Here is a 65,282-nt window from a genome sequence, read left to right as displayed (position 1 = left end):
AAACGATGCGAGACTGACGATTTGAGAAAAGGAAGGGATGCTTGTATATACTGCTCACTAAGAGAAAGACGTGAATGATGAGGAGAGTAAAGGGGAGAAGAAAAAAGAAAGGAAAAAAAGGGAAAGTATATCATCGTTTCCAGCGACACCTTCGTCTTTGTCTTGCAGCATACCAGGCCCTTGACACACCTACTCTCCTACGACATCCCTCCGCTGCACAATCCACGCCTTCCCATGCGTCTTAGCAGGATTCTCCGTCGTAGGCTTCCGATCCGCCCACACGAGTCTCTTCTCACGCCGATGGATATCCGGCCATTTCATATGTGTCAGCGCCGGGGTCCAAATGGGGCGTTTGCCGTCTGCGAAGTCGAGGTCGGCAGGTTGGGTCGTGGCGCGGCGGTGGATGTCGGTTGCTTCTGCGTGGGTCAGGGCCGGGGTGAACCAGGGGAGTGTGTATTTCCAGGTTGGCTTTTGGGCTGGTGGGAGGGGGAGGGACGGAGGTTGTTGCGGGTCTGCATTGTCATCACGGCGGTGGATGCTGCTGACTTGCATGTGGGTTATGGCCGGGGTGAACCATACGTCTGGGGGTCCGGTGTTGTAGAATTCTTCGTCTTTGGGTTTCTTCTTTTCTTCCTTTGCTTTCTTTTTTTCTTCTTTCTTGCGCTGTTTTTCGTACTTGGCGTAGTCGTCGTCGAGCCCGGGTTCGGATGCTCCGGGGGATTGGCGGGCGAGGATGTGAGGGGCTTCAGGGGAGATGATGGGAGGGGATTCGTAGGTGGTCCAGCCGTCAGATGGAATAGGGATTGGTCGATTGGGCTTCAGAGAGGATAATGGTTTTGAAGGTGAGTGACCGTGTTCGAAGAACTCTGGCGGGGGTACAGGATTTGCCTCTCGTTTTTGATCCTCCTTGTCAATAGGCTGTACGCTTTTGATCAAGGGAAGGGGTGTAAGACCATTGGCCGGGCGTAATGGGTACCCTAATCTAAAGTGGTTGGCTGGACGGGGGACCTCCCTACGCCATATTACAGAAGCAGGTTTGTGAGTAACCTTGTCAAAGCTCGTCACAATTTGATCCTCTGAGACTTCCGGGTCTTCATCGGAAACACTCGCCACAGTTTCTTTTGAAAGGAAGTCTTCATCAACCTCTGCAGTTGTGGCTTGGGCTGGCAGGGAAGAACCTGCTGGCTCGGTTTCGGAGAGCGCATCTTCGCGGCGATAAATACCATCAGCCTTGTGGTGACGCTCAGCCCAAAGGCCACTAGTAATCAGGTGTGCTGGCAAGTCTTTATCGACAGGCTCAAGCTCAATACTTTGGACACTGCGACGCTTGCTAGCCACGTGTGTCTCATGGTCAACCGGAAAACCTGGATTGAGCTCAGAGATAGGTCTTGGGTTGATGATTTGCGGAGGTTCAATAGGAACCGGCATGGCGATGGGGTAAGGCTTTAGAACAGGCAGAGGCTTGATGTGCTTGCCGGTATCAGGAAGAACCGGTACAAGATTCTGAGGTCGGTTGAGGTAAGGAAGAGCATGAAATTTGGCATCTTCTTCGTCATTCTCACTGTCGTCAGCGGGAACTGCAGGCACTGATCCATCCTCACGTCTCCAGACACCCGCGGCGTATTGGTGAGTGACAGAGGGAGCCATAGTTGGGCCACAATACTTGTCGAACAATTCCCTGTAGCCGATCAGTATATTCCCCATCAAGTTTGTCACAGAGCAGATTAAAACTTACATCGGAAAGCTATCCATTACACAAATTGGGCAGGAAGCATCCTTCTTCTCATCCCTTTGTTCTATCAGCACTAGTTAAGTTGAGGTCAGAACAGTTTGTACTTACCAGGATAAATTGGGGTCGTCACACATAGCTGCATATCTTGCAACTACAGAAGGACGTCCAGTAGGTGCGGCTAGAACTCGTGATGGAATGAGACTAGCCAGCAGGATGCAGACAAAGTATTGGTGCGGCATCGCTGCAGTTCGCAGGGTATCCAGAATCCTGGACAGAGATTGACAGGCTGCCGATCAAGAGAGTTGGAGAAGGTGAATCTGGAAAAGCCTGCAGTGAAGATAGTATTCAGTTTGAAGTGTTGATCCCGAGCGTGTTGATCTGGTTCATCTCATAGCTCGAAGGTCTTTGCTCCCTTTATCTTGATCTCAAAATCTGCCTTGCGAGAAGATTCACGCAACCCATCGTCATTGCACCTCATGCCTATCGTTCAAAATCCGCCCGAATCCCTCAGGCCAACCCTTTGGTCATTATGAAGCATGTATCAGCGCGAATTTTGAAGTTTTTGGCCCCTCGAAGTTTGCGCTACAGATGTCCTCCTTCTCAATCTGGCTCCATAGAGAGGCGTAGTGATGTTGATATGCAGATGGATGCAAGACCATGCGACGCGGGCTACGAATAGAAACAACCCTGACCCGAACGTCAGTTTGAGATAAGCGCCGTGGGGAAGTTCCAGACTAGTACTGCAGAAGCGATGTTCCCGAGTTCACGGTTGATGGTAGAGTTTCTTGGCGTGGCTTTTGGCCCCTGTCGAATTTGTAGTAGAACGTCGATGATTAAGCGGCCAATACGATGACCTACTCCGAAAAACGGGGGGCCCGAAACAACAGTAAACTCTTTTGAGAGGTGATCCACCATATTTGAGTCGCCTTGTCTACAATAGCATTGCACACGCTAGTCAGAGTAAGCTAAGATGGGGCCAAGGCACCATCTTGTCGTATCAGATAGCTCGCGATTTGAGCAGAAACAACGCCCCATTCGTTGTCATTGAAGATCGAGGCCATTCAGTTAGGCTGTCTATTCTTCGCGGCAACTCAGGGCCTTCTAGTCTGATATTGATTTTGCCGCACCTATGTCGTCAGGCGACTTCTTATCGAGTGGCCCAGATGGATAAACCGATATCTCGGCAATGTCTATCGGTCGCAGTCAGCCACATTGTTTGAATTCGCTTGACCCATATATCTTGCGCGATGTACGGTTCACACTGTTATCGCTATTAGCCACGCGTTCAGTAATCTACTTTCGAAAAAGCAGGCGTGCGCCGTTACCCCCAATATCAGAATGTCGTCGGTCGAAGCTCTGCGTGCAGCTGCGACGGCTGCTCCAATCTCATTTGCGCCGTCCCAATATTTCGAAGGGAATGATGGGAAATGGTCCACATTTGTAGTGCGTGTTGGCACACCCGAGCAGAGCTTTCGCGTCTTGCCATCTACGGTCTCAAGTGAGACACTTCTCCCCATGGCCGGTGCTTGCAAAGATGACGAGCACATGAGCACGGTTAGTTTAGTTCCTGTTACGTATGAGACATCTTGACTAAGATCCTTCAGAAAGATTGTGCCTTTTCGCGTGGTGCGGAGCTTTACCAGGGTCGAACGAACAATGGCTTCCAGGCCAATCTGTCCAGCACATGGCACGAGATTGGTATCTACCAAACAACAAACCGTGAAGAGCTGGGTTACAACGCGTCTGGCCTCTACGGTTTAGATAATTTGGGGCTAATGATCGCGAATTCCGGGGGACCAACTTTGGAAAATCAAACGATCGGTGCTGTGGTGAACCCACGTCTGTGGGTTGGGAGGTTAGGGATGGACGTGAAGCCGAGCAACTTTTCAGATTTCGCAAATCCGCAACGAAGTCTTATAAAAACTCTGCACGAGGATGGTCACATACCTAGTCTGAGCTATGGTTACACGGCTGGCGCATACTACAGTGAGTTAATACTTGTACATACGGAGAAGAAACAGAAGACTTACAAGCACTACAGAACAACCGAACGTCTATGGGAGCTTGACTTATGGTGGCTACGACCAGTCACGATTCATTCCGAACAATGTTACGTTTCCTTTTGATGCCAATGACAGTCGTAAACCTAGTCTGAAGATACAGACAATAATAGGGCAAAACCTGGCTGGTGAGACTATCAGTCTCCAGGAAGAGGTCGTTCCGTATATGTTGGTCGACTTTGCAGAGCCACATATATGGTTACCAGTACCAACCTGTGATCGATTCGCAAAGGCGTTCAACTTGAAATATGACAATAGCACAGATCTGTACTTGGTCGACTCCTCAACTCACGCAAAGCTCGTGGAAAGCAATCCAAAGATCACCTTTGGACTTGGACAAACAGCATCCGACCCCTCAGGCCGGGTCAATATAGTGCTACCCTATAGTGCATTTGATCAGCAGGCTTCTTACCCCATATATGAGAACGCAACCACCTATTTTCCAATAAGAAGGGCATATAACGAGACTCAGTATACTTTGGGACGTACCTTCTTCCAAGAAGCGTACATAAAGATTGATTATGATCGAGGGAATTTTTCTATCCATCAAGCGCTATTTCCAACATCCGGCGACAAACAGGAAGTCGTCCCAGTGTTCAGTCCAAGGGAAATATATAACCTCCAAAGTCGAAGATCATTGAGTAAAGGCGCGATAGCGGGAATAGCAATAGGCAACATACTCTTTTTAGCAATTGCGTCATTTTTGGGACTCTGGGTTTGTCGGAAGAGAAGGAAGACAAGGGCCCCGCAGCAGCCTACAGTGGAGGACCCAAGCATAGAGTGTGAAGGTCAGCCCAGAATAGAGACTGAAGGCGCGGCTGTATTTGAGAAGGATGGGTTGCCCTGTGCAGAGATGGAGGGACATATCTTCCCAGAGTTGTATGCCCCACAGCCGTTGACAGAAAACGACATTCCAGTTATTCAGATCACCAAAGTAGATCTTAGTCCGGTTTACGAGTTGTGTGAGAGTACTGGTAGCAGATCACTGAGCGGTGGGGAGTCGGAAGCTGGGATTTTAGAAGAAAGGTTAAGACCCCACCGGACTCAATATGAGGAAACATGAGAAGCATACGGCATGTTATGCCATTAGAGCATATCAATGCTCACTGTACATTAGTAAAATGAGAAATCTACAGAAACCGCATAGTTGTACGTACGTGGAGGTCTTATGATGCTTCTCAAAGCTATACCCGACTCGTTACTCTGCGTGCTGCCTCTCCTGGCAACGATGCCTGGTCTTACTCGCGAACCAAAGCTGACATGTCACAGCATAGGTTCAAATATACCGCTCGGAGCCGCTCGCCCTCCAGCTCCCGATCTCCTGATTTCGACGCCCGCTATCGACAACGCTCGCCATTCCACCGAGAGAGACACGAGTCTCCGACGACAGTCACGTATCCAGACTTTTACCCACCATTGTACAAGACCAGTGATGTGCGATGCCGTACATGTGGTGCTCTTGGGAAGTCAATAAGAGATTATTGGAAAACTACCGTTACTGACTTATTGAAGGTCATGAAGCTAGGGACTGTATGAACAGTCTTGAATGCTCTCAAAAGTATCGCACCAGAGACCACGATCACCCCGCACGTGAGGGTCATGGTGAAGTGACTGACCACCAAAGCGAGAGCGGAACAAACAGGCATGAGCGACGTCCCGTGTCGAAAGTTGCATTCTGACTTTTCGTATAGGATGCCCCAGTCGTACGGATCGAGAACAAGCTCTCGCTGGGGCCCTGGCATTGTTCCGAGCCAAGATCGCGACAACGAAGGTCCATCTGCGGGCCCGATGGCCACAGATGCCGGATCCTTCCAGCATCAAGATAGGCGTCAAGATATTGAGGAATGCTCAGGTATGTCGGTGCCGTAAATGAATTTCAGGAAGCCTAGGGGTTTTCTGGACTAACAATGGGGTAGACGTATGTAGCATTAGTTCCAGCGAGGTGACCCCCATCGAGCAAGAAGCAGAGCAGTCTCAACACTCCAACACCAACCGACCACAATTCATCTTGGCTTTCCGAATGAGGCCGATAGAGCAGTCGCATCATAACCACAGCAACGAGCATCAAGCGCAGACATCTCCTCCACATACCTCGGCGAGGGACTTGTCGCCCACTCAAGACTCTCCCATCCGTCCTCCACCACCGACAGTATACGATCTTCGCAGATAAAATTACGACATTTACATGAAATACGCAGATCTGCCAAAGAGCGAAGGCTTCTTCAATGGCCATAATAGCAAGATTACACCCTCCAAGTACGGCTCAGATTCGCGTCATGACCTTGGTCTTTGCTTCAGCACTTTTCTTACTCGTTATCGCTGTAAGATGGGTCTGCATTGTCCTTGGTGACATCATCCGTTGTCCATCACCGAGCGAGTCTGGATCGTCGAGCAGAGAAAGAGTGATGGCATACGGTTCTTGAAGAAAGTGGATCGTTATTGGGCGTGGCCTGAGACGCCGCTGCCGGGATCCAACATGGAAAAGCATGATGATTGAAGGATGACTATTTCCTCGAGTGACAGTACCTGTTCCCGGTAGCTAACGGCGCGGTGATGATTGAGGTATCGCACGACTGTGGCTAGCCGGATGTGATAGGAAGACGTGTGGATTTCAGACCGGTGATTGTGCGGATTACGTTGCGAGATTTGATGTATATTGTGGGGAAAGGAAGCAGCATCGGGTTCAAGGTAGTTCCAACGTCCCGCCTCGTACGTGGTACCATCCACGAATATCATCGATGCCTTGCAAAGAGATGAGCAGTATGTTCCCAAACACATCGAGATCGTCTGGCTGCGCTTCCTCCAATACATTCGTAAACTCCAGTCCCCTGACAACAAAGTGATTCTTTGCGTTCCAACTCATGGCGAAATCGAAGGCGTTGGCGGCTTTCCACAAGTGCGCGGATAGCGTGACGCGAGACTTGAGTGCAATATCTTGGCTGCAAGTTTTCATTTGACCCGTGAGGACCGTGTACATTACTGTGATTTGATATGCAGCTAGGACTGTACGTCGAGCCGACTCGCGGAATATGAATGATCGCCAGGCCGAGCGAGCCGCTGTGGATGGGTACAATGGGAGAGCGCCTACATGCTCATTCTCCTTAGTAGCAATCGGTACGAGCATCGCTTCCATCTCCTCTAGGTGAGATGACAAAGCATCGGTCTGTACACAAGAGCGGATATCGCTGCCAAATACAAGCATGAGTTGGTACAACATGATTGCGTGAGTTCGAGCGAGGATCTCGATCGGCGTATCGGGTACAGTCTCATTGAGCAACTCTTCCACACGACTCCGGATATGGTGTGTGACGCGCTCAGCATTGATCTGATTTTTGGTAATGTAGAGTGCACACGCAGCGTAGGCGTGTTGTAAGCAACGGGGCATATGGTTGTCGTAGAGTGTTGAGTGCATCCATGGCGTACGGTTTTGCTCTACCATTGTTCTTGGTACCAACTGCATGTGCTCGAGGAAATAACCCATCCTCGCCCTCGCGTAAGGGGAGAGGTTAATTGACAGGAATTGATTCTCCGCCTGCGTTGGAGCCTTTTGAAGAGCCGTCTGGTTGTCGAAGTTTGGGGAGTTTTGCAGTGCAGCTGGGAAGGAAGCGACACAGGTCGTACTAGCCGGGAAGTCGAAATCCAGGGTGTCCGTATTGGACGTTGTTGCTATGGCAGACTCGTCGAAATTGAAATCGAGATGAACATTTTCCAGTTCTGCAAGATCCAAAGGTATATTGAGTTGATTGATTGTAGCATCGATATCTGGTGTAAAGGTGTACGGGACTGTAGCGTGGATGTGAGGTTGCGATGGATAAATGCAGGAAAACCGTCGTCTGATACATCGTGCGCAACTGGGCTGCTCCAAGCCACATTTACGTTTGGATTTCGCGCATTCTGAGCAAGACCTTTGTCTGCCCTGAGAATTGGTGCTTCGTGTCCGGTTTGCTGGCATGATGTAGCGTCTGGCATAGATGGTTTAAGATGAGGCTTTCTAGGTGGCATTACCGACCAACAGCATTGATGGCCAGTGCTGTCATTACTCAGCATTGGGTGCCTAGTTAATGCCCCTGGACGGCCCTGAACTCCGGCTATAAGATGTTAGTATTTGCAATTTCCATCAAAACTCACTTATCTCCGTCGAGAAGTATGTTGATGCCCCACTGTGGAGCCGTTATCGCATCGCGGTCGACCATTGAAAACGGCGAACATCATTACTAGGGTCACCTTCGTGGAAACCTTCCCGTCAACATTCTTGGAATATACTGCCTATTTTCGTAGATTGCCCAAACTCGGCTTTCATGTCGCTGGTTTTATTTGGATATCTGTGACTAAATTATTACCGACGTTGGGCTGAGTCGGGGTGAGGTCAGCGTTACTCCCTCACCGAGTGGAGCATCGCTCAATGCCACATCATCAACACACACAACATGTTGCTGCATACTGAAATGGTAATTCTCGAATGTCCTTCAAGTAATCTCCCTTCTAATCATAAGAATCGGGTGAAAGTGGTGCATCGGCCCGGTTACAAACTATCGTAAAAGCCTAGGATTGAAGTCATCGATCGCAAATCGGTACATGAATGTATCTTGATGGAAGGTCTGGAATTGAATGACTTTTTATTGATTTGCTCTGGGAAATGAGCATTAGCCTCTGGGACTAATGCGCTGACATTAACAAGATGTCTTGTTTTCCCAACTCCGCATCCCAGCCCCACCGTCATGTATAAGGTCCGATCATGCAAGCGACAATGTTATCCCTGCGCTCCGAATATAGCGACTATCTGACAATGTTTGGACGTCTGAGAGCTAATCACTCTTCGTTCGCCTGCGTGACTGCAACCAACTCTTGATGCGGTAAGTGACGTATGCAGCTAATAGCATGGACCCAACCACGAAATTCTCGGCGGCGTCCTTCATTTTCTTGGAGATATCATTTGGTGCCACTCCCGGAAATAGCACCACACTTTGGTCATTTCTGCTCTTCCATCGCTTCCAAGCAGACATTGAAGCTGCAGTAGTCACAGTCGACATAGCCCAAACGCCCCCAAAGATAATGAGACCACCGGAGCCGCCCATCATCGCGCTTGTACATGTTGCAAACAGGGAGTTCGCGACCACGTTACCGATGCCCGCTTGAATAATGGCCGCTGTGCTGCCTAAGATAAGTCAGCATGTCATGATCTGTCTTTCGGTATGAAAATTGAATACTTACCAGCTGCGACGCCAGCGGGTCCGAATCCAACAGCGAAAAGCGTGATGGCTGTAATTATCACGGCAACAATAGGTGCGACTATGCGAGCCGTCTCCCATGGATGCGCCTTCATCCACGCTCCGGCCTCCTTTGCAGTGTCCCAAAAACCTTTTTCCTTGAAAGTCTGAATGGCATTGCTGATGAAGTCTTTGACTTTTGATACAGTCACCTCAACTTTCATTACGACAGAGTCGAATGCTTGTCGGCAGAATACGCTGAAAGCTACTGCAATGCTACCATTGACTCTGGGTATAGGGTTGTCGCGCCCGACGTTGTCTGGCTCTGAGGCGTTTGTGTCGTCAGTGGGGTCAGTGGGGTCAGTCTCCGAGTGATCCTCTGAGCCTCCAGTGTCGCTTTGCTTGTCGGTGTCATCTTCAGAAGGAGCGTCTTTATCTAGAGGTTCTTCATGATCCCCAAGCTCGTCTTGGGGAACTTCTCGGTCTTCTGAAGGAGGGTTGGTGTTTTGATTCGGCATATTAGCAGCTCGAAACAGGCCGAGGAAGTTGTCCCAAGCTTGAAAGAATTTCAAACCGTCCATGATTTCAATACAACTTTTTGTTTTGCGATGAGTGGCTTGTAAAGGTTGAAGTCGTAAGGTGGGGGATTGCTAAGTAGGTTTTACTGTGCCGCGCGAGTGCAGGTCTCACTATGAGAATGGCTTGGCATTCACCGTTCATCGTTCTCGCGCGCGTATTCTAGAAACGTAATTGGCTGGCTTTTTGTTCATCTCATTTTCACTTGGATTCCGGTTTTGTATGCTGTGAACAGTCTACGAATAACTAAATTGTTCCATGCGTCAAAGAGTTGAGTTGGCGTCGATGAGCGACCCGGATGTCAGTGAAGAAAGTACGTCTATCTGCATGGATTAATCGTAGCATGTACGAATGAAAACTCGAATTAAAATTGCCCGGAACTGGGCCTGTTGTGGGCTTCGTTTTTTGTTTGGGTAACATGCTCAATTAGTTGCGAGAGTACATATGATTCGTTGTTGGCAGCTCACTTCAAGGGATGGGGGCGTTCAGTCTGAAAGTAAAACAATTTACTCACATCTTTCTGAGTTCTGGTGCTGTATCCTGAGAACTAACTCCCCGCTTGCGGTGACGCCTACTAACAACGCATTACATCTTCTAGTAAGATGGTCTTCGTATCGATAACGTCGCTTAAGTGGTCCCCACCAGTAGAAGTTTGGATGACCACGCGTAACATTTCACATTCGGATAGTTCAGAATCTATACCTCCTCAGTTGGTTGAACGATAAATCGACATCCAAAGCCACGTTTGGGAGAACAGGGTCCCATAAGAGAAGATTCCGGAACCTCCGTGTGTTTTCTAGACTGACCTCATGGAGTAAAAGATGGATTGGGAATTTCTACCATATGTCTACAAGACATGTTGAGTTAGAGTCTTGGTCGAACCTCCGAGCAATGGTTGAGACGGCACGTAGTCATTGCCTCGCCTCTGACCCAACAATCACTGAAAGCAGCACACAGTGGTTGTAAGACATCCGATGTCTCAATCAAGAGTTGTTTCGGGGTTTGCTCGCACAGAAAAATTACTGTGGAAAGACATACTCTGACCCGCCGCAATTGTTCCACAGCGGCAGACTTGGACTGAATACAGCAAGGCTGAGGTGATGCCTGACCTGCACAAATTGATCGGCCATATGATCGGATTGTAGCTCTGCTTTGCCAGTTCGATTGATTGACCGATTCAGAGATAAAGCCAGTAATAAACGCATTTGAGTAGTTACAAACTAGTACTCTGTAATGAGTTTCCAGCATCCTTGTCTGGGTAGCGATTGCTGCACTGTAAGCTGAGAGGAAAACATGATTCGCAACTTTCACAAGCGTGCGACAACCAATTTGCGATACCCGGCACCACAGCATTGATGCAAGAAACTGAAAGAGAAAAGGGCGCAATTCAGATATTGGTGATGGTCAGAAGGCGTGAGGACAGATTGGTTGCTTCTCACGAATGAGATGTTGACACGAGCACTGGTAGGTTCCAGGGCTTGATCAGAAGATAGAAGGGCAGCGATTCGGGTTCTCAGCATGACGTTTCGACGCGACTCCAGGATGCGAATCCTTCGAAGTGCGATTGGCGTAGTTGTATGGAAGCATGGGCTTAGCCGCCCGCCTGCAAGGTGGTGGAGAGACCAGGCTGCATGCGCCAGCTTGTTTCCAGCCATTAAACGGTGTTTGCATGAAAAGACAAGGTAACGACACGATGAATCAGGTGCAATTTCTTTGTTGCAGTGGAAAACTTGTTGCCTGCTGTGAGGGAAGATGGTGTTGTACCAGGGATGGGCATGTCTGGGCAAGTGCCAGGGTGTCTGACTATCGATTAGCGTCAGCGGCGTAGCTGTGGGTCCGTTCGCCGCCGCCCCCGCTTTCGTTTGCTAACCCGCATCGACGCGTTGTTGTCTCAGCCTTGTGTCTCTTCGCCTACACACTTAAGAAGATAATTCTACCTCTTGTTTATTTTATACACCCGCTTGGTATTGATATCAAAAACTAGATTGAGCACTTTTTGGTGTTGGTGGGATTCGTCTCGTCTACACCGGTTTTTCCAGTTCGAAAGCCTCACTCAGCCATTCATTCATGTCTTACGCACCCCGAGGCGGAGGCGATAGAGGCCGCGGCGGCGGCTTTCGCGGCGATCGTGGCGACCGTGGCGGAGGTCGCGGTGGTGGGAGAGGAGGAGGAGACTTTAGAGGTAGGGGTCGAGGAGATGGAAGAGGTGATTTTGGTGGTCGCGGTGGTGGGCGAGGAGGAGGTGATTTTGGCGGTCGGGGTCGAGGCGAAGGACGAGGTGGCTTTCGTGGTGGGAGAGGCGGTGGCATGCAGGAAAACCTGGCCTTCCAGTAAGAAGAGCTGTCATGTTACCCACGCCTGTCTTGCATTAATCTGGCCTATAGGAACCCTCGACCCGTGGACCAAAGGGTCTTGAATACCGAAAACGCCTTGCATCCCCCGGCGAAGAAGACCCTTGACCTTGGTAGCTTAAAACTTTCCGAGGACTATCCAACCCGCCCAGGATATGGCACCCAAGGTGTCAAGGTCGAGCTTACTGCCAACTATGTCGAGCTTCTCACGCCGTCCAATATGGTATTGTATCGTTATGCCGTTGACATTACTCCCGAGGTTACGGGCAGGAAACGCCACCGCGTTGTGCAGCTCTTGCTCGAAGCCCCAGAGATGGCGCAGTACAAAGGCCAGATTGCTACTGATTTCCGTTCAACCATAGTGGCCAAGACCAAGTTCACCAATGATAAGGACATTGTTGAAATCCAATATCGTTCCGAGGGCGAAGACGATCCCGCAACAGAAGCCAAGGTGTACAAAGTCTTCCTTCAATTTACAAACACCTTGAACGTCGGTGATCTGGTGAATTGGATGAACTCCACCAATCTTTCTCAGCGTTTGGAAAACAAGGATGAACTGACTCAGGCACTCAACATCTTCTTGAATCATTATGCCAAGTCAGCTAATAACCTCGCCACCATCGGATCATCCAAGAGCTTTTCTCTTCACCAAAACGCTTCCAGGGGCGACCTTGGAGCCGGTCTGGAAGTCATCCGTGGATTCTTTTCAAGCGTACGGGTTGCAACCTGTCGCATCTTGGTCAACATCAACGTTAGCCATGGGGCTTTTTACCACACCGGTCCTTTGCCAGCCCTCATGCAGGGCTACGGTATTCGCAACACGAGCGCTCTCGAAAAGTTTCTCAAATTGGTTCGTGTCCAGACCACACACTTGAAGGAGAAACGCAACAAAGCGGGTGAGGTGATTCCTCGGATCAAGACCATTTACGGACTTGCAAGGAAGGATGATGGACATGGCATGGAACATCGACCACGAGTCAAACAACATGGTGCCAGTGCCAGAGACGTCGAGTTTTGGCTGGATGGGAAAAACACACCTCCTGCCAAGGGCAAAGGCAAAGGTAAAGGTCCAGGTCCAGTACAAGGTCCAACAGCTTCAGGATCCGGAAAGTACATCAGCGTATTTGATTTCTTTCGCACAAGTAAGCCTACCACCTTTCGCTTTCGTATTTAGAGATCTTGCTAATTCGATGTTGTCAAAGCGTACAACTATGTTCTCAAATACCCCGACCTTCCCGTCGTAAATTGCGGCAACCGAGAAAACCCGACATACCTCCCACCAGAGGTCTGTGCTGTAGTTTCCGGCCAGCCATCCAAAGCGAAACTCGATGCGTTGCAAACTCAGGTTATGATACGACATGCGGTTAGAAAGCCATGGGAAAACGCTGAGACCATCTACCAGGAAGGAATATCCACTGTTGGCCTGGATGAAAACACCAACGTACTTCTGCGCTCTTTCGGCCTTACCATCACGCCAGGGTTGATCAAAGTTCCTGGACGTGTCCTGAGAGGACCAAAAGTGATCTACAAGAACGAGGAGGGAGGAAATAGCACCAAATTTGCCGAGCCGCGAGATGGTAGCTGGAACATGATCAAGATCAAGTTCAATGTCGGTGCTCAGCTATCGAAATGGAAGGCCGTTATGATTGGACTTCCCAACCGAAGGGACCCTTTCAGACAACCTGAAATGATGGAGATCATGCAAGAATTTCATCAGGGTCTGCGCAGAATTGGTATCGATGCGCAGCCGCCGGCCCCTCCTGAAAGACTGCAGCTTCAGCATCCGGACGACCCTGCGCTCAACACCTATCTTAAGGGGGCTGTTGGGAGGGTACAAATGCTGTTCATCATACTCCCCGAGTCTAATATTCCTTTGTACAAGCGTATAAAGACACTCGCCGACAGGGATTACGGCCTGCATAACGTTTGTGCTGTTGGTACCAAGCTAGCCAAAGAGAAGGGTCGGCCCCAGTACATCGCAAACGTTGCCCTCAAATTCAATCTGAAGCTTGGCGGTGTCAACCAGAAAGTAGAGAACAAGAATCTTGGAATCATTGAACAGGACAAGACCATGGTAGTTGGCATCGACGTCACTCATCCCGCCCCGGGTTCGGCTAGCAATGCGCCCTCTGTCTCAGCAATGGTCGCTTCAGTTGACAAGAACCTCGGACAATGGCCAGCAACTCTCCGCATCCAAAAAGGAAGACAGGAGAATGTTGATGAACTTGCTGGGATGCTCAAGTCGCGCCTCAATCTCTGGAAAACAAAGGGTCGCCATCAAGCCTTCCCAGAAAACATCCTCGTATATCGGGATGGAGTTTCAGAAGGCCAATACGACATGGTGCTCACTCAAGAGTTGGCCCAGATGCGAAAAGCATGCGAGCAGGTGTATCCGGCGACAGAGACCAAGAAGGGTCTTCCGCGCTTCACCGTGGTAGTCTGCGGCAAGCGTCATAAGACACGATTCTACCCCACGAATGTGCAACAAGCTGATAGATACGGCAACACACAACCTGGCACTGTCGTAGATCGCGGTGTGACGGAAGCCCGCAATTGGGACTTTTTCCTTCAAGCACACGCTGCACTCCAAGGCACAGCCCGACCATGCCACTATTACATTGTGCACGATGAGATCTTCCGCCAGATCTATGCCAAGCAGATCCCTGCGCCCTTCCAAAACATCGCCGACATTATCGAGGACCTTACACATAACATGTGCTACCTATACGGTCGGGCGACGAAGGCCGTCAGCTTGTGTACTCCAGCATATTATGCTGATCTTGCATGCGACCGTGCACGGTGCTACCTTGCTCACCTGTATGACACTCCCGCGCCGAGCGCAGCACCTTCTATGGCTGGTACATCGGTTACTGGCACCAGCGCCCCGGCAGCAGAACCTGGGTCTGTGGAAATCCACCCCAACATTCGCGATTCTATGTTCTACATCTAGAATCTTCATCGCACTGAAAATTCGTACCCAAGGCAGCAAACATGATTAGGACGAAATCGACATGATTTGGTAGAAATTGTTCAGAAAGCAGGGTATGGTTGGGCGTCCGGGATATAAGTCTTGTTGAATTGAACGTTTATACAATAACCGCAACAAGTAAATAACAACGAACACACTCATTATGATTCTCGTAAAAACGACTTTACAGGATTATGAGACATGAATCAGGTGATTGCACGCGGAGAATCGGGTTCATCAATGTCTTCGCACGTTGTACCTTCGGAGTTAACAACTCGGATATGCGATGACCAATTCTTATCATGACTTGTGAATTCCGAATCATATGTCGCTAATTCCAAGGAGCCCCGGAATAGGTGATGAGCTTCCTTATCCTAACTAGCGCGAATCCTAATAACGTTTGTGGCTTCGACGTCTACCTAATCCGATGACTCATGTATGGTCGTCGTAGTACTCCGAGAATATAAGGACATATGCTGAATATCGAAGATTCCAACAAAAGTAATTAACCTCCATCGCCATACCCCAACATCGTCTAAGCAAGTAAAAAAACTCAACATGTCAGACCCAAATTTCCACATCACCACACCACGACTCTACCTCTCCTACGCCGATCCATCCAATGAAGCCCACGTTGATTTCTCCCTGGACCTCGTAAACAGCGCACCCACACTCCGATCCCAAGGCTCCACAGGCAACAGCGCCGCCGACCGCGCCGCCGCGCGAAAACGCATCGCCGACACAATGACGAGCCTGAAAAACAAAGGTTTCGGCCGCTACTTCGTCTGGCTGCGACCCGAAACCTCCTCTTCGGACGCATCAACTCCGTTCTCCGAGCGCAGCCTCACTCCCATCGGATCCGTAGGTTTGCAGCTCGCCCGCCTCGACGGCATCAAAGCGCCCACAATCCCGGACGTCGGCTTTATTTTCCTGGAAAAGTACCAAGGGAAAGGGTATGCGGCTGAGGCTGTGGCGGCACTGATGAAGTATTATGAGGAGGAGAAGGGGGTTAGTGCTTTTTCGGGGTTTACAAAAGAAGATAATGAGGGGGCGAGGGGGTTGTTTCGGAGGCTGGGGTTCACGAATCATGGGGTTAGGAGGGTTAGTGGGATTATGTGGAGTGGAGAAGATATCGAGGCGGATACGTGGACTTGGGGGTTGAAGGAGGGGCAGGAGTTGGGAGAGTTGGGAATTTGAGGGTAGGATGGTGTAGGTGTGTTCTTTTTTTGACTCATATTTCTTAATTCAACGCCAAAAGCAAGATATCTATACTAGGTATCTGAGGAGTAGTTATTCTCATACGCTTGTATTAAATATTGATGTGTCGTACTACTTGGAATTCATGGCTCCTGGGATACTTTCATCTCAGGGCCTCCTTTAGATGCTTCGATATCGCCATCCTTGGTGTAGCTACTTATCTCGCATTCCACATCGACGCCATCTAGATGTTCGAAACCAGTAACCACGTGCGAGATCAGCGTATCGCGTTCAGGGAAGAAGAAATTAGAAAAGTAGTACAAGAACATTGAAAGAAAGAAGCCGTAAAGCCAGTTGAATGTGAAGAGGTTCCGAAGACCCTCCGTGAGTTTCAGATCCGGATTGACCTTGTTGGCTAGTCCTGGTAGCAAGGGTATGATAGTGATAAATGTCGCCATAGCGGCGCGCCAGTTGATGCCATAGCGACCGTATCGATAAATGCCGCGCGGGTCGTACAACGCGGGAACGTCGTACTTTCTATGCTTAACTAGCCAATAGTCTGTGAAAAGCACACCGGCCATTGGTGCCATGAAGATTGCGTATGCGCTCATGAAGTTCAAGAATGCTTTTCCCGATGCGACGATGATCCATGGACACAGCGCCCAGCCACCCATGAAGGCTACCAGAATGGATCCTCGTCGCACGTTGAAATATCTCGGCGCTATTGTTGTGACATCATTGGCAAAGGATACGGCATTTGCGCTGATGTTCACGCTCAGTTGACCAATCAACCAGATAGAGGCGCAAAAGAATGCTGCTGCTCGACCGCCGGGTGTATCCATCCAAGTGTCGATGATCTGAAGAGGCGTCCAATAGGCCTTACCCCAGATTTCCTGTGCAGCAGACGCGGAAACGATACCCATGAGAGCGACCATGGTTTTGAAAAATGGGATAACAGGGAGTTGCCAGTACTGTGCTCGTGGGTCTCTGCTGAAGCGCGAAAAGTCGGGAATGTTCACCGCGAGCGTGCTGTAGCCGCCGGTGATGCTAGTCATGCTCGATAGCCACAACCAAGCTCGTTCGGAACCATGCAAGGTAGGTGGGCGTGTGAAAAATGTGCCGTTACCACCAGCTTGGACAGCTACCCAGATGGTCATACCAATAGCGACTGGCGGCAGCAATACTGTTTTGACCCAGAACATGTATTGCAGTTTGTGCGTAGGAATGAGCAGGAACGGAAATTGGATGAGCCAGTATAGGAAGTACGATATCATCCCGGCTGTAGTAAGACCAACTGATTCAGGGAGGTGATTTGCCATTGTCCGGAAGCTGGGCCATATCGAATTGATAATCTTTGGTCTCCTGTCAGACTGAAGCGTTGGGAGCAATGATGAACGTGCAACTTACAGCGGCAACACATGTACCTCCATTCGCTGTTTGTACTCCGAACCAAAACATTGCCAAGACGCCCCGACTGACGACTGCGAAATAGCTGAACCAGTATCCAAAACTTGCGCGCGATGCGATAGGGAAAGGGATGTGAAGATTTGAGCCTATCGCTCCGTTGAGTACTGTTGGTACAGCATTGCATAGGGCCGCAACGAGCACAATGAGTACTGCATCAGTCGCTGTCAAGCCTGCTGGGATCAGCATACAATCATATATTTTCTTTAGCAAAAAGGATTTCACATACCTATTGTCAAGATGGCAGAACCAGAGCTCCATGTCGAAATGGTGACTAGATCGCTAAACCAATATGTGATGAAAGCGCTTTTACCCCATGTGCGCTTCTCCGGGGGGACGGGCTCCATATCCGCATTCGTCCAAACATAACCAGGGGCAATGCTGCTGTTTTGTTTGGGTAACTGCCAGCTCGACGGCTGCGTGAGACGCATCTTTGCCTTTTCTTTTGCCGCATGGCTGCGGTTGCGGAGGGAGGTCGCGGACAACATCGTGACGGCTGTTCCATCTCGTCGATGAAATGTCTCAGTCTATATCTGCACCGAAGTCGCATCATGTTGATATGGCGTCGAGAACAACCGGGATGCTGGTTGGCATGTTGAGCTCGATAGTGGAGATAGTCGCGCTGCTATCAAGCCTAATCAAGCGAAATATGGGGCTGGTCTTATCATCTGCAGCGTGTTGATTGGGGCGGCGACTTTTGGCTGATAGTTGACGAATCCACATATTTGTGCACGCAGCTGCGACTGTGTAATCGTGGGAGAGCACAGATAACTGTTACATGTGGGGAAGTTCGGATGTTCTGCTGCAAGTCTACGAGTGAAGGCGTCCGAGACTCGGCCGATTTGGCGCTACGAGTGGGTACGGAGTATGGCTGCCCCATGTTCCCCCCAGCAGTTGCTATCAACTAGATCTTGTAGGGCACAAACTCTTATGATTTCAAAATACTCGCATGAAGCGTCTACTGTTGAATGTTCTTCCCAGTACAGGCCCTCATTTCTTGATCCCACTGATCTATATTGCTCCCAAGCTTGAATGCAGGCATCATTGACTTACAATTATCGCACGGTCGTCTCCAAGCCGTGGGTTTAGTCGCATCTAGGCCGTCTGGAAAGGTAGGCGCAAATACCTCCGTGTCCCCCAAGGCCCGGAGGCCTATCATGCGGATGTCGACCGCGGCGCCACGAACCTCGCGCATTCTCGCCTTGGTCTCAGGGAAATATCGCGGCCTGTCGGACCCGAAATTAGTCGTGGTACAGGGTTATTGACTTTAGGTGTACTTACATCATCGATGCGACTCCATACGTTTCTGCACATCTCCCAAATGGTGCATTCTTTTCACTCCTGATTCTTCGGCTGATCACATTTGAGTGGAAAGTCAATGCCCATTGTGATAGCGTAGCAATGTTTGCGGTATAGAAAGCGGTAACTGCGGTCGCCAGTGCGGCTTTAACTGGATCAGACAACGGGATCTCCTTTTGATTTCCATCAGGGAGGTTAAGTTTCTGTGCTCTGGGCGGGAACATGTGCAATGCAAGCCGAAATGTAATCAAGGGTTCGAATGCCCTCTGCAAAGATACTGGATCGGGTGCATTTTCGTCAAAGCAGACTGCGAGAAGATTTGTTCCTCGATTTTCATCGAGCTGATTCTTTTCGAGCTGCGATCTCAGGAAGGAATGATTGGCTACAAAAACGAAGCCGCGTTGGAATCCTAGAGGAATCGCTCCTTTTTGATCTGGTGGGGCAGTGTTTATGAACATCGCAAGTAACGAAGCTTGTATGGGTTGCACGATTGCGTCACGGAAGATGTTGAGTCGAAACAATGACAGATACATGTTTCGAAACAAATCCCTCGCCGAGATAGGGGGAAACTTGGGTAGATTTACAATTGGCTCTCCCCGCTCCCAGGGCACAAGATCCAAGGACTGGCCAAGTAGTGTTTCGAACCGCCATTGATCTTGGAGGGCAGCTCTTCGTTGGCGCTCAACCTGCACGGCCCCAGTGCTCGCCGTCTCGTACATCATGCTGGCACTGAGCATGAAAACTGGGTTGTCGCTGATTAGATACATGATTCCTGCCATCATTGGAATGTCAGATGGGAGCACTCCGCCTTGATCAGCTATGGTGGCTGCGAAAGGGAAAGGTATTACGAAGGCCAAGTGTATGCAGCGGGCGAAAATAATGAGGAGTGGTCCGTAGTATGTCGTCCAAGTTGGTTTGGCAACTGTAGGTTTTACTATCGAGAACACATACGCTAATGCTGTCGCTCCATCTGTGATCTGAAGATAGTCAAAATGACCTGGTTGTCCAATTGGCACCTTGATGGGATTAAGAGTTCCAACCGGACCAGGAAAAGCTCTGACTCTGACAGGGTCCAAGCTATCATCTCTTAGCAGCGTTTTGTCAATGGGATTCCTGGTTCCTGGTGCTTACTTTCGGCCCCGGTCATCTCTAGGGAAAAATATGTTCAAGAGATCTCTCACTGGCTTGATGTAGTCGTCAGGAATACCTGCAGATTTGAAATCTGTTCGTAGTTTGTCGAGCCATTGATAAAATTTGGCCACGTCAGCGTACGTGTCGTCCACGACGACGAGAGGTAGTCCAGGTCCGACGAAAACTGATTTTGTATTGTGATGGAGTACGCTTTTGTCGAGCCTGGCATTGCCGTGAAAGACAGTAAAAGTGTCCCACGGGTCATTCATGATAGAGACTATGACAAAATGGTTAAACTTGTAAAGTAAGAGAAGAGCAAGGCACTAGCTGAGACTTTGAGGCGGTTATGTCCCTCGCCGAAGGTGAGACGCCAATGTGCTGCTCTGCGATGTTTTTTATCGGCTGTTCAGATCAGTTGCTCACTGCTCGGCACAAGCCATCACTTCATATTCTAAGCACTACATGTTTCGCAAGCCTCTTAGGCAACATCATGCACAGCTGATCATACATATGGCCAAACGCAGCCCTTCCTTCCGCTCGAGGCTGTCCATTCGGAAGTTGTGGCTTCCTGTATGCACTGAAAGAACGCGCATGAATTCAGCTCGAACAAAAACGCCTAGTTTTCACCGATAGCTGTACAATCAGGTGAATTCACACGGAAATTACCCCGCATAGCTTCTATTCGTCTAAGCGCAAAAAGGAAATCAGCCTTCAGACGCCTCATCACTGCTCATTAAGCCCGATATAGAGAAGCTGAAATGGTTTGTGGCGACATGAGCCCATTGCGCCCTTTTCACGGCACTTGGGTTTAGAGTTTCAAGTGCCCTGCAAGGACTGTTAGTAGCGACCATAGGGCCTAGGCTGGTCATGATGGAAAAGTGGTGCCAACTTCCCCGCCCATCCCAATCACAGCCACAAAATGCTATCGTTTGTGGCTGACTGAATTAGGTTCTGTCAAGCAACGGGCTAGCCCGTCTTCACACAGCACACTACCTGATACCCCGCAGCACCCTCGATAGTGTTTTCAGTCTACAGGAATCGCCAACTAATTCCCTTTATCGCAACTACGAAGTTCCAATTTTCATCTTCTGGAATCTGAAAACTGAAATCTCAGCAATCACGCTCTTCTGTTATCGACTCGTCCAAAGTTGACCTCCATTACCAAACGCTAGGCGCTTCTTCGATCTGCACATTATGGTCAGTTAACTCCGGGTTCCTATATACTTTCAGCACTGTACTAAAACATTCAGAGCAATGGAAATCTGCCAGGCGGCGTTACGGAAAATGTGCGTAACTAGCGCACTCATTATCCAACAACCACATATTTGCCTAACTAGTCCGACAGGGCGATCGTAACAATCCCAAGACCTATCCAAATATGACCCCTCAATACCATGATCTGGGCGAAGACTTCCCTACATGGTTGGCGTGGACGAACAAGAAGGAGGAGCTGGATCTGGATACCTTTTTCGACCCTACTAAGCCAAACTTGGCAACCGGCTTTGATGTCAAAGGTCTCAAACCAGTCATTAGAGAGAGGGGTGAAACCGGGTATTTGTTGGAGGATGACAAGAACGGGTTTTATTATATGGACATCAGAGACGGGAGGTTGTTTAAGTTCGTAAAAGTGATGAATGTGGATCAAGCAGTACAGAAAGTGCTTGAGGGGTGGGACAAAGACGATATCAGACAGCAATTTGCCAGTGAATCGTAGAGTGAATTGACCGTGAATTGATCCGCTATCTGGTCCTCGGGAACTGTGACTTCTCGGAGATTCATGCCCAATGTTAAATGTGAGACGCCCTTTGTAAGACAAATCCACCATCCATTGCATGTTCGAATGTGATGAGCCCATCTTTCCTGTCCTTGAAGTTAGCCACGGCCGTTCGTGTCGAATTCAGTTTCGTTGGATCAATGATAGCGCGGGGTTCTAGAGCGCCGATCGAGACACAAAAGGCTCTAGTGGGTCGCACTATGTAAGTCGTGTCCGGTTGTAGAAGCCATGTCGCGTAGAACCCTTCAATGTCACCGACATGTCCGGAACATAGCCCAAGGAAGAAATTTCCTAACCAACATTAACTCATGCAGGCAGCTGGACTTGGTCATCATTCAGCTACACACCTTTCTTGGCTTGATGCGGAGTAAAGCCGCCCCCCGTAGTAATCGTAAAACCACCCACGATGGTTAGCGAGGATACGAGCTCGGCGGATGCAAACGAGAGCGTCTCGTCTACGTAGCTGACGGCCAGAGATGATGCGGCATTAATGGTGCCATCCTTGGAATGGGAGCCTAGAGTGACAGGCACCTTGGCCACTACCTCTATAGTAGCTTTCGCAATGACGGTCATAGTACCATCCTCACTCAATGGAGATGTGGCTGGCAAATCATTGTATCCACAGATAGCGTACAGCTGGTTTGGAATTTCGAAGCGTACGACGCCACCATTGTCGGGGATACCTTTAGCTACGCGGATGACATGCGTATTGACCGGTATATCATTTGGCTCCAGAAGCGGCGGCTGGACGGAAAGCGTGTAGTTTTTGCTGGAGATTGAATTATTATGGATAACGACCGAGTAGCTATCACGGAACTCTCCGATTGCTTCATCATCAGACATCTGGACTTTCGGAGTATTGTTGGCCATCTTTGAGATGGGTATGGTATGAAGCAACAAACAGTGTCGTGATGCAGAAGAAAAACCCCATTCGCATGTCCATATCGCAAGAGCATTGGCCCTATTGATTAGTTTCCCTTACTAGGCAGAACTGAGCGATAGGCTAAGGCATGTGGATAGTACTACCACATGTAGTTTTCCCTCAGTCTCGCTTAAGCGATGCAATGGCGGCCCGCGGATGCTTGTCCGTGCTTAGCCCTCGCCATGCATCCTGCAGTGACACATGCACATAGCCTCCAGGCCAGGCTCACTGAATGTCTCAGCTACTCGCTTCTCAGTCAGCCACTTTAGTCCCCATTGACCATTGCTGCTTCTCAACTCGCCTTCACCAGTACTCCATGGAGTTCACGCTGCCTAGGCGTCGCGTCAGCTTGAATCTTGGCCAACGCTATCACACCGATGTGCATGCATTCTGTCGCAAAGCTGAGTTGTACTACCGGCCTCCCTGACACTTCGACAGAGCTGTTTAGCTGTGGCGTATCACATGCTAGAAACTGCTATAGCAGATTCGTATCGATTGCCTGCTCGAGATATTCAGAGTCGCCTTGATCAAATGTATAAAGGACCTGACATGGGCCAGCTTCAATCCAGCATCACAAAAAGTCAACACTACAACTCATATATTGACTTCCAGTCCAACTCGTTTACATAAGAACATCAGATTTCAAAGATTCTTTATTCAAAATGGTTACTGTCTACACTATTACCATCAACAACGACTCGGGGGAAGACCGAAGGTATGCCCTCTTCACAGAGCCACCTCAAGTCGCGGCCGGTGGCATCAAGCCGATCATCTGGTCCAATGTATTTGGACGTGCCAATGCCGCCCATAGTACCAGGACTGAATTCAAAATCACGAAACAATATTACGCCGTCTTCGGTAGTTCATCTGGCACGCCGGGCGAAGGTGTTGATGTCATGGTTTCAGGTACCAAGAAGGTTGATCTGGGCAAGTTGAACAAAGATAAGACCGAAGTAAAGGGAACAACCCTGAACTATGTGGTCAAAGACGGAATTCCGCAATTCGACGACGGCGACCACCCAAACCAAGGCCAAGTCCAGGCCTTCAACATCACCACGGATGAGTTCAACGCTTCCCAGGCGAAAAAAGGTCTGTTTGCTCCATATATTTGCCACAATATACAAAAATCTGATTGACAATTTCACAGATCACTTCTTCATCGGTCTTGCCGGATCAGCTCAGGGCATCGGCCCCAATGCCGGCCCCTGCGCCATTTTCACGCCTGAGCCCAACGCGGATTATCAGATCCAGCCGTCATCCAAGTTCTACGTCGCTTTTGGTGACTTTAAAGAGGGCGAGATCATCGATTATGTAAAGAAGTCAAAGAATGCTTGCTTGGTCGACTTTACCAAACTTGACCATGCGGGCACAACCGATGTCGTCATCAACCACGATAGTGACAACATCATGACTATCCAGGCTGATTCCTAGTTTTCACAGTAGTCAATCGTGCGTGAACAGTTAATCATCCATAGTTTGATCTCTAAGTTAAATAGATAATCCGCTTTTTATTTGTGTCGCGCATTCACCTCGAGACTGGGCTGAATCACTATGCCGATTTACCAAACTTGTGAGGCATCTAACAACACTACTACTGAACTATGGAATATGCAGTAAACTGAGTGAACTTAAAAATACTCGTGTCTAATCCTACGTCAACGCTATCATAGAAACATCCCCATGGTAACTCGATAACCATCAGTAATGACGGAGTGCTTAGATACTTCCCAAATGCGTTGGCATAGGAATTATCTGCCGGGGTTAGTGAGCTGAGGGAGTGGTATTCGGCCGAACAATAGAATGCTGATAAGATAACGCCTCCGCAAACGATGGATCAGGGACCCTGTAACACGACTGTCCCCACGCGTTTGTTGCTTGGATCTGCAGCTTCATGCAGGATCGTTTGATAGGAGCTTAGATAAGGCCTTGATAACACTCAGAGTGCCTGAGGGCAGCTAGCATGGTGGCATCGGAAAAACGGAAATCGCGCATCGCGCGAGACATATAGATATTGACAACTCTACATTTGAATCGCTAAAGCGGCGCCAACACATCAATTCTGTTTTCTATTTCGTGCAAAACCAAATTTCATCCTCTCTTTCTTGAAGACGCCTGGAAAAAGAGCAGTTCCCGTATATTGGCCAATTAGAAAAAAAATCACTTCAAATATGTCACCCGGCCGTCTAGCATCTGAGTCGACCTTTGAGATCAAGGAGCTGAAGAAGAGTGCAAATGAGAAATACAACTTTGGTGCAGTGATTGAAGACCTCGATCTTGGAAACATGAGTGGTATGATAAGGGTGTATTGATAAAACTATTGAGACGATCTAATGATTGTATCTAGATGCTGACTTAAAGGCGTTGTCTGATGCCATTTGGACACACAAACTCATAGTTGTAAAGGGTCAGAAGAGCCTTGCACCTATCAAGCAGTGGGAGCTCGTTACTCGATTCGACCCCAAAGCTCCACAAGTTCACTCTCATGGCGACGTAAAAACATTTAGCAAGCAGGGCGGGCTGCTGTCAGTATGTTCAACCTGGTAGAGATCAGATGCAACGCTTCTCTAACTCAGGATTCAGAAAGGGAGAGACGTCCTGGGTATACCCAGTGCAGAAAATGTCCGTCTCATTGGGAAGGGCTTTCAAGGAGAAGACCACTATGGACTTAGAGACGTCACACTCAAGAAAGGGATTCTTCACGCATGGCACAATAACACTCCCACAGACGAAGAATACGAAGCCGGCCATACCCGTTTCCAACGCTGGCACATTGACGCACCCCTCTACGCCCGCGATCCAGCCTGGTTCACAACGCTCCGGTGCATCCAACGGCCCACAGCTCCCACTCTGACCATCCACTGGGACGACGGTAGCGGCCAAACCCTGGAAACAGAACCCGGTCTCACCGCCTTCATAAGCAACGTACAAACCTACAACATGATGACCCCAGAAGAGAAGAACCTCGCAGATCACTCCTGGATCGAATACGCCCCGCACCCCTACCAATGGATGAGCGACTGCAAAGGCCACCCCAACGGCCTCGGGGTCGTTAGTCAAGGCAAAGAGAAACCCCTCGCGGACCTCCCCCCTTACGACGAAAAACACGTAAAACGCTACCCAATGGTCTGGCTCAACCCCGTCACCCACGAGCGCGCCTTCATGGTCCACGGCATCTGCGTGCGCCGCGCCTTTTTCCGCTCCAGTCCGCACGAAGAACCGACTGTAGTCGATGACGTGGCTGCGATACGCGACTGGCTGCGGCCGATCCAGGAGCGTGTGTTGAAACCCGAGTATGTGCTGTTGCCGAGGGTGGAGGAGGGGGATGTGATTATATGGGCGAATTATCAGCTGTTTCATTCGGCGGTGGATTATCCGGATCATTGGGGGGTTAGGAGTATGCATCAAGCGAATATCGGGGCGAGTGAGGGGCCGGTTGGGCCGGTGCCTGTTCCGGGTGTTGCATGATGGGGATGTCTTTCATATGGCGGGTGATTCATGGTGTGGAGTTCCGTTTAGTGTGCTGGATGTAGGTGTGAGGTTTCATACTGTGAATTTTTCATATGATATGCTCGTTATATATTCCGACGCTAAAGGCGAATCACCAACGACTAGTCCTTTGAGGGCCGTTTGGGAGCTGCACAAGAATTGCACCACGCAAGCCTCACGTCAAGTTCGCATCATTGGCTGTTCATGTATGGCCTTCTTTGCATTCTTTGATGCACGTAGTATCTTCTCAAGACGTCACAGAGGTTTTCGATACCAATAAATCCTATCAGAGGGGTGATTACGAGTCGTGGAATTTGGATGTTCTGGTGGCGCTTCGTCAGCATTTCCTCTCGCACAGCCATCGGATTTTCCGATTGTACCCCACGCGATTGGCAAGGGTCAAGGTATAACACACTAGACATAGTGTCTCTACTATTTTTCGAATACCATGATGTCAGGGGGACGTACAGACGTGAACACGAGTTCGTTAGAAAAGAGCACGTGTAAGGGTAATTACAAGACATAGCTCAATGAGCTACGTGTAGAAAATAGATAGCAGGTGTAAACGAATTCTAAACGTGTCCAAGCGGGCGCTCGCTACGCTGTGCTATAAGATTCGGGCTAGTAATCATGGGAGGCGTAAGGTTACACGTGACATATAGCTGCGGCCTAGGGTTCTATACTAAACACAAGTGCTACAATCACGTAGTCGAGAGCGCATTCGAAAAGGAATCTCGAATCAAGAAATTCCACTATCGGAAACTGGTCTAAGCTGGGATATTGTGGATAATTGAAGATGTCGGATTGTCCGGCAACATCTAAAAGCTGAAATCCGGATTTCCCGACATCTCCAAATATCGATTAGTCCGCAATTAACCAGAAATTCAAAAGCTCACACCTCACGATGCCATTGTACAGTTTTCACAATACTCTAATCGACAATCATATCTTGAGTTGAACTCGGTTGGGCTACAAAGATGGCACTCTTATCGAGTTTGTTGTATAACAATCTCAGAATGAATACATTTCAGTGTACACTCGCAATTCTCAGTGTACTATTTTTGCTCTTTACATTTCGGATCATCTACAATCTCTTCTTTTCTCCCCTGGCTCGGATCCCAGGACCATTCTGGGCTCGGATTACGGATTTATGGCACGTGCGTCTAATCCGTACATGTAGCGAACATTCTGCATTGCATGATTTGCATGCGCGTTATGGCCCGCTCGTTCGCATAGGCCCGTCGAAGTTGTGCGTTCGTACCTGCCGTCAAGTTTTGAATCGCTAACTCATACGAAATGACGCGGTCAGGAGTGTTACAGATGCCACTGCTTTTCGCAAAATTTACAACGTTGCGGCGCCGTTTCCGAAGACCGATTACTATCAACCATTCCGCGTGCCCGGTCCAAAAGTTGACATCTTTGTTGAGAAAAACGAAAGTGTCCACGGTAAATTAAGGAGGCAGTATTCAAATTTGTACAGTGCTACTGGGCTGAGAGAATTGGATGGAAATGTGGATGATTCAATCAGAAACTTTATCGCTCAAATACGAAAAACAGAAGGAAAAAATATTGATTTGGGGAAATGGTTTGAAAGGCTTATGTTTGGTATTACACTTTTTCTAAGTGCTAATTCGATACAACTAACGCCCCGCAGATTGTATGTGTGATATGACCTTTGGACAAAATCAGGACTATATCGGTAGTTGTTCTGAAGATGAGCCTTTCTACGCACTGGCACAATTCCTTCAGCGGGCTCATCTCTACGGAATGACACCAGCATTGTTCTACGTCTCAAAAGCTAAGAAATTCATCACCGGAAAGTTCTTTCCTCAAGCAAACACGCCAGCTGGGGTGGACCAAACGATGGAAACATTATTCCAGGCCCTGAAAGATACAAGCAGCACCAAGCAGGGACCAAATCAACGGAATCTCGCATCAAAATTATTGGCAGTGCAGTCTACCAAGGGGTCTGAGATATTCGCAGATGAGGAACTGGCACATATCATCGATTTCGGGCTGAAAGCTGGCGGTACCGATGGTGGCGCTTTGTTGAACTCTATCTTCTACCACCTCATCCACAACAGAGATAAGCTCGATAAACTCATGCAGGAGCTTCATCAGCATGTGAATGACAGGAAATTGGATATCGTTTGCACTTCGCAACAGGCCGCTGCATGCTCTTATCTAAATGCGGTTATCCAAGAATCGCTACGAGTGCTTCCCAGCATTGGAGGCATCTTACCTCGAGAGGTACCGAAAGGTGGAGCGGAAATACTCGGCCATCACGTGCCAGTAGGGGTATGTAGTGTCGGTATTCTATTCTCTGCGTTCACTGTGCTTACAAGTAGGGTTTGCAGGTAACTATCGGCGCTCCAGCGTACGCTATGCATCGTTTGTCGGAGGTTTTTGGTCCCGAACCGACATCTTTCATACCCGAAAGGTGGTTAGAACGTGGCCAACCAAATATGTGTAAGTTCCTTTCTGAATATTACGGTTCACTTCGGCGTTTGACTTCCTGATTCTAGCTCGATTTTCTATGGAATTTGGTCTCGGATCCCGGACATGCCTCGGTAAAAGTATGTTGGAAAATACCTTTCTCTTACATCTGGCCGCCACTTACCGACGATCTTCAGACCTTGCGTGGCAGTTATTAAGAAAGGTATGTCGTTGTTAAACAAAGAACGGGCTTAGAAATAAGATTGATGTTACTCTTAGATTGTACCATCTCTTCTCCTATCTTTAGATTTCCAAGCCCCCGAGCCAAATGTACACTGGACACTTGTTTCAGGGTAAGTAACATATTCTATTGATAAAAATCTATACTTATCAAGTTAATAGAGCCGGGCTTCACTCGTACAATTTCTTTGCACGAGTTCAAAAGCGAGAAGGGGATGTATAGAGCATACTCCAAATTTTGTGCACTAAGTAAGCAGCTAACACGAATAAATGGTTCTCACTACATTTGTCGTACTCTACTTATCTCTATGATATTTGAGCTAATCACCATTCTCTCATATTTATTAAATATATATATACAACAACTGGAGGAGGCCTTGCAAGGCACTATAAACAACTCACCGGGCCAAGAGACTGGCACAAGAATACCAGAGCTGCACACCAGAGCTTCTAATATCCTCGCCCAGTTCATATCTAACTATATTACTATCCGCTATACATGCTATAGGAGTTTCACTGTAACACTTTGCATTTTCCTGGTTTTCGAGCTTAGTGCGTCCGACTTCGTCCGGAATATCCAGGATATTCTTGTTGGACGGAGTTAGTTTCGGTACTGTCCTATGCAAGGATCTACCACATCTTGCGACAAAATCAAGAGCTCCACACCAGCTGTACCTTTCATGTAACCGATATAACCAGAAGATCAAGATATGTGGCTATTGACGACTCCATAACCAATCGGTAACAGGAGATATACAGAGCCTAGCATATAGGTGGGTAACCTTTTAACCGTTTTTAGGAAGATTTACACCGCTGGAAGAGATCGTCATTTCCCGGTTATATCGGTTGCATCAGAGCATACCGTGCGTTCATGATGCCACTACGTATTCAGTGACCGGATTCTTTCAGTCTCCGAATCTAGTGCGGGAACTGGTGCTATTGGGAATTCATAGGTTCCGAAGGAAAGAATGGATTTGTAAAGCTTGCCAAGCTTGTGATCGCAATCACTTTCAATCTCTTGCGATCTTTACTGGTACATATAGAAGTACCGGGAAGCAGTTGTGAAGCTTATCCTCAGCAAGTACATCCCGTTCTTACTTCAAACTCTTCACTCAAACCGTTTCAAATTCAACTTTTTCAACGCACCTCCAAAATGTCTGCGCTTACTGCACAGGATCTCTCAAAGAACTTGCACACCCTTGACAGAAGGCTAGATACGCCCAGTTTCGTCCAGACAGTGCACAGAACGACCTACAGAGCCATAGACCCTGCCCGCTCTGACCTCTCAGCTTCAGGGAAAACAGTTGTTGTGACTGGAGGCGCCACTGGCATTGGATTCGGGATCGCTCAACACTTTGCTGCTGCGGAGGCTTCTACCATTGTGCTTGTTGCCAGAAGGGCAAACACCCTGGAAGAGGCAGCTAAAGCTATCAGCCAATCGTATCCTAAAACCCAGGTCCTTACGTATTCCGTCGATATCATGGATAGTAAAAGCGTCGGAAATATGTTTGCGTCGGCCGTTGATGCGGCAAAGACTCATGCTGCGGACATACTTGTAACGTCCGCAGCCTATATTCATCCTCCAAATACAGTTGTCGGGATAGATCCTCCTTTTTTCGAAACCTGCTTCTCAACGAACGTTTTTGGCAATATGAATCTCGTCCGCCATTTCCTCAGAGTTCCATCATCTCATAAAAAGACTGTGATCGATGTGTCTTCGAGCGCATCACATCGCATCAACCCAGCGATCTCTGCCTATGGGGCTAGCAAAGGAGCCTTCACTTTCTGTAAGCGGACCCGCAGTCTTGTCATTGAATTGCTCAACAAATTGGCGGCTATAAAACACCTAACACACCTTGAATATTTTGCTAACAGTACCCTACTACGATAGTGATGCGCCACCTACAGTCTGAGAATCCAGATATCAGAGTCCACTCATTCCAACCTGGGACAGTTTTTACACCTGCTAGCCAAGGATTCGGCGTCACGAAAGAAATGTTCGAACCCATCGCGGATGACGTATCGCTTCCAGGTTCTTTCGCAGTCTGGTTAGCGAGTCCAGAGGCTGAATTCACGAAGGGTCGGTTTCTGCATTCTAAATGGGATGTTGAAGATTTGGTAAAAAACAAGCACGTATTCGTGGAAGATCCGACATTTTCCACGGTCGAGTTGAGACTATGAGGGTTGTACCGAATTAGTAATAGTGCATTCCTAGATAACCATTGGTGAAAGTCTCAATCTCGTTTATCATAGTAATCCAGCTAGTATTACAGAGATCACTTGGCTGGGGAACATTGTTGATAGAAGGGTATTGGATAAAAGGACTGTCTTTTTACAAGAACTATATACTATAAGAATCAGAGTAGTCATAAAAGGTGTATCGCTATACTGTGATGGATACCGCGAAAATCGATATGTCATCGCCAAGTCTTTGGTGGGCTAACTAGAAAGCAAAAGAGAACTTACTCTTCCACTCTTCTATGACATTTGATACACATCCTGTTTTGTGATTAACCTTTTAGTATCTCTATGGTCACTATGATCTGTGATTCTGGGTGTTGCGGCTCGCCCAAGGCCACTCCTACCGTCGCGCGCATACCAACTCTGCCATTGGTTGATAGAGGCGCAGATAGTTGCTGTGAGTCCCAAAGCGACTTTATGGCCAGCTCTACCAAAAATTGCGGAGACGAATGCTGTTCATCTTCGCACCAACATTCGAATACTAAAGAAGGCAATTCCTTTGTTGGCGCAACCGAAAAGACTCCAAATGAGGGCGACTCCTGCTGCTCTAAGCCTGCCAACATTGAGCCACAGTGCCGAGAGCGTTCCAACTGCTGCGAGGGGAGATCTTTGCCTTGTTGCGATTCATCCTGTATCGACCGACTTGCTCTCCGCAAGTGTACCGCTGAGTGTAAATCCCCATCCCATGCCCTACCATTCCACTACTGATATATGCATTTTATAGCTAACAGAACACCCGATCGACCCTCGGATTGCGATGGAGGAAAGGAAGGCAAGGCGTGTCGGAAACACGTCCGCGGGGCCTACGAACAGTATCAGTCCAAACTGGAAGGGCTAGGCTGTATCTGCCACACGCTGCTCACTCTTGGCCAGGATTCTTGCTGTACGCCGCCACGACGATCTTCGTTGGAGAGTGATCAGGCGAAATTAGGTGATTCAGCCACGTGTTGTACATCTGCCGATTTTGACGGTGTGTCTAAGGCGGACGCATGTATATCTACTGCAAAGCCGCGCCCCAGGTCCACTAAAGGATGCTCCACTATCAACGCTACCTCCTGTACCAGTGCTTGTTGTGGAACCACAAAACCTTCGGTGGCTAATACTCTCACTAAATGCGCCGATACTTGTTGTGACGACAAGAAATCTTTCCCGGCAGTATGCGCTACTGCCTGCTGCAATGAAAAGAAGACAGTAACACAGGAAAGGGAAGTCAGGCCCGACCCAACCCTTAATATGGACCTGGAAATGGGCTTTTCTGGATTGGAGTATGTGATCCTCAGCATCTCGGGGATGACTTGCACTGGATGCGAAACCAAATTATCCCGTACTCTGGCAACACTTCCCGCAGTCACCAATTTGAAGACTAGCCTGGTCCTTTCGCGGGCGGAATTTGACCTCGATACCAGCTCTACTTCCGTTGCCGATGCAATTAAACATCTCGAGAGAACGACCGAGTTTAAGTGCGAGCGCGTCACTCACCAAGGTTCCAGCCTCGATCTCGTTTGTCGTGGTGATCCAGCCGATATTGTCAAAGGCGATTGGCCAGACGGTGTCATTGACGTGAACGTGGTAGACAAGAAGACCGTTCGTGTCAATTTTGACGCCAAAACCATCGGCTCGCGAGATCTTGTCGAAAAGGGCTGGCCCTACTGTCTGCAACTCGCCCCGCCTCGCGCCGATCCTACCCTAGACGCCAGTGCTAAACATGTCCGCAAGGTCGGATACATGACCTTGTTATCCATTATCCTGACCATTCCCGTTCTAGTACTGGCGTGGGCTCCACTTCCAAATAAAGAAGATAGAAAGATCCTGTTCGGTTCTATTTCCCTTGCTCTCGCTACCATGATTCAATTTGTGGTTGCTGGGCCTTTCTATCCTAAAGCGCTCAAAGCATTGGTCTTCTCGAGAGTAATTGAGATGGATTTGCTTATCGTTTTGAGTACCAGCGCCGCATACATCTTCTCCGTCGTGGCGTTCGGCTATCTCATTGCGCACAAGCCACTATCCAGCGGTGAATTCTTTGAAACTAGCACATTGCTAGTTACGCTCATCATGATTGGTCGCTATATTGCTGCGTTGGCACGGCAAAAGGCTGTCGAATCCATTTCGATTCGCTCGTTGCAAACATCGACTGCTACCATCATAGATAGAGATGAGGTTGAGAAGGAAATAGATGCCAGACTACTTCAGTATGGCGATGTTTTTAAAGTAACTCCCGACTCCAGGATTCCGACCGATGGGACCGTCATCTCTGGCTCTTCTGAGATTGATGAATCTATGATGACTGGCGAATCAAGACCTATCGAAAAGTTCAAGGGTTCGTCTGTCATTGCTGGATCTATTAACGGATCAGGAGTTCTAACCGTTCGGCTCACCCGAATTCCTGATGACAACACCATCAGTACTATTGCCGGAATGGTCGACGAAGCAAAGCTGTCTAAGCCAAAAGTTCAGGAGATTGCTGACAAAGTGGCAGCCTGCTTTGTTCCTGTTGTTGTCTCAATCACAGTCGTTGTGTTCTGCATCTGGATTGCTATAGGCATCACCGTTCAAAACAGATCCGGGTCTGAGGCTGTTATTCAAGCCATTACATATGCTATCGCAGTACTGATCGTGTCTTGTCCCTGCGCTATTGGTCTTGCTGTCCCAATGGTAATTGTCGTTGCAACTGGTGTTGCCGCAGAGAGAGGCGTTATTTTCAAATCTGCCGATGCTATCGAAATCGCGTACAAGACCACTCATGTTGTTTTCGACAAAACCGGGACGCTGACTCAGGGTAAGCTTACTATCGCTCAAGAAGAGTACCCCGACACTTCTCCTAGTACAAAATCTCTGTTATTGGGCCTGATCGGGAGCAACAAACATCCGGTTTCTCTTTCAGTTGCAAGTCACCTTAAAGCAAAAGGAATCATAGCCATGCCAGTATCAGACCCTAGGAACATAGTCGGCAGAGGTGTCGAAGGCGCTTTTGAAGGTCGCACTCTCCGTGCAGGTAATTCTAGATGGCTCGGCTTTTCGGACGATCCACTGGTTCAGTCCATTATATCCCAGGGTTACACTGCCTTTTGCTTTACAATGGACGGTTCCCTCGCTGCCGTGTTCGGCCTTGAGGACTCTCTGCGAGCGGATACTCTTTCTACCATCACCAAGCTGCAGCAAAACCAGATAACGGTTCATGTCCTCTCTGGTGATGATGATGGTGCCGTCAGAGCGGTCGCATCTCAACTGCAGATTCCCAATTCGAATGTGCGATCCCGCTGCACTCCGACGGACAAGCAATCTTACATCAAGGAACTCCTCGCCACATTTGACCCACGCGGACCGAAAAAGAAAGCGAGAGGGCCCGTTGTCATGTTCTGTGGCGATGGAACTAACGACGCCGTCGCTCTTGCCCAGGCCACCATCGGCGTACATATGAACGGAGGCACTGACGTCGCTAAATCCGCCGCAGATATTGTTCTCATGCGACCGAGTCTGTCCGGCATTCTCATCGCGATAACTGTCAGCCGAAAATCAGCCCATCGGATTGCCTTCAACTTCGGCTGGAGTTTTGTGTACAATATATTTGCTATCCTTCTTGCTACCGGTGCCTTTGTGCATTTCCATATTCCGCCAGAGTTTGCAGGGCTGGGTGAGCTGGTTAGCGTTTGTCCGGTGATTGCAGCAGGCGTTCTGCTGAGGTCGGCAAGGATTTAGTCAGCATGTCTTTTGCATACTGCTAGCACTCCTCCACCATCAATAATCATCCGCAACCACATGGCCTTGCTGCCTACCATTTCTACATCGAATTTGTCATGCCATGGCAATGATGGCTCAAATTCACTTATGCCAACTCTTTTTCGTTCCCTGTTGCTTTTCTCTTCAACTTTCGTTTTCTTAATCACTATACAAGATAAACTCCTAACCTAGCCCTGACTCCTCAATCCAGCATAACTTCATGGTGGTCACTAGCTCTATAAGATATATGTCAGCTCTCCAGTAGAGTCACAGGTTGATGCAATATGTTTTGCGCATGAGGCTGGCTAAGCGACTCACGTTTTCGTCGTTCGCTTCTACACTATTCGGCCGTATTAAGAGAAGCACTATCGGCACTTTTGATACCGGGGTTTTTTATCCTCGGCAAACGCAACAAATCAGGGCTACAGCTCATAGTATAAATGCAATTATGCAAGCTATAGCATCTGATTTGTCACATTGAGACTTTTGAAGTAATGTTACCCCTCATAGTCATCCACGCTCAATCTATTTTATATCATGTGATTACTTCGATAGAAATTATGATAATGTGAGTTATGAGAAGGCCCATACACTCAAATGAATCTTTCCAAAGACATACTTGAGTTCTGTCAAAGTAGTTTTCATGTTCCGCGATAGGCCCTTCCTAGATAGTTTTGATACTAAGAATGTCTGGTCGTCTCTGTATAATTTCCATCCGCACAACTTCCAGTCAACGGTGAAGTCACGGCATTATAACACGCTACTGAGGTAATTATTGCAGCTTTAGCATTGTAATCAGACTGTTCTAGAGGGTTTACAGATACGTAATCCGACTAACCTGAAGAATCTCTATTCTCATAAAGTAGGTCCTTGCGAAGTCTTTTGTTATTATGCCTCACTCTGGCAGGCTGTGTTGTGGCCTGTCATTCTTTAAAAAGAATAATAATATAAACCATTATACGCCAAACAGATACAAGCATGTCAAATCATACGTTACGCCCATGCTGAGACGGTCTGGGTCTTTGTTTTTCTAAGCTAGCGTCTCGGTACTACACGGGCACTAAAATCTCACTCACTCCAGCCAAGAGTAAGAGCAGCTAACGTAGCTAGAAGTACGTAGAAGCAAAGCTGGACTTTCTCTCGGTACTATCCATAGTGGCTTGTTATTGTATTTGATTTTTTGCATTTTCTTACTGGTTACTAAAAATAGGAAAATTCAAGCATAGCAACGATTAGTTGATGCGCATTGCGTGCAATCCTAGTTTACCAAACAATATCAGATGACGCAGTTATCGTTGACACTGTGTAATAATAGTCTGTACGAAGAACGAGACAAGTTGATTATGCGTGGATTTCATGCTTGGTTTTGTTGTTCAATCGTTGTTCACAGACGGCAGTCTCCAATCTTACTGCAAGGAACGCCTGTTGAATATCACAGAATCGTCTACATCCTCGCAAACAGCTTGTGATAGTTTAGTTCTTGGTAAAATCAGTGTAAATCAGTTTACCATACAATGCTTCTTGAAGCAATGCACAGTGGTCGTGACTGTGCAGGGACACTAGGTTGATCCTTGGAAACGCTTCAGCTATACGCCGCTAGTGCACCAGACTACGATAAACGCCGGCTTGACAACGGTGGGATGGCCCAAGGCTCTGGTTCCATCTTGATTGTTCCTCGTGCACACATTGTATATTGTACTCTTCGTATTTCACAGCGTTGCTGGCTTGATGGTGATGTGGAACAGTCGTCAGCTCTGGGAGACAGGCCAAGGCGGATCTGAGCATCAACACATCTCGCTTCCAAACCACGTCCCGACGGGCGCATCCGCGTCTGACTACAGCTGTCAGACACCTCGTGCGCAATTCAGCAAGGGTGGATCGTGATATCTTGGCATCGGATGTTGCAACGTGCAGCCTAAAATACAAACCCTTGGCAACGAGCCGGAAGGGATAACACAGCCACATATCACTGCCAAGCCAGTCTCATGGTACCTGTCGGAGCGCTTAGCTCCCCCGCATATAATTTGTCCGCGTGGCGGGGCTTCGATAAAGACCTTATTAATTTATGGCGCGGACGTATTATCACAAAAAGCCTAGTACGCTTAAAAGGCCCGAATCGGGGGTTCCAACAAACGATTTACTCCGAGCTTTCCATTACCCCTACCATTTAACGGTGTTGGACATTTGCTTTTCGTTTCTCCTTGAAAGCCGCCACCCCTTCCCGGCAATCCTCAAGCGAGAAGCTGCTGTAGTACAATGCACGCTCAATCTCTAACCCTGTCTTCAAGGTTGTCGTCTCCGCTGCTTTCTGTCAACTTCCTAGCCTGGGGATACGGGCGTACAGACAATTCTCACCTGCTAGAACAGCTTGTTTAGCTAGGCCAATTGCTGGCGCTGAAAACGATGCAATAGTCCGTGCCATTGCTGTTGCCACCTCCAATACGTCTTCTCCGTTGGGAACAGCCCTATTCACAACGCCTAGACGCTCCATCTCCGTTGCCGAGGTGGTTGCACCGGTTAATATAAGTTCCATTGCCTAGTGAGTTAATACGAACGCTGCTCAACAGAAGGAAAATGCTAGCATAATATTGCCTAGCCTACGAATTGGGAACATACCTTCTGCTTTCCAATCGTCTTGGTGAGTCTGAATGAGGTCAATACATGTCAGCCAGAAGACGTAATTCGCTCTCACCTTTGCGTGCCACCCGCTCCCGGTATCGTGCCAAGGGTGATTTCTGGGAAACCAAATCGCGCATCTGCTGTTGCGTAAACCATGTCACACTGCACGTCATTAGCGCCCGCTCCAAAGCACACGACTCCAACAGTAAGCGATTACTCAGAATCGCTATCAAGCCAATCGGGCATTGGTGGAATGCACGGGGCAATTCGTCCTTACCATAAGTGCGAGTTCAAAGCCACCGCCTAACTAGTACGGGCTGTCAGCATGCCTGTTAAGTGACGTGGGGGATAACCGGCTCACTGCAAAGCCCCTCACGGCTGCCAGAATAGGCTTCCGAAAACTTGAGAATGCTTCATCGAGGTCTTTGAGCCATCCCACACGGGTCCTGCCGACGGCATGATAGGTCAACGGAAGCTCCTTTTCCGCTCCATAGTTGGGTATACTTACGCCTCAGCTGTCGTAAGCTTCGCCAGTTCAGTTAGATCTGCGCCAGCTGATCATCGTGTCAATACCCACGCATCTCTCTGTATAAGGACCGATCTCAACATACCACAGAATGGGCCAGAGCTGGTCAAGACGGCAGCGAAGATCGTGGGGTTGCGATCAATTTGACGCAACGCCGCAATCAGCTCATTCATCAAAGCCTGACACAATGCATTCCTCTTTTTCGGTCTGTTCAGTTCCAGAATGGCGATACCTTCATCCTTGATGGTCACAATCAGACTCGGCGATTCTGCGTTCGAGAGGCTCATGGCTTCTAGTTGGTTCGGTCGTTAACGTGAGTTTCGGATTCGTTTAGCAAAATGTGGCGCTTGGTCTGTACTTGGATTTTGTTTTTTTTAACCGTTGAGACGATAAGAAATTTTCCAAGTTATCAAGAATCCTTCTTTCTTGTATCATTGGGCAATCATGGTTCACGGAGTTGGATTTATACTAAACACTGGGGCTCTTTGAGAGAGCATAACTAAGTAGGCAGATCAAACTTGGCTAAGGATCAAAATTACAGTGAGATTGACTTCTAGTCCCCACGTGGTCCAGCCCGGCTCCACCTCTATAGGTGCCATGCTTGGTACTGCACAAAATCACCAGCCCACAGCTGCGTGGGCGTAGCCGTATGCATTACCCGTTTTTTTGAGGTACTTGGCTGGTTTCATATACCACGCGGCCAGTTTCATCTATTGCCCACACTAAAAAAGCATTTCTGCTGCATGATTCGTCCAAGGCCGTCCCCTGCTACCCAACTCCATATTTACAAGTCAACCTGATATGGTTTCTACCGCCGCTCTCCGCCCCTGGACCCCCACCCCCTTTATTTAAGAGAGTTCTGCAAGTAGCAAGTCCGCTCATGCTTCGGGGCTACGCGATTAACCGGCCAACAAAACCGAGGCAATCGCTTAGCATGCCATCTCACGACGATCGGATCCGACCGGATAGATGGTACTGTATGGTATTATATCCATGGTCCGTAAGACGACCAGGTCAAAAAACGATCACTAACGCATTGACAGATCGAGCGTTGGTAATTAGGGGCAGGGCCACGAAAGCCCCAGCGATTTAGTTTCAGGGTGCAGCCGCACATGGCCTCGCTTAGACCCCATTGCAGGTATGCACCCCACTTGACGTAAGTGGGTACATGGTTCCCCCTGTAACATTTCGGCTGTCACATCCTAACCGGAAGGTAACCTTAGCTTCGGGTCCTCCTCACGGAGTAAAACAAGGCCTGCCTTGGGAACACGCATCTGTAAATTGCCACCTGAATAACGGCTGAAGCTACCTCTAGGAACATCCAGTCATGTCACTCAAACCGCACCATTGCAGTGGCTCAGAGCATTGTGCATACGCAGTCCGTCCTTGTGAAGGTTGTTTTAGTGGCCCCGCATCAGTTTCGTTTTGTGTTTGGCGTCCTGATTGTAGACTCTTTTCTACTTTCAGCCACCAATCCGCAGGTTCCTAACTTTTTCTTGACATTGAACCGGCGCATAGCACGAATCCGCCCTGGTGGAGGTCGTCCGAGAACGTTCGCCTGATATTAACTGTCCAAGACATTTTCATAGTGTCTCGATAACACACCCCAGAAACTTCAGTGCAGTCCTCACCTGGCAATTTACGGTCAAATTTTGCGTCATATAGCATGATCACATGGAAATCCCTTGTGGATCCAAGGTATTGCCACCCACAGGTGTATACGAGTAGGATCATGCTCCGATTCTACTTGCCGTGTCTGAAACGTCCCCCCGTTAATACAAAAGGGAGGGCGCTGGCAACAACATGAAGATTTCAATAGCATGAGAACTCTCTATTCCTCTATTCTAATTCATTAATTTCTCAACATGAAGACGAACAATTGCTTTGAGGCAATGTCATGCCTCCCTGAGGAGGATCGCAGACGGATATCTAGCTTTGGTCAAGGACCAACTGTCCCAGTCCCACATTCCGTGGTTCATGAGGCATTCGAAAGAATTGCTGAAACTCATCCACATACGGTTGCCGCAACCTTTGGTGGTAAATCACTAACATACCAGCAATTGGATGAAGCAGCAAACCAACTCGCCAATCGTCTCATCCATGCAGGATTGAAGCCGAGACAACGAGTATGCCTTGTTGTGCAACGCTCGTTTGAGATGCTGGTTGGTATCTTTGCCATTCTGAAATCAGGATGTCAATATGTACCAGTCGATGGTGGAGTGGCATCAGAGGTTGCACTGACACACATCCTTTCCGACTCTGGTGCAACTTTCATTCTATGCCTTCCCAAATTTTTCGAACGAACACAAAAGGTTGCCAAACAAGGTGCAGTGATTGTCGCTTTGGAAGCGAACGTTGCTGCCTCCTTTCCCTCGACACGCCCATCAGTCCCAGTTTCCCGCCATGATGGTGCATATGCGATTTACACATCCGGTAAGTTAACGCACTATACAAGCCAATCATTGCTTACCATCTCTATTTAGGCAGTACCGGTACACCCAAGGGTGTCGACGTTGCGCATTCAAATGTCACAAACGCTTTGTTGTTAAACCCAGCGCGACTTGACATTACCGTGGGGTCCAAAGTTGCACAAGTACTCAACATTGCATTCGACATGGGTAAGCTCCATAGAAAATTTCCAAGAAAATTTCCAAGAAAATTACCTAACAAGTAACCAGGTGCATGGGAAATACTGGCATGTCTTATGAATGGTGGTACCCTATACTTGCGGGGGTCAGACTGGACAGCCACGCTCCGTGAGGTAAGCGCTTCCGTTTAGCCACCAAATCTGACCAATCACCTACTAACCGAGCCATAGGTGGATACACTTATTTCCACCCCATCCATCCTGTCAAAGTACCGTCGACAGGCTTTTCCAAACATCAAATATGTCGTGACAGGCGGTGAGCCTTGCCCAAAAGCGTGAGTTTTCTTTCTTCGAAGCTATCTACGAACGATTTTAACGGTTAATTAGACTGGCTGATGAGTGGGCTGAAAATGCATGCTTCTACAACATTTGTGGGCCAACGGAGATTACCATTCTTAATTCAGCACATCGACATACCCCAGGCCAGTTTTTGTCCATTGGAAAGCCATTGCCCAACACGACATGCTACCTTCTCGACGCAGACGAGCAACCGGTTCCTGTGGGAGAAAAGGGAACCATGTGGGTTGGTGGAGCTGGTGTGACTCGAGGCTATATCAATTTGCCTGAACTTACTGCTCGTCGTTACAAGCATGACAAATTCGTCAATGATGGGTATGTTTCATGGACTATCTTTCGTATCACATTGTACTTACACAGCGCAGATCACGAATGTTCAACACCGGTGATATCGCACGGTGGAACGAAGATGGTTCGCTTGATATGCTCGGTCGTGAAGATGACCAAGTGAAGATCAAGGGTTTCCGTGTTGAACTTGATGGAATCACAGCCGTCGTTGAGGTGAATAGCCCCTATTTTGAACATTTTATGAGATTGCTAACGGAATTAGTCGTTCCAAAACGTGAGACGAGGTGCAGCACTGCTCGTCGAGAACGCGCTCTGTGCTTTTTATGCCACAGAGGGTTCAGTTGACGAAGAAGATCTCAAAATTTTCACCCAGAAGCATCTTCCTTATTACTCTGTTCCAGAGAAATGGGTCAAGGTCGACTCCATACCACTTACAAATAACGGCAAAGTCGATCGAAAAATTCTCAGAGAACTCGCTTCTGCCCAGCCTAGCCACACACCCAAGAGCGAGAAGTCTACAGAAACTCTCAAGCCGAACACAGTCAGTGTCAATGTGGAGACCTACTCTTCTGGTGGATCTTCCACTGCCTCTCTCAAGGATCCAGAGAAGATGGCTGTCATCATTACTAGCGGCGATTCTGAGGGAACCAGCTCTTCAGTGGATCTGGCTGAAAAGCTACCAGAAGCCCTGCCACCGAAGAACAGTTACCACGGTCTACGCTGGGTTCGACATCGCGGACTTATTCTTTACCGCCGCTTCCTGTCTGTCGTCATACTGGCGAACATCGGGGTGGCTGTATTTCTTCTGCACCGCAGGATTGGACAAAACAGGGACATTCTCGCCAACTTGTCTCTAGCCACAGCTGCCAATCTCGTCGTAGCTGTCCTCATGCGCTCGGAGCCAGTCGTCAACCTTCTTTTTACCGTTTTTTGCTCTGTTCCGGTAAGCAATCGCTGTATATCATGGACTTATGAAATGATGACTGACTGTAATTCTCAATATACAGACCTTCTTTCCTCTAGCTATACGACGCCAGTGCGCTCGAATCTTCCACATTGGTGGTATCCACAGCGGATGTGCAATGGCAGCCATAATGTGGCATTTTATATTCACCATTGACGGTACCGTGGATTTGGCACAGCCGGCATACATGCGTCGAATCTCGGTAGCTCCGGTCGTAGTATCGTGGCTTGCGCTTCTCATCTTGCTCGCCATTGGATCGACTTCGCACCCAACCTTCCGCGCCAAATACCACAATCTATGGGAGATGACCCATCGATTCGGTGGTTGGACTTGTCTCGCATTGCTCTGGACACTTACATTCCTTGCAACCAAGGACCTTAATCCCGAGCTGCCGATCGCAACCGCCTATTTGCGCTCCCCAGGTATTTGGCTTCTCTCCGTCGCGACAGCAGCCATCATCTTCCCATGGCTGCATCTACGCAAAGTACCCGTCCGCTCCGAGGTTCTCTCAAACCATGCTATCCGGCTTTGGTTCGATTACACGACTCCTGTTGTCGGGACTGCTGTCAGACTTGCAGAACGTCCCTTGATCGACTGGCACGGCTTTGCCACCATTACCAATCCCGAAGGCAATGGATTCTCACTTATTGTGAGCCGCGCAGGTGACTTTACAGGCCGCACAATTGAGCGCGCACCGACCCATATCTACGTCCGTGGTATCCCGACTTGCGGTGTTCTCCGCATAGCCACACTCTTCAAGTCAGTCGTCCTTGTCGCAACAGGATCAGGTATCGGACCTTGCCTAGCTGTCATCCTCGCTCAGAAAGTACCTTGTCGCATCCTGTGGACTGCACCAAACCCTGAACAGACATTTGGTCAAAAGATTGTGGACAGCGTCAAAGCTACAGATTCACAAGCAGTCATCTGGAACACGAGAACGCAAGGAAAGCCCAATATGTCCTTGATCGCGTACCAGCTATGGAAAGAGAGTGGAGCTGAAGCTGTTTGTGTGATCAGCAACAAGAAGTTCACAACCAAGATTGTGTATGATATGGAAGCCCGAGGCATTCCAGCTTATGGTGCTATTTTCGACTCGTAGATGAATTTTCCTTTTTTCTATAATTTCTTAGATATATGGGTCATTGGTTTTTTGGATTGTTTTTCGCGCATGGGAAACTTGGGAAAAAAGTTTCATTAGAGTTGGTTTTTTAAAAAGGCGTCTAACTTGGCATTCATACTGCTTCGAGTGGAATAGGCGGTATTTCGAACTTTTTTTGTTTATTTCCTCATCAATCAATATCACATTCTTCAGAGACACCAGAGAACCTTGATTTCCAAATTGTATGCGAGTGAGGATCACAATATCCAATAGTCTTACTACCAGTTGCCAGACAAGTTGATTATCAAAACTTTCGACTAAATTTCCCTACTCAACACCTTCGAAAGGAATGTAATATAGCCAACCATACGAGTCGTATGGATCAAATAGTCAAGAATAGCTTGTTAAAACAGTGTCAATGACGTAACCGGAGAGGGGAATGGACAATGTGTGAACACTTAGTGTAGAAAACCCTTTCTGGTTCAGCGCGAGCTTCATTATAGACCAATGGTTTGTCGCCAAGCAGTCCTCTGTAATAAGATGATTTACCAATACCAATCTAGCATGTTTCAAGAATAGGTTGTATCAAGTTGCAAGACGGGGGAGGTCCTAGGTGGGGTCATGGGAGACCAAGTACATCCCCCACTTAAACAGGGGTGCATAAGCTACACTGTGAATCTACCTACAAGCTTTTGCGGCTCTGCCCCACTACGATGCGCCCTATCTTGAAATCCTCCAGCCTAATATCCCTGCCTCGGATCATATGGCTGGATGTTCGCATCTACACCGCTCCGCGGAATCAATCCATGGCGCGACCCACTTGTACGATCACTACCTTTTGGGATACGCTCCGGTAACACTAGCTAACGTTTCTTCTAGTCTTCCGCGGATGTAACTATGACTCACCTCGCTAGATGGTAGAGGGCTTTTGGAAGGATTTGTTACTGACCACAACCACAACCTAGCCTAGGCAGACATCTAGCGTCTATCATTCAGACTGTTTTATGTCGGATATTGTTAATGCTTAACTGTTAGTCTGCATGCGGAAATCGCCACTGCGGTCTTTATGCACTCAAGAAGAATCATCGAAAACGAAGTTCTGGCTCGCATTATGAACTTTCTTTGCTAGGACATCGGTGTACTAAAGCATAGGTACCTACTTGTACTATCAATCGACTCCATTGTCATGCTTTGGAATTATGACCTCGGAACCTCAGTCTTCTTATACGGTACCGTGGCGCCCCCAATGTCTAGTCGGTCTAAGCTTTACTCCTCGGTTCTCAGCATCTCTCTGAGATTGGGAAGCCATGAACACTTCTTCATGGCTTCACAGCTTTGTCATGTCGTCTAAATCAAGGGTCGATCATTGATTCAAAGAGGTATCCAATACCCTCCTTCATGTCGAAACAAAAAGTCGCTGGTTTTTCACTCTTCACCAACACCGCTTGTGGAAATGTCTGAAATTAACATGTCTGAGTCCATGAAGCCTCCAAGCCCTGAGTCACGGGTCGAACTCTGAACACTGAGAGCGACGAAATCCACTACTTCAATTTCATGTCACTCTGCAGCTGAGACCTGAAGTGCCCTACAAAGATTGTCTTATTCAAGTATATGTAAGACAGCTTAGCCTCTCAACACCAGCGCTATCAACCCACCACCACATCACTTTATCCTCCAACTACAATCTCCATAGCTTTCAATCCACTTCATTTTACTTTGCCTACCCCCACTACACTAAATGATCACCCAACACCTTAGTTGCCCTCCGCCCCCAACTACCCACAAACCAGCTCACCAAATGGCGCAAGACAGCCTCCTCCGCCACATCTTCAAACGCGGCCCCCTCTTCTTGAGGTACCGAAAGATGACACGCAGTGCTCCCCCCAGCACCAACGAATCCGACGAGTCGCTCATTCTCGAACCCCCTCGCTACCCACACGACCCGCCATCATGGCGTGACGAAGAGGCATCAGACACCAGCTGCACCCGCAGAATGCACAAGAACAAGCACACGTCGTACGACTCGTGTTCCACCACTTCCACCCCATCATCACCAACTACCTCCAGCTCCTGCAGCTCAAGCCGAGCAACTACCCCGTTACCCCCGTATCAACGGATTCATCGCTCCATTTCCCCCCTTAGCAATCAGCACGCGCGACCTCTTCCACGCCGTGGTGCAAGAAGCCGTTGCTGCCACGACTTTGCACATGAAGACTTTGGACACGGCGCTGGGGGTGCTACAGACGATGCAGGGACTCAGTGCGACGGTTGATGTTTTGAGGGGAGAAATGCAAGAGAAGAGGAAGGCGTGTGAGGTGGTGAGGAAAGAGTTGTTGCAGTTTGGTGAGGTGATTCGGGCGTTGGGGCTTGTGGAGGGAGTGACGGGAGTGTAGTGGAGTATGGGCATGGCTGTTTTCTAACGAAGGATTCAGGTTGGTTGTGCTAGAATTGATGTGGGATTTGGTCCAAAAGTTTTTTTTGTTTGTATGTTAGAGAATGGTGGGAGACTCGCATGTGCTGTACAAGATGAAGCTTAGGGTGATGAGAAGATTATCATTTAAAAGTTTATATCAAGACACACAAAGAAAAAGAAAGATTCAAGGGTAGCGTCATATCTCTCACCCAGTCCAGTCCAGTCCAGTTCAGCCTAGGATATCTTGAGACCCATCCCACGTTACTCAACGCCAATCAACCTTTCCCTGCCCCTTCTAGACCTTCAGCCACAGGTTCAACACGCCCTTGGCATATTCTACAATCTCATCTCCACCGAGCTTGCTCTCGCCGTAAAGACGATCAACAAACGAAATCGGAACCTCGCCAACCGTGCAGCCCATAGCCTTTGCGCGTACCATCATCTCCATCTGGAATGTATATCCTTTGCTCTCTGTGCTCCGGATAACTTTTTGCAGAATCTCCTTCTTGTACAGCCTGAAGGAGCCCGTGAGATCGCTGACGCCGGGTCTGAGGACAGTATCCGCGAACAGATTCGCACCCCTACTAACAAACTTGCGCTTAAGATCCCAGCCGTAGACACCGCCGTTGCCCGCATACCGTGTTCCGGTAACAATGTCGTAGTTCTTCGTCTTCTGGAGCGCAATCATGGGCGCGATGAACTTGGGGTGGTGGGAGAAATCCGCGTCCATGATGATGACAAAGTTGCCGGTTGCGAATTGTAGGCCGTGAACGTAAGCTGTGCCGAGGCCCAATTTGCCTGCGCGTGCGCGGATCTGGATGCGTTCGGGGGAGTAGACTTTTTGGAGCTGGGCGGCGACTTCTTGGGTGCCGTCTGGAGAGCCGTCGTCGACAATGATAAGTTCCCAATCGAGGTTGCTGCGAGACAGAGTTAGTAAGAGCCAGGAGTGCAAGAAACGAGGAGGAATGGCAGCAACGTACTTCTCGGTGAATGTCTTGTTGAGCAGCCATGTTATGATAGGGAGGTTGCGGCGCTCATTGTATGTGGGCAAAAGTATGGAGTACTTGTTCTTGTTCGCCTCGGGTGCCATGGTGAAGGTGCTGTATTGCGAATTGGGGGAACGAGCGACTGGAGTTGAGAGTTGTGATTGTTCAAAGTTGAGGGATGATCGCCGAGGTGATCGTGTCCGCATCGCAGTGCAACGCGAGGGAGGGAGGACCCTGACCTAACCCGTTTCGTCCATGTCCTCACTCCACGACCGCACTACAAGGTCTGGATCACCAGTCTTGCATGCTTACCAAGATTAGAGAACCGGCTTTTATACAGCGAGTCTATTCAATTAATTTTTATCATGCCGCCCTATAAACGAAAGAACCTTCTCCTCTGCCTCGACGCCTTCGATACCCTCTTCACCCCTAGTACTCCCATCCCAACCGCCTACGCACAAGCAGCATCCCGTCACGGGATCCAGATTCCCTCTACCCAAAGCCTAGCCTCAAGCTTCAAATCTGCATTCAAAACCACGTCTCAAAAATACCCAAACTACGGCAAATCTACCGTAGGTCTCAGCCCCGAAAAATGGTGGGAAACCATTATCAAAGACACCTTTGCCCCATTCCTGCAACAAGGCCAGACAGTTTCCCAGAAACTCACCAGCGAACTCCTTGAACACTACTCGTCAAGCAAGGGATACAGAGTATTCGACGACGTCAACTCGTTGTTTAGCATATTGCGCAATGCAAAACAGCAGCGCTCATCCTCATGGCCATGGGACACGACCATCGTGGGCATAATCACAAACTCTGACAATCGCATTCCGTCCATCTTATCCTCGTTTGGCTTGGACGTGGCATCTCTCCGGTACAGCAATAGCAACAACAGCACAAAACAAGTAAATACGATTGCACGAGATCAAGATGTTGATTTTGTACTCCTATCCTATGACGCCAGCGTCGAAAAACCGCACCCTGTGATTTTCTCTCTTGCAGAGGAAATGCTTCGTGACGTCGTATCAAGCAGCTTTGATGCGCAGGAAAAAGGTCTACAAGCGAGCGACTTTGAAAAACTCCATGTAGGCGATGATCTGGACAAGGATTATCTAGGTGCAAAAGGAGCAGGGTGGGGTGCTTTGTTACTGCAGCGAGACCAAGGGTTAGGCAAAGGTGTACAGAATATCGAGTTACAAGGAAAAAATGGAGACAAGCAACGTGTAAAGGCAATTGGTAGCCTGTTAGATATTGCTGGATGGCAACCTACTAGTACATAACGTTTATCGCCAAAAATGAGAAGAAAAAATATTATTCGGATACATGAAATCACGCACCCAGAATACAAAAATATATCAGTGTTGTCATCACATCGATTTCTCATACTCATTTCATCTACCGTTACTAATGCCGTCACACATCTGTCTTCGCTAAGAAGCCGAGGCATCAAAACATAAGAAACAAAAAGCCCATTCCTCGTGTACAAGTGTTTACCCACCGATCCGTAAAAGAAGAAAAAATATTTCCCGCCAAATAGAATTGGATATTCAAACATCCCAACCACCACAGGCCCGCGTCTCAGTTCGGATTTTCTTTTCCGATCCAAGATGATGCGCACTTTGGATGAAATGGACGCTCGGCCGGTATCCATTGGGGGGGTTCGTAATGTCGCGTGGCTACAAAACGTCATGGCGTAAAACGCAAACAGGTCAGAGACAAAATATGATAACAAGTCGTTGCACCGCCCAAATGCATGCTGGGACGTCGAATGTTTCCCCAATGTCTACAACTCTTCGTCTTCTTCCATCTTGGATTCAATAGTAGGAATGTTGCCATCAGAGTTCCCTCGCTCTTTCTGGGCGCCCATTAACGCTTGGCCGAGGCTCTTGCGGACACTCTCATCAAATCCCGGTAATGAGGCGCGTTGCTTCTTAAAGGGCGATGCGAGGGGGTTCGAGGAATTATTTTCTGACAAGTTTGCAGGTGCGGAGTTCGAGGCATCGTTTGAAGAAGAAGCATCGGGCGCTGGTGTGCCAGATAGAGGAGATCCGGAGGCGTCTGAAATTGAAGCACCTGCAGGACGACCCACCGGCTCGGCAGAGTGTTGACGTTTGAGCTGTGCAGTGTCAGCATTGCGTACCGAATCTTACAACTAGATAACATACCTTGATCTTACGCACACCCTCTGCAAGTTCGCCCTGTTTCAAAGCATCTTCTGGCGATAGTAGGCCCTTGTCAATGACATCTTTGTCGTCATCCACATCTTCCAGCTTGACATCGTCTTCATCATCTGCGTCACTGTCCATGGCGTCTTGATTCTTTTTCTTGGATTTTGGGGATGTTTCCCGGTAGCCGCCAAAGTTCTTTGTTCCAGCATCTGCGTTGAGGGGCTTGAGGCTGCCAAAGTCGAGTGTTCCTGACTTTCGCTTGGCGGCTGGCGAAGTGACCTTGGGCGGCTCCTTGCTGGTCAGAATTCCCATCTTGCGCAACTGGCCTGTTCGGGGTTAGTATATTCACTCTTATCTATGAATTTTGCAACTTACGCTCTCCGCGGTACAAGAAGGTGAAGACGGCGTAGGGCTTGTCCGGAGGATCTATACCAGTCACAGTCTGGGTGCTGATGGACTTGGGATCCAGTGTCTTTGGCTTCGCAAAACTTGTAGTGTGGTCGACATCGTCACCCTCTCCGCCGTTCTGTTCGTCGTCGTCGTGTGCGTCGAATTGCGGCGAGTACTCGCCACGCTTGATCTCTCCGGATGCTAAAACACGGAACAAGGCAACCTTGATTTGTCCTGCGGCTTCGGGCATAGGGGGCTCGTCTTCAGAATCAGAGTCGGTGGTGAAGAATTCGTCGTTGCCAGAGAGTGTTTCGACAGGCGCGTCCTGGCTTTCGCTGTAGCGCAGCACGCCGTTGGTGGAGGGCTTCTTGTCTTCTTCATCGCTACTGTTCATAGCTTCTCTCCGCTTTGCCCGCTTCTTCTCCAGGCGTTGCTTTCTCCGCTCAATCTTTGCAGCCACGTCTTTATCCTTGCCTTCGAGATCAAGGCCATTGAGCCATCGCTCGAGTCCGACCTCGCGGAAGAGAAACTCGCGTTCGGCGAGTCCCCCACCTTCCGACTCTGGTACGCTGACCCACCGTGAATTGACCCACGTCTCCTCGCCGCGACGCAGCAGAGTCGCAACCTCCTCCTTTGCCCTTCCGTCAAAGTAAATGTACGCGGCGATGGTCTCGTTTGGCGAGGTGGTGAGGGGCTTGTACGGGGCTATCGTGGGACTGTACTTGCCCCGCTCACCAGTTTGGCCGGGCAGGCCACCCACAATCTTGGGTTTGGGGTTGGGTTCTTCGGGCGTGGGCTTCGGGGTCGAGTATGGGACGTGCAGACCTGGAGTGAGCAGGGTGATGGAGATTGCAAAAGACGACTGCTCAGGCTTGGTGGCGCCGGGGGGGATCTTTGCTGGGGGCACGGGGATATACGACGTGATACGGTGGTACTTTGATTGCTTCTGGATGGAATACTCGGGCAGCGGGTTGGAATCGGCGTGTATCGAGACCGCCAGGCCCAAAAAGGTCGGCATGGTGGGCAGCGGGCGTGTGGGGGGAAGGAGGAGGAGGGGGGGGGAACAGCGAGGGCGGCGGGAGAGGGAGAGCAAGTGGTGGTGGTGGAGGACTGGGCGGCGTGAAGCTGCGGAGATGGCAGCGGAAGAGCGCTGGTCTTGGCAGAGAATGAATGGAGGGAGAAAATATCCCTGCGGACGTAAGCCGCTGCCGGAGGGGCAGCTGCGCGAGTAAGTAGGCGAAAAAGGGCGGCGAGGCGGTGTGAGGTAGCAACTCCAAGTGTCTGTGTTGTTGGTTTAGGCGGAGAGCTTCCGTAGCGGGCGGTCCCACCATGTTCACGGCGCTCCACGGGTGCCCCCTTGGGCCAATCATGTTGCCACCGCCAGCTATCTTGGAAAACGCCATCAAATTCACGCGCCTCCACGACATCTCTGTGCGATCACCATATGTTCACCAAGCATATCGAATCAGGGGTCATGCTGAACGGCGATCCAGGGTGGGGTGCGTTGTGCTAGCGGCATGGCGCCTGTGTTGCTTCTGCAGGCCCGCTATTCTACACTCCAAGTATATCACCACGGCCCTCGCGCCACCGATTGTTCTAAGTATATACACAAACACAATCAATCAATTCAACACCCTTCAACCCCCCATGGACAGCCGTCTCATGACATCCCCAGGCCTCTACTCCGCCCCTCACTCGTCCTCATCCAGGGCAAACATGTCCTCTGCCCTCGGCCGCAACCGGCGAGCCCTTGCTACCGCCGTCTCCCCGGGAATCACGTCGGCCTCAGATTGTGCAAGGGCGGGTTCAACCGCGTCTGTAGCCATGGGCACTTCTTCTGCTTCCATGCCCGATCCTTGATCCATGTCACCCTCGGTGCCATCGTTGCGTGTCTCGTCATCGACATGCATCTTCTCATCCTCGTCTCCATCTTCACCGCCAGTGCTAACCGCTTTACGGACTACATTGCTCTTCCGTTTCCTCTTTTCTGCTAATCGCCTTGCCTGTTCCTCCTCCTCCTTCTGCCTCTCGCGCGCGTTAAACGCCTCGTCAAGATGGCTGAGCGTCGACTCGTCGAACAAATGCTCTTCCTGCCATACCTTGAGAATGACGTTGACTTCATCCCGGTAGCTTCTCTCAGTCATCCGACCCATTTCCAGCTGCGAAGGTAACTGCTCAAGATGTTCAAACACTTTGCGGCCCACAAGCTCTGTAGCTATCGCAAGACGATATTTGTACGACACTCCAGACTCTTTTGCAGTGACAAGAAGTACATCTGAAATAATGCGCAAAGCATTCAGCGTCACCTGTCGGGTATCAGGTCGGCGAAGATCGTCTTTTGTGTCTGCATCAGCTGGCCTGTTCCTCGGATTGGTATCAGTGAGCTGAAAGGGGTGTATGATGTTTGAGACAAGAATGTGCACCACTTCGTCCATGCCCTGTCCAGCGTGTTCGACTGCAAAATTTGAAATGGCAGCAATGTCATCGGCGACAATGCTACCAGGCGGAAGGGATGTGAGCAACCATAGAAGCATGGCTCTTGACCGCGGACTCATGATGCCGTGTCCATTATCAACCCGTCCAGGATAATTATCTCCAACTGGAAGAGGCTTGTACTGTGGCTTCTCCTTCTCCTCTTCATCATCACTATCCATCATGTCATCTTCTGAATCAAATGCGCCCAAGTGGTCGGCAAACTCGTCGGCAAGGGGATCTAGAGGCCCGCGCCAGTCACCCTGGCGCTCAAAAATCTCTGGGTTCGGACTGTCACAGACAATCTGGTGTAAGCGCCATCGGTAATAGCGGTTCACAGGATGCTTTTGGTCATAGAGCCAAGCGAAGCGTTCTTCTTCTTGTATTTGCGCATCGTTCATCAATGCAGCCTCAAACTCCACACCGCCTAGTATCACGCCCTCTATGGTCTGGTGCACTAGTCTTAGCGTCGCAATGTCTGGGGGCTGGTTGGCGGTGACAATGAGTTGCTCGGTGTCTTCGCGAGGTCTATCTCTCCCACCGCCACCACCACCTAGATCGGGGGGTGGTGCAAAACCCTTTGGGATCTCAGGCGCCTGCCATCGTGCACCAAATGGCTCTGTGCGCTGTGCTGTATCTGCCGAGCGGCCGCCCAGATATCTATCCAAGTGTAGATAGTAACCCTTGCCTAGATACTTTTTGTCGTTGAGTTTATTCATAGCATCGTCCAAGTCGCGCGCACTCGCATCCTTGTCGAATATGACCTTCATTGTTGCAGACGGCCGGCCTTTGGGTGACGGGCCCTGCGGTGGTATCTTCTCAACTCTTGTAATTTTCAGTGATGGGAAATCGGCAAAGAGTTCTTCTACCCGGCGTGGATCAATGGCAGGCGGGAGGTTGGATGCTTTTGCTACGACGGTCGTAAACACATTCTCGGTCGGCTTTGGGCCATGCAACGCAGCAGGGCCGGTAGGTGCCGACACACCAAATCGCGACGGCATTTGTTGTGCAGGACGCCCCGGAGTGACTCCAGGCCTTGGGTAGCCGTCGAGAGGCTCAGCGTCGAGTGTACCAGGGCCGCTTTTCATGGTCCTCTGTCTGCCTGTAAAGTGCCTCTTACTTCCAGTTGGAACGAATACATTGTCGGCCTCCTGGTCGCGCTCCGACTCGCCCAGTACGCTTTTCTCGCCCCCATGCTCGGCCTCGAAATCTGCCATGACCTTGTCGAGGGCATTCTTCTCTTCCCGTGCCTTTGCCTCTTCATCTTCTTTGGCCTTTGAATTTAATTGCGCCTTGTTGGCTTTCGCGCTGCCGAGAGAGAACTTGAAAGCCATGATTGGGATTCAACTGAGATTGAGTAGGGGTAATGCGACATGGGGTGTCGAGGGATGAGTGTGCAAGTGTCAAGGTTGAGCTTGCGACAGGACCATGAGAGATGCAAACTAGCGCGTCCATCCCGACAGCCGGTAACTTTCAAGATCCCGGACTGCCATCCCATAACGTCATGCCCATCGCAACACAGACAAACAAGACAGACTGGTAGAGCAAAGCGCCCGCCATGGCTTCTACACAGGATATCCCTGCTCTCCTTCGCTTCCTCAACCAAGAGGCCAAAGTCCCTCTCAAGCAGGCCATGGGCAAGGTGCCTGATCTGCAAGCAGCGAGACTCAACACGTAAGCACGTGACAGCGCAACACCGCGTTTCAACACCCCACTAACGCCAAACGCACGGTACCAGCGCTCTAGACATATCAAAAGCCGATTTCGCAACGCTCAAGGACATTTTTGGGGATGAGAAAGCAGCACGACAATGTCTCAATGCCGCGAAACGAGTCTCCAAGAAACGGACGGCCGCAGATCAAGATGGCGCTACAATGGCATCTGCGCCGTTGCCAGTCAAGAAGGCGAAGTCGAAAGCCACGTTTGGCCAGCCACTGAGTGGCGCGGAGCTTGAGGCGGAGCTTGCACTGCCAGAAGCAGAGACGAACGAAGAGGCGTTGACGGCGACGGTGCTATATACCAATCGCGCACCTCTGTTACTTGCATTTGCTGTCACGTTGATAAAGTATACGATGCCTGAGCAGCCAATCTCGAGTAGGTTGAGTCTCGCCCAAGCAGTCACATCTATGAATAGCAAGACGAAAGCTGTGCACATTGGGCTGGACAAGGGGCGGCCTGCGGAAGAAGAAGGGTGGGGTGAGGGACAGCCGGTTATGCGCATCATGACGCGCGAGATACGGGTCATGAAGCGGTGGGGATACGAGTGGGAGGACGAAGGCTACGGGACCCAGCGAACAACCAAGTATTTCGCCGACACAGCAGGTGAGGAAAGAGCGAAGGAGACTGCGCTGTGGGCTATTGATCTAGATGAGTTGAAGAAGGCCAACCAGCCGGGTGGTTCGACGCACTCCACGAGCGGACGGGAAAATCTGCCGATTTATCCAGCCGAGAGACCTAGACTGTATCTTTTGAAGGCATTTGAGAAGCTACCAGAAGATGGGATCAAGCAAGAAGGCGATGCGCCGACCAAAACAAAAGCCAAGATGAAGAAAAGTGCGGATGCTACGGCAGCGGAAAAGAAACGAAACCTGGGTTTGTTGCTAGGGGCACTGGAACTGTTGTATCAGTCCTGGGCAAGCATATTGAGCAAAGAAGAACTGGATAGACGTGCTTGGGGATGGTACGTTCATGTTCGACCCGACGTGGCTCAAGGGACTGCGGGTTGGGGAGCAAAGGGCAATGTGAAGCTATCAGATATTCTGGACTTGCGAAGACCAAGCAGATAGCGGAACGAGGATACACGCGGAAGAGCGGCGATTGATATCAAGATGCATTCGATCTAATGTTTTATTGGGGGTATCCAGATCACTCGCTATACTACTACAATTTGAACTCAGCGTTAGTGAGTTCCCAGCCTACGTCACCAGCGCCTTCTTTCCGACTGGCGAGCTTTTCAGCCAGGGCCAGTTTTTTGTCGCGGTTCCGCTCTGTACAAAGTTCAAAGACGGTGCTCAGGTTCAGTATCAGGGAATGGAATGGCGGGCTGGTGTCAACCAAGTCGTTCAGGATGTTCTTTGCATCCGAGATACGTCCAGTGTAGAGTAGACACACGGCCAGGTTCTGGGCCACCATCGCGTCGTCTGAGAATTTTTCACGAAGGGCCTGCAGCGATGTTACGGCAGCCTGGTAATCAGAGTTTGCGAGCTCGAGGAGGGCATTGAGGGTGCCGTCGATGAGCTCATCTGGGGAAGCTTCCGAGGCTCGGGCCAGACAGCGACGGGCGGCCTGCACGTGGCCCACGCGGAGCCAGACCAGCGTTTCCATGAGGGCGATTTCTCTCGTCTGCTCCTCGTCGGCTGCCAGCGTGGATAAGTGCCGGCCAGCTCCCTCAAGGTCGCCCATTTCCACCAAGACATTTGCAACGCGGATGCCACAGTCACGCAACCGCGATCTCCATAGCTTTTTTTCAGACTCTGGGCCCCTGACAATGTTTTCTCTGCATTCGCGCGCAAGCTCGTAATAACCCATGATACCCTTGCGCCACTCGCCATAGCCCAGGGCAGCCAATCGGACGACCAAGAGCCGCAGCTCCCAAGGTACGAGATGGGCATTTGTGAGGGGGTGTCGGTAGAAGGCACTGGCCAAATCACCCAGGACCTTTGACTCCTGGGCGGCGAGGGCATGCTCCTGCAGCAGACAGAGACATGCTAGACGCACATGAACAAGGTGGAAGAGGGTGTCGTGGTCGCCCGGGGCAGCGGAGACCAGGTTGCGGGCGGCAGCAATGGCAGCAAGGCGATAGTGGCCCGAGTAGAGGAGCGAGTCTATGGGCGACGAGACAGGAGGGGCATGTGGAGCGTTGAGGAAGGGCGGCGGAACGTTTGTGACGGGCAGGACGTGATAGGCCTGGGGGTCTTGCATGAAGCTGAAGTCCTTGGAGGGCATGTCGTCAATGGCACGGGCCGGGGGTATATTGTGTTGCTGCTGCTGTGGAGGAGGAGGTTGCGGGGCAGCATCAGGACGTGTTGGAGGGGCGGCCAGGGGGCTGTATTGCCGTGTAAGCACGAGGTCGTCGTCGTGGGAGCTTCTTCGCAGGGCAATGGGCGCGGGAGAGGGCATACTCGTCCACGATCACGTCTTCGGCATCGAGCGGGCCCTTTGTCGAGCGGCGGACGATGCCCTGACGACGTTCATGGCCTGACGCCGCCCGCCCGTGGCCTCGTCGCGCGGGGGCCTGCATGGCATGGAGGAGCGAGGTGCAGCACGAAGGTGTGTATGTATGTGCTTTATGTATACTAAACGGGTCCGTCTTAGACTAGTAGCACATACACCGGATGCTTAGCGGGGGTTTCGGTCTTGGTGGAGGTGGTGGTGGAGGTGAGCAGAGTGCCGGCAGCAGGGGAGGCTCCGATATTCGGCAGCAGACGGTGCAACTGCGGGGACGGGCCAATCACACCCCCCGCCGCCTCGACCTCGGACCCCACTGACTTTTCATCAGATGCGCCACGACTCTGTCCGGCCGTCGACCCAAGCGGCGACCACACGGTTTGACTCAAATACGCTTTTGCTTATTATTACCCCGTCTCTCCCGCCTTCTCACTCCCTTGCCCTTCTTGCTTTTTCTTTCTGAGTGTCGCTGCTCTGTATTTCGTCCCCTGCGTGGACGCCCGCCTTCATAATGCTCCAGTCACGCACGCGAGCTATCAATGCTCTCAACCGCACCCGCTGCTTTTCCACAACACCACACAAAGCTGCCGTCTCGCCCTTCCGCAGGCCTGCCCAGGCCCTCACTGCCAATGCCGCCTCCCAGGATGCAAAGCGAACACAGAGCACTGCCGCCGCCGGCACACAATCGCAACCGCGCTCAAGACCATCGCCTGCCTTCAACCGCGACGACTATGACAGTGTCCAGCCATTGAAGCAGTACCGCTCACCTGCAATGGACCACTCGTTCGTTGGCATGACTGGCGGCCAGATTTTCCACGAGATGATGCTCCGTCAGGGCGTCAAGCACATCTGTACGCTACTCTTTATTTATTTTTTTCTTAGGCCACTGTCTTGAAATTATACTAACGTGAACAGTTGGATACCCGGGCGGCGCCATTCTCCCCGTTTTCGATGCCATTTACCAGTCCAAACACTTTGACTTTATCCTCCCACGACATGAACAGGGCGCAGGCCATATGGCCGAGGGTTATGCTCGCGCAAGTGGCAAGCCTGGTGTTGTCCTCGTCACCTCTGGCCCTGGCGCCACAAATGTCGTCACACCCATGCAGGATGCCCTCATGGACGGAACCCCTCTCGTTGTTTTCTGCGGTCAGGTCGTCACCAGCGCAATTGGCTCAGACGCTTTCCAGGAAGCCGATATGGTCGGCATCACAAGGCCCTGCACAAAGTGGAATGTCCTCGTCAAGAACATTGCCGAGCTACCAAGGAGAATTAACGAGGCTTTCGAGATTGCCACCAGCGGCCGCCCAGGACCTGTTCTTGTCGACTTGCCCAAAGATGTCACTGCTAGCGTTCTCCAAAGAGCCATCCCCATGAGCAGCACCCTCCCCACCACCGTCAGTGCCGCCACCATTGCCGCAAGGGAATTGAGCAAGCAGCAGTTGGACCAGTCCATTAGGAGATCTGCCGACCTGATCAACAAGGCCAAGAAGCCCGTCATCTACGCTGGCCAGGGTATCTTGCAAACAGAAGACGGCCCTCGCCTTCTCAAGGAACTCGCTGAAAAGGTTACCATACCCGTCACCACCACTCTACAAGGCCTCGGAGGTTTCGACGAGCTCGACCCCAAGTCCCTGCACATGCTGGGTATGCACGGCTCAGCCTATGCCAACATGGCTATGCAGGAAGCCGACCTCATTCTCGCTCTTGGCGCCCGTTTCGACGACCGCATTACCGGTGCCATCTCCAAGTTCGCTCCTGCTGCCAAGGCTGCTGCAGCCGAGGGCCGTGGAGGAATCATTCACTTTGAAATTATGCCAAAGAACATCAACAAGGTCGTACAAGCGACTGAGGCTGTTGAGGGAGATCTTGGCACAAATTTGAAGCAGCTCCTGCCTCTAGTAAACAAGGTTGATGACCGTCCCGAGTGGATGGGCCAAATTGCCGAATGGAAGAAGCGCTTCCCTTGGGCTTACGAGAAGGAGGGCGAGAATGGGTTGATCAAGCCTCAGACTGTCATGGAGAAGCTTTCAGATCTCACAGCCGATCGCAAGGAACAAACCATTCTTACTACCGGTGTTGGTCAGCATCAAATGTGGTGCGCTCAGCACTACCGATGGCGGTACCCGCGTACCATGATCACCTCGGGTGGTCTCGGTACTATGGGTTATGGTCTGCCAGCCGCCATTGGTGCCAAGGTTGCACGACCAGACTGCACAGTCATCGACATCGACGGCGACTCTTCCTTTAGCATGACTCTAACTGAACTCTCCACCGCGGCTGAATTTAACATTGGTGTCAAGGTCATTATCCTTAACAATGAGGAGCAGGGCATGGTCACACAATGGCAAACCCTCTTCTACACTGACCGTTTCTCCCACACTCACCAGCGTAACGCCGACTTTGTCAAGCTCGGTGACGCCATGGGTGTTCAGGCCAAGCGCTGCATGAAAATCGACGAGCTGGAGGATTCGCTCAAGTGGCTGCTCGATACCGAAGGTCCAGCCCTGCTGGAGATTGTGACGGACCAAAAGGTGCCTGTTCTGCCCATGGTCCCCGCTGGCAGTGCACTACATGAGTTTTTGGTATACGACGAGAGTAAGTCAATCTCAATCACAGACCTGATAGCAAATACTAACACTATTATAGAAACGGCGAAAGAGCGCAGAGCTCAAACAAAGGCGAGATCGGGTCGCTGAACTGGATAGCTAATGTTTTGTGTTCGTCCTTATTCGTTGTGTATATTTGTGGGCCAACCGGCGTTTGACAGCATCTGTTCTACTGTGATATGACCTGGGGATTTCTGGCAAAGGTTTGGCCAGTTAAAAGTAAGATATCATGTTTTTGTAAGCAGAATGGGGGTGGTTTGAATTACAGACATTCCGTTTGGGCAGCATCCGACTTACCATGAGGGAGCCTAAATCTCAACCATGGTTTCAGTGTAGGAATTCAGTGTAAGAATTCAGTCTAAGCATACAAAAGCGATGCTCCTTTGTGCTATATTCCCTTTCTCACGGACATTCACGTTATGCCATCACAGCAGATCCAGACATTACGAACACACGCCAAGATACATCTGCGACTCCCGCGCTACAGAGATTACAGAGACTACAAACACAGAACCCCGAGTGAATCAAAAGTAGATGTCTCAAAAATATCAGAGACCATAAGCCAGACTTGAGGTCAACAGAGGCCACCACCGGTATAGTTATAGAGAGTTGTGTACAACGAGACTTGGAAAAAAAAGGACAACACCCAACTAAGACCACCATGTCTCGACCAACAACTCCTATACCCAGAAGCAGGCCAAGCACCAGCCAATGGGCCCACCATCACACATCGCCCTCGCGTGAATCCAACGTGAAGCACACCTCCCCTCCATCCTCTCATCATGAAGAAACGCCATCCGAGTCGTGCCCCAAACCCCCTTCCCCACACGCCTCCCGCCAACCCTCACAAGAAAGACCGAGATCCCCTACCCCGAATATCATGCTCAGCGGCTGGCAACCCGTAGAACCCAGCCCCGCCCTCTGGGTCTTTGTCAAAAACGTGCCTGCGCTACCGTCTGCACCCGAGTTTGCGGGTCCGCCTGGGGTACCGGCACAGGAACAGGCACAGGTAGGGCTACTGCAAACGGATTGTGATGGCTCGAGGTGCGATTCTGTGGTTGAGGGAGAGATGGTGGCTCGTGCGAGGAGGAATGGGGGGGAGATGGTTAGGGGCGTGGACGTGGATATAGATATAGATGTGGATTTGGAGAGGCAAGGGGTAGAAGAGGAGGAGGACAAGGCACAGGGGATACGACGGGTGTGGGGGAGGATAAGGGGGTGGATGCTTGGGTGGTTGAGCTGATGAGAAATACCAAGAATGTATTATTTTGTATGGGGATAAGTTATGAAGTAAGTACATGGGTAAAAACTTTTTTCTACTTTTGTCTCTCGTGTTTCTTTTTTCTTTTCTTTTCTTTGTCTGGATAGGTAAAGTAGAGATAAGCTGTTATGGCGAAAAGTTAATCGTGAGAGTTTTGTTTGCATGGGGATGAGTAAGAAGGTTAATCGAAAAAAGTGTGTGAGATGGCTAGGGTTAATTCGGGGGGGGTGGGATATGAGTAAGATGACACGGATGTTCAAATAGTGAGATTAGATCCCACTGATGTGAGAACACAGATGATTGAAATATCGAATTTCTCGTACTAATCTTAAATGATCTTCATGAGTCTCATTTGCAGGAAAGTGACACACGGCTGGAAATTTCGAGTAAAATGGCTTGAACAATTCAAGACTGAATTGTTTCTTTTCTCTTTGCTTCCGTCTAAAAACGCTCAAATGGGGTATTAAACACGGTATATACAGTGTTGTAGCAAGCAAAAAATAAAACAAAATCGCTTCGCTTTTTGGAGGATATCTTTTTTTTTAAATGGCAAATGCAATGGCAGCAGCGCCCATGAGCACTGCGTACCTCCACTTGACGCTCTCAACACCCGCACCGTTGGATTCCGGCAGCGCACTGCTGGAAGGTGAAGCGTGATCAGCTGCCGCCGCAGCCGCCGTCTTGCTGGGCCCATTGCTGGCACTCTCACTGCTAGCACCCGATGTAGCCGAGGAAGAAGCGCTGGCGGTAGCAGAAGCAGAAGCAGAAGTAGTCATGGACTTTGACGCGGAAGCAGACGCGGAAGCAGACGCAGACGCAGACGCAGACGAAGACGAAGACTTGCTCTTATCACCGCTTCCATCACCCTTCTGATCCACAACAATGCTATCGTAGGTTCCGCTCAAATCGCCATATTGGTACTGCTTCGCCGGCGCATGATTGATAACCTCGACCTTCTCCACAACCATCGAGTACGGTCCCTTTCCGAAATCCGTAAGACCGCCCGCCCACTCAATCGTGCCCTCGGAGTTATCCGGATCGCCGCCCGCCCAGATGCCGATGCGCACATTCATGGGCGTTTGTGGGTATCCGTAGGCGGAGTTTACGTCAGAGTACTTGACTTCGCGCTGCACGCCGCCGTCGATGATCCACTGCATGCTGTCTTGCGTCCACGAGATGGTGTAGTTGTGGAGCTCGGTTTCGGCGTTGCCAGAGGGGATCGCGGCTTTGGCCATGCGGTTGTAGGTTGCTGTGTTGCCCTTGGAGAAGTAGTTGGTTTGGACTTCGGCGGCTTGGCCACCTAGCCATTCCCAGTCAATCTCGTCGAGATCATCGGATTGGAGGATGGCCGAGGAGACGATGCCGGTGCCCGGTGCTACGCGCATAAGGAATGAGACGGAGCCGAAGAAGATGTACCATTTGGACTGGATGGTGGGGTGGTCGCCTTTCTTGGAGATTTTGAATTCGGCGCCCTTGTCGCTGTAGGAGACACCTGAGGCGGTCATTTTCCAGTTGTCATCGTCGGCACCCTCCTTGGTGAAGTCGCGGCTGTAGTATGATGTATCGAGAGCTGGGGCGGCAGGACATGCTGGACAGTGTTAGTTTGAGCGAGACATAAATTAGACTCTCTCAGTCTATGAAGGTGAGACTTACACTTCTTGGTAGGATTACAGTCTGTATGTGTCTGACCGAGTACAGAGTAGGTCAAGCCAGACAAGACGAGTAGGGAGGTAGGAAACAACATTTTCTTTTTAGAAAAGTATATATGCGAACTTGGATTAAAAAAATATAAGTAATTAAGGTAAGTAAGATAATTAAGAGGCGTATTAGGATGAGGTAAGAAAAAGGCAATATGAGATATGATGCTGGATTCCGAACAGAGCCGCTCAGCCCATATGGAATATATATGTGTGAAACCAACCCCCCCAAGATGATAAGAGAGAGAGAGAGAGAGAGGGTCTTAGCGCCGACTAGGCTACAAAAAGCGTCAGTCTAGAAACCGAGAAGCAATGCAAGCATCAAATTTAGAAAAAGGAATCCATGAATCCCGTATACCACCTGATCGGATAGCGCGAATCCATTGCAGGCTTGGTGCGGTCCGCAAAGGGCTTGACATGTCCGCATCGAGGTCGCCCCCTGGACCCAAGCGCCAGGTGTGTTAGCGACCAAAAAAGCGTGGTGGCGCACAATGCACATAATCAGTGCCTAGTACTCTGTACCCGTACACAAGACGTTTAATTCGGCACCGGTGCCTCCAAGAACACGAAGGAATTTGGCAGCTAATACCACCCAGCCATCCCACGTGGTCTGTGTTGAAGCTGACTTGGTTCGTGATGACGACGCCCGATCCACTAGTGTCTCCGTGTGTTGTTCCTAAGTGTGGCTGAGGGCCTGTCAGGCGGACTATGTTTAGCATCGCTAGACCCATTTTACCCGTATCTCCTGTGTACTTTATACATAATACTTCGTGAATCTTTCATTGCTTCGAGGGATAAAACATAAACATCCGTCTTTTGCACGCTTCATGAATCGTAAAAAAGGCTCTAATCTGCACAAGAAGGAACGAAAAAAAAAGAAAATACAAACCATTTCATACGTTTTCGCCACTGGGTTCCAGACACTGTTCTCACGCTGCGTGTTCCAAAACACACAAGTAAGCCGTAAGTACATGTCGCAATGCCGCCGCCGCCGCCGCTAGCTCGTACCGCCCGCACAAGGAGGCGGCCACCCCGTTTTCGCAGCCAGATCATGGTACCTTGAGATCAGGCACAGCTGCTTTGCATACGAGAATCTTGTATTCGGCCGGCCTTTGCGAGATTTGGTACTGGTTGAATTCCAGCTCACGACTCGCGGCCTTTGCATAGCTCGCGGACCTTGACAAATTGTCAGGGCATCGGAAAGCTTGCAAAACTCTTCGTCATTGCTCACAGCTCATCGGCATCTTCAGTCCTCGGCAACCCCTCGGCCTCTCAACATGCATAGTTTGGGTCTACCTGGTCTTCTTAACCTCCGTAGCCCAACCCTCTATGCCCTCGCCCTTGCTACCAACCGGAATATTCAAGTTAACATTCTCCATTCCCTTTGTGTCCTTCAAGAATTCATGACCTGCCATTCCTCCAGCATTGGCTCGATCCGCGGGTAGCAATTCCAACATGGGCAACAAAAAGTCGGCAATCTTCTTGCTCTCCTCTGTGCTGAAATGGTATTTTTCGTGCAGAACATCTGGCAGCGCCCAATGTCGTAATCTGTGAATGTTGCGAAGCTCGCCTTTGCGATTAAAAATCTCCTGTGACCATTTACCGGACATGCATAAGCCTTTGGGGAAGGTTCCCAACAGTTCAATAATCTGAGCAATATGATCGTCGTCCTTGCCATACTTGGTGCCGGATTGTGGGTCAAAAAGATAGTCGCCCGTGATGAGTTCGAATGTCTATCCCTGTCAGCAAGGCTGCCTGCATCTGATAGGTCACTCGTCATACCATTGCAGCCATACTCCAAACGTCAGTACTGGCACCCCACTTACCGCCCAGGATAACTTCTGGGGATCTGTACTGCCTGGTCTGGATGTCGTTGGTAAAGTGGTGCCCAACCCAACAGGCGTTTCCGAGATCTGCGATTTTGACAGATATTGTTTCGAAAGAGTGTTCGACCTGCTGTTCAAGCTGTGATTTGCCCGAAGCGCTAGCGGGCCTGTCAAGGCTGATGCTGGATACCTCTTTGGTAAGCAGGTCGCTGAGATTTGAGTGTTAGTAAACTTGTTTACACCAGGACATGTCGCCAACTTACGCAGATTTTTCTCGCTGTTTCTGTGCGTCGTCTTCGTTTGTCGACTTGATGCCGAGCCGTTCTGCCATGGACAGGTTCGATGTAGAAGCCGGAGTTGCTAGAGCACCACTCATTACGACACCGTCTGATGAAGGAGGAGGACTCGGAACAGTCGTGGGGGAAAGTTTACCTGTACCCTCGCTCATAACCTTGTTCAGGCTCTGGGTGCTTCCAGGGAAGCTGGACAGCTCAGCGTGGTTGAAGCTCGCGTTGAGCGGACTGGGGAGTGGCTGACTGCCTGTGATCAAAGTCCTTCGCCTCCGCCTGCCGTTCCTAACGCTATCTTCGCCACCCTTCTTTGTGGGCTCTTCTTTTACATATGTCTTTACGATTTGCTCAACGTCGCCAATCTCGATAAGAACGTTCTCGGGCTTGAGATCGGTGTGGATGATGCCGCACTCGCGGTGGAGGTAGTCGAGGCCGAGGAGCACCTGCTTTGTGATTTGCTTGACTAGTGGCATGGGTATGCCGCGGTGGTTCCATCGCTTGATCAAGCCCAGGAGATTCTCGCCCAGTACCTCAAAGACCATGCAGACGTGGACGCCGTTGGGGCCCTTGTGGTTGAATGAGTCGAGCAGACTGACGACATGTGCGCGGCCGGGGTGGTCTTTGTTGGCTTCGACGACTTTTTTGAGCAGCTTGATCTCATCGAGGGCCGTCTCGGTGTAATGCGCAGCGGAGCGGACGACCTTGAGGGCGACGTGCTTGCCATTGGTGTTGTCTCTGGACAGCCAGACGGTGGAGAAATGGCCCCAGCCGAGTTTGCGCACAATCGTGTACTTGCCGTCCTTGTACTCCTCGCCCACTTGGACTGGGTGGTAGCCGCCTTTGCAGTAGTCCTCCGAGTCCTCCTCGTCGGCCGTGTTCTCGGCCTCATCGACCGACGATGACGACGAGTCTGGCGAGTGGCTCAATTGGCTTCCGTACATTTTGTTCTGGCTGTGGGGCGACGTTGCGCTCTGCACACTGCGGGGTTATTGTGGTCAGTTTGGGGCTGCGGCAGTGCGGCGGCGGTGGCATGGGGCATATGACATGCGGAGAAAAGAAAGAGAGAGTGTGCGTGCGTGCGGTGAGTGTGTGTGTGCGCGCGCAGAGAGCAAAATCAAGTGCAGTGGGGGCGGGCGGGAGGGTGACGTGATGGGGGTTGGTTTGGTTTGGAGGGGGGTTGCTGGTCAGCGACGTACTTGTAGTGAAAGGAGGCCGTGGAGCCAGAGGGCGATGCATTCTGGGCGCCGCCTTGATTCTCTGCCGTGATGATGGGTTTGAGGTCCTGGCCCTTCCGTCGCTTCTTGCCGCCGTTACTGTTTGCGGCCTGCGCGACCTGCTTGGCCTTGTTGATGGCCGCCTTTTTCATGTCGGTGCCATTCATGGTGGCTCTACCCCCGCCACGGGCTGGGATGGGCTGGGCTGGGAGAGCTGGGACTTGGAGGGGGGTTGCTGGGGGGATGCGATGTTGCGGTTAGGCGTTCCGGACGCGTTGGGCAGCGCTCATGGGCTCACGGGATGGGGGGTAGGGAGAGCGGGCCTGGGCGGGCTGCGGGCAGCAAACGAGCCAGAGGGAGCGGTAGAGGGAGGGAGAGTGAAGGAGACTTGGAAACAGCGGGCGGCGCGATGCTGGCTGTCGTCGCACTGCCCTGCGATTTCTTCAATTGCTGGAGAATGGGCTTAGCGCTCCCCTCGCCCGCCTGGCGCTGGACGGGCGTGTGATTGGCGGTGGGATGGTGGGGGGGACTTGGATAGCGTGGCTGCG

At 50.0% G+C, this 65,282-nt stretch overlaps 27 protein-coding genes across 27 annotated transcripts; 14 read left to right on the top strand and 13 right to left on the bottom strand.

Annotated features, from left to right (window-relative positions):
- Positions 1-189: 189 nt before the first annotated feature.
- On the bottom strand, positions 190-1,971 carry COCVIDRAFT_16480 (hypothetical protein; the record flags this gene model as incomplete). The annotated part of the gene is made up of 3 exons (XM_014700515.1): positions 190-1,678; positions 1,736-1,789; positions 1,841-1,971. The coding sequence occupies 3 exons, from the start codon at positions 1,969-1,971 to the stop codon at positions 190-192; spliced, it is 1,674 nt and encodes a 557-aa protein (XP_014556001.1).
- Positions 1,972-3,070: 1,099 nt separating this feature from the next.
- On the top strand, positions 3,071-4,855 carry COCVIDRAFT_38268 (hypothetical protein; the record flags this gene model as incomplete). Its single annotated transcript, XM_014700546.1, has 3 exons — positions 3,071-3,301; positions 3,337-3,718; positions 3,774-4,855. The coding sequence occupies 3 exons, from the start codon at positions 3,071-3,073 to the stop codon at positions 4,853-4,855; spliced, it is 1,695 nt and encodes a 564-aa protein (XP_014556032.1).
- Positions 4,856-6,475: 1,620 nt separating this feature from the next.
- Positions 6,476-7,985, bottom strand: COCVIDRAFT_16478 (hypothetical protein; the record flags this gene model as incomplete). Its single annotated transcript, XM_014700514.1, has 3 exons — positions 6,476-7,506; positions 7,572-7,822; positions 7,921-7,985. 3 exons carry the CDS (start codon positions 7,983-7,985, stop codon positions 6,476-6,478), a joined length of 1,347 nt encoding a protein of 448 aa, XP_014556000.1.
- Positions 7,986-8,597: 612 nt separating this feature from the next.
- Positions 8,598-9,580, bottom strand: COCVIDRAFT_16477 (hypothetical protein; the record flags this gene model as incomplete). The annotated part of the gene is made up of 2 exons (XM_014700513.1): positions 8,598-8,947; positions 9,004-9,580. 2 exons carry the CDS (start codon positions 9,578-9,580, stop codon positions 8,598-8,600), a joined length of 927 nt encoding a protein of 308 aa, XP_014555999.1.
- Positions 9,581-15,452: 5,872 nt separating this feature from the next.
- COCVIDRAFT_100806 (hypothetical protein) lies at positions 15,453-16,091 on the top strand (the record flags this gene model as incomplete). Its single annotated transcript, XM_014700545.1, has 1 exon — positions 15,453-16,091. One exon carries the CDS (start codon positions 15,453-15,455, stop codon positions 16,089-16,091), a length of 639 nt encoding a protein of 212 aa, XP_014556031.1.
- Positions 16,092-16,234: 143 nt separating this feature from the next.
- Positions 16,235-18,043, bottom strand: COCVIDRAFT_38264 (hypothetical protein; the record flags this gene model as incomplete). Its single annotated transcript, XM_014700544.1, has 3 exons — positions 16,235-17,443; positions 17,499-17,728; positions 17,785-18,043. 3 exons carry the CDS (start codon positions 18,041-18,043, stop codon positions 16,235-16,237), a joined length of 1,698 nt encoding a protein of 565 aa, XP_014556030.1.
- Positions 18,044-18,513: 470 nt separating this feature from the next.
- On the bottom strand, positions 18,514-20,254 carry COCVIDRAFT_27107 (hypothetical protein; the record flags this gene model as incomplete). The annotated part of the gene is made up of 3 exons (XM_014700543.1): positions 18,514-18,781; positions 18,837-19,931; positions 19,986-20,254. The coding sequence occupies 3 exons, from the start codon at positions 20,252-20,254 to the stop codon at positions 18,514-18,516; spliced, it is 1,632 nt and encodes a 543-aa protein (XP_014556029.1).
- A 925-nt stretch (positions 20,255-21,179) lies between these two features.
- COCVIDRAFT_16472 (hypothetical protein) lies at positions 21,180-21,699 on the top strand (the record flags this gene model as incomplete). Its single annotated transcript, XM_014700512.1, has 3 exons — positions 21,180-21,182; positions 21,236-21,271; positions 21,331-21,699. 3 exons carry the CDS (start codon positions 21,180-21,182, stop codon positions 21,697-21,699), a joined length of 408 nt encoding a protein of 135 aa, XP_014555998.1.
- A 399-nt stretch (positions 21,700-22,098) lies between these two features.
- On the bottom strand, positions 22,099-22,629 carry COCVIDRAFT_27105 (hypothetical protein; the record flags this gene model as incomplete). The annotated part of the gene is made up of 1 exon (XM_014700542.1): positions 22,099-22,629. One exon carries the CDS (start codon positions 22,627-22,629, stop codon positions 22,099-22,101), a length of 531 nt encoding a protein of 176 aa, XP_014556028.1.
- Positions 22,630-23,343: 714 nt separating this feature from the next.
- COCVIDRAFT_16470 (hypothetical protein) lies at positions 23,344-24,112 on the top strand (the record flags this gene model as incomplete). The annotated part of the gene is made up of 2 exons (XM_014700511.1): positions 23,344-23,770; positions 23,829-24,112. The coding sequence occupies 2 exons, from the start codon at positions 23,344-23,346 to the stop codon at positions 24,110-24,112; spliced, it is 711 nt and encodes a 236-aa protein (XP_014555997.1).
- Positions 24,113-24,849: 737 nt separating this feature from the next.
- Positions 24,850-26,146, top strand: COCVIDRAFT_38263 (hypothetical protein; the record flags this gene model as incomplete). Its single annotated transcript, XM_014700541.1, has 3 exons — positions 24,850-24,970; positions 25,026-25,207; positions 25,262-26,146. 3 exons carry the CDS (start codon positions 24,850-24,852, stop codon positions 26,144-26,146), a joined length of 1,188 nt encoding a protein of 395 aa, XP_014556027.1.
- A 1,037-nt stretch (positions 26,147-27,183) lies between these two features.
- Positions 27,184-28,841, top strand: COCVIDRAFT_100828 (hypothetical protein; the record flags this gene model as incomplete). Its single annotated transcript, XM_014700540.1, has 5 exons — positions 27,184-27,416; positions 27,477-27,772; positions 27,822-28,465; positions 28,525-28,636; positions 28,693-28,841. 5 exons carry the CDS (start codon positions 27,184-27,186, stop codon positions 28,839-28,841), a joined length of 1,434 nt encoding a protein of 477 aa, XP_014556026.1.
- Positions 28,842-29,996: 1,155 nt separating this feature from the next.
- COCVIDRAFT_100819 (hypothetical protein) lies at positions 29,997-31,024 on the top strand (the record flags this gene model as incomplete). The annotated part of the gene is made up of 2 exons (XM_014700539.1): positions 29,997-30,630; positions 30,735-31,024. The coding sequence occupies 2 exons, from the start codon at positions 29,997-29,999 to the stop codon at positions 31,022-31,024; spliced, it is 924 nt and encodes a 307-aa protein (XP_014556025.1).
- Positions 31,025-31,610: 586 nt separating this feature from the next.
- Positions 31,611-34,780, top strand: COCVIDRAFT_38261 (hypothetical protein; the record flags this gene model as incomplete). Its single annotated transcript, XM_014700538.1, has 2 exons — positions 31,611-31,754; positions 31,958-34,780. The coding sequence occupies 2 exons, from the start codon at positions 31,611-31,613 to the stop codon at positions 34,778-34,780; spliced, it is 2,967 nt and encodes a 988-aa protein (XP_014556024.1).
- A 2,188-nt stretch (positions 34,781-36,968) lies between these two features.
- Positions 36,969-38,233, bottom strand: COCVIDRAFT_38260 (hypothetical protein; the record flags this gene model as incomplete). The annotated part of the gene is made up of 8 exons (XM_014700537.1): positions 36,969-37,102; positions 37,157-37,337; positions 37,418-37,445; positions 37,494-37,582; positions 37,698-37,727; positions 37,782-37,866; positions 37,929-37,974; positions 38,032-38,233. 8 exons carry the CDS (start codon positions 38,231-38,233, stop codon positions 36,969-36,971), a joined length of 795 nt encoding a protein of 264 aa, XP_014556023.1.
- A 1,578-nt stretch (positions 38,234-39,811) lies between these two features.
- COCVIDRAFT_27099 (hypothetical protein) lies at positions 39,812-43,241 on the top strand (the record flags this gene model as incomplete). Its single annotated transcript, XM_014700536.1, has 8 exons — positions 39,812-40,379; positions 40,430-40,564; positions 40,625-40,707; positions 40,765-40,868; positions 40,921-41,205; positions 41,256-41,391; positions 41,441-42,121; positions 42,186-43,241. 8 exons carry the CDS (start codon positions 39,812-39,814, stop codon positions 43,239-43,241), a joined length of 3,048 nt encoding a protein of 1,015 aa, XP_014556022.1.
- Positions 43,242-45,376: 2,135 nt separating this feature from the next.
- COCVIDRAFT_57799 (hypothetical protein) lies at positions 45,377-45,616 on the top strand (the record flags this gene model as incomplete). Its single annotated transcript, XM_014700535.1, has 1 exon — positions 45,377-45,616. A coding segment is annotated over one exon (240 nt), but the record flags the coding sequence as incomplete, so codon positions are not given.
- A 333-nt stretch (positions 45,617-45,949) lies between these two features.
- Positions 45,950-46,744, bottom strand: COCVIDRAFT_100692 (glycosyltransferase family 2 protein; the record flags this gene model as incomplete). Its single annotated transcript, XM_014700534.1, has 2 exons — positions 45,950-46,571; positions 46,635-46,744. 2 exons carry the CDS (start codon positions 46,742-46,744, stop codon positions 45,950-45,952), a joined length of 732 nt encoding a protein of 243 aa, XP_014556020.1.
- A 261-nt stretch (positions 46,745-47,005) lies between these two features.
- On the top strand, positions 47,006-47,920 carry COCVIDRAFT_100802 (hypothetical protein; the record flags this gene model as incomplete). Its single annotated transcript, XM_014700533.1, has 1 exon — positions 47,006-47,920. The coding sequence occupies one exon, from the start codon at positions 47,006-47,008 to the stop codon at positions 47,918-47,920; it is 915 nt and encodes a 304-aa protein (XP_014556019.1).
- Positions 47,921-48,423: 503 nt separating this feature from the next.
- On the bottom strand, positions 48,424-50,216 carry COCVIDRAFT_38255 (hypothetical protein; the record flags this gene model as incomplete). The annotated part of the gene is made up of 3 exons (XM_014700532.1): positions 48,424-48,756; positions 48,821-49,134; positions 49,184-50,216. The coding sequence occupies 3 exons, from the start codon at positions 50,214-50,216 to the stop codon at positions 48,424-48,426; spliced, it is 1,680 nt and encodes a 559-aa protein (XP_014556018.1).
- Positions 50,217-50,889: 673 nt separating this feature from the next.
- Positions 50,890-53,004, bottom strand: COCVIDRAFT_27094 (hypothetical protein; the record flags this gene model as incomplete). Its single annotated transcript, XM_014700531.1, has 1 exon — positions 50,890-53,004. The coding sequence occupies one exon, from the start codon at positions 53,002-53,004 to the stop codon at positions 50,890-50,892; it is 2,115 nt and encodes a 704-aa protein (XP_014556017.1).
- A 224-nt stretch (positions 53,005-53,228) lies between these two features.
- Positions 53,229-54,456, top strand: COCVIDRAFT_100844 (hypothetical protein; the record flags this gene model as incomplete). The annotated part of the gene is made up of 2 exons (XM_014700530.1): positions 53,229-53,344; positions 53,409-54,456. 2 exons carry the CDS (start codon positions 53,229-53,231, stop codon positions 54,454-54,456), a joined length of 1,164 nt encoding a protein of 387 aa, XP_014556016.1.
- A 94-nt stretch (positions 54,457-54,550) lies between these two features.
- Positions 54,551-55,910, bottom strand: COCVIDRAFT_100716 (hypothetical protein; the record flags this gene model as incomplete). The annotated part of the gene is made up of 2 exons (XM_014700529.1): positions 54,551-55,715; positions 55,792-55,910. The coding sequence occupies 2 exons, from the start codon at positions 55,908-55,910 to the stop codon at positions 54,551-54,553; spliced, it is 1,284 nt and encodes a 427-aa protein (XP_014556015.1).
- A 438-nt stretch (positions 55,911-56,348) lies between these two features.
- On the top strand, positions 56,349-58,536 carry COCVIDRAFT_100707 (hypothetical protein; the record flags this gene model as incomplete). The annotated part of the gene is made up of 3 exons (XM_014700528.1): positions 56,349-56,688; positions 56,753-58,435; positions 58,487-58,536. The coding sequence occupies 3 exons, from the start codon at positions 56,349-56,351 to the stop codon at positions 58,534-58,536; spliced, it is 2,073 nt and encodes a 690-aa protein (XP_014556014.1).
- A 571-nt stretch (positions 58,537-59,107) lies between these two features.
- On the top strand, positions 59,108-59,689 carry COCVIDRAFT_16457 (hypothetical protein; the record flags this gene model as incomplete). Its single annotated transcript, XM_014700510.1, has 1 exon — positions 59,108-59,689. The coding sequence occupies one exon, from the start codon at positions 59,108-59,110 to the stop codon at positions 59,687-59,689; it is 582 nt and encodes a 193-aa protein (XP_014555996.1).
- A 560-nt stretch (positions 59,690-60,249) lies between these two features.
- On the bottom strand, positions 60,250-61,451 carry COCVIDRAFT_16456 (glycoside hydrolase family 16 protein; the record flags this gene model as incomplete). The annotated part of the gene is made up of 2 exons (XM_014700509.1): positions 60,250-61,295; positions 61,361-61,451. The coding sequence occupies 2 exons, from the start codon at positions 61,449-61,451 to the stop codon at positions 60,250-60,252; spliced, it is 1,137 nt and encodes a 378-aa protein (XP_014555995.1).
- Positions 61,452-62,696: 1,245 nt separating this feature from the next.
- On the bottom strand, positions 62,697-64,901 carry COCVIDRAFT_100712 (hypothetical protein; the record flags this gene model as incomplete). The annotated part of the gene is made up of 4 exons (XM_014700527.1): positions 62,697-63,137; positions 63,187-63,439; positions 63,494-64,498; positions 64,717-64,901. 4 exons carry the CDS (start codon positions 64,899-64,901, stop codon positions 62,697-62,699), a joined length of 1,884 nt encoding a protein of 627 aa, XP_014556013.1.
- Positions 64,902-65,282: the final 381 nt, after the last annotated feature.

This window comes from Bipolaris victoriae, assembly GCF_000527765.1.
Source record: "Bipolaris victoriae FI3 unplaced genomic scaffold scaffold_48, whole genome shotgun sequence".
NCBI lineage: Eukaryota > Fungi > Ascomycota > Dothideomycetes > Pleosporales > Pleosporaceae > Bipolaris > Bipolaris victoriae.
This window is presented reverse-complemented; position numbering and strand designations above follow the sequence as displayed.